This window comes from Primulina tabacum, chromosome 9, assembly GCF_025594145.1.
Source record: "Primulina tabacum isolate GXHZ01 chromosome 9, ASM2559414v2, whole genome shotgun sequence".
NCBI classification, from domain to species: domain Eukaryota; kingdom Viridiplantae; phylum Streptophyta; class Magnoliopsida; order Lamiales; family Gesneriaceae; genus Primulina; species Primulina tabacum.
In genome coordinates, this window is record NC_134558.1 from 235,641 (window position 1) to 307,729 (window position 72,089).

The 72,089-nt window shown below is 35.3% G+C and overlaps 5 protein-coding genes across 6 annotated transcripts in view; 3 read left to right on the top strand and 2 right to left on the bottom strand.

The window, feature by feature from the left end:
• The window catches only part of LOC142556496 (calcium-transporting ATPase 9, plasma membrane-type-like), a 13,170-nt gene extending 11,056 nt beyond the window's left edge, over positions 1-2,114 (top strand). Inside the window, exons 27-33 of the mRNA XM_075667945.1 lie at positions 1-109; positions 431-531; positions 1,047-1,092; positions 1,186-1,320; positions 1,440-1,547; positions 1,637-1,728; positions 2,001-2,114. The exon at positions 1-109 is cut by the window's left edge and continues 29 nt beyond it. Coding sequence (XP_075524060.1) covers positions 1-109; positions 431-531; positions 1,047-1,092; positions 1,186-1,320; positions 1,440-1,547; positions 1,637-1,728; positions 2,001-2,109 — 700 coding nt within the window. The 3' untranslated portion in view covers positions 2,110-2,114. The remainder of the gene's footprint in view (positions 110-430; positions 532-1,046; positions 1,093-1,185; positions 1,321-1,439; positions 1,548-1,636; positions 1,729-2,000) is intronic.
• Positions 2,115-21,856: 19,742 nt separating this feature from the next.
• Positions 21,857-25,889, top strand: LOC142504638 (uncharacterized). Of its 2 annotated transcripts, XM_075617509.1 has the most exons (8): positions 21,857-23,347; positions 23,447-23,491; positions 23,566-23,640; positions 23,777-23,893; positions 24,107-24,178; positions 24,272-24,316; positions 24,385-24,459; positions 25,656-25,889. In XM_075617509.1, exons 1-7 carry the CDS (start codon positions 23,236-23,238, stop codon positions 24,411-24,413), a joined length of 495 nt encoding a protein of 164 aa, XP_075473624.1. In that variant the 5' UTR covers positions 21,857-23,235; the 3' UTR covers positions 24,414-24,459; positions 25,656-25,889. The 2 variants fall into 2 exon arrangements, with proteins under 2 accessions (XP_075473624.1, XP_075473625.1); XM_075617510.1 differs by lacking the exon at positions 24,272-24,316 and having other exon boundaries at positions 25,656-25,888.
• An 8,243-nt stretch (positions 25,890-34,132) lies between these two features.
• On the bottom strand, positions 34,133-35,014 carry LOC142556388 (uncharacterized). The gene is made up of 2 exons (XM_075667848.1): positions 34,762-35,014; positions 34,133-34,470 (listed from the first exon to the last, which is right to left on the bottom strand). The coding sequence occupies exons 1-2, from the start codon at positions 35,012-35,014 to the stop codon at positions 34,133-34,135; spliced, it is 591 nt and encodes a 196-aa protein (XP_075523963.1).
• Positions 35,015-48,466: 13,452 nt separating this feature from the next.
• On the top strand, positions 48,467-50,669 carry LOC142556389 (uncharacterized). The gene is made up of 3 exons (XM_075667849.1): positions 48,467-49,982; positions 50,331-50,609; positions 50,665-50,669. The coding sequence occupies exons 1-3, from the start codon at positions 48,467-48,469 to the stop codon at positions 50,667-50,669; spliced, it is 1,800 nt and encodes a 599-aa protein (XP_075523964.1).
• A 15,883-nt stretch (positions 50,670-66,552) lies between these two features.
• Positions 66,553-71,796, bottom strand: LOC142504561 (ABC transporter B family member 21-like). Its single transcript, XM_075617417.1, has 12 exons — positions 71,291-71,796; positions 71,087-71,141; positions 70,818-70,993; positions 70,507-70,728; positions 70,143-70,381; positions 69,526-70,051; positions 69,129-69,402; positions 68,135-69,024; positions 67,775-68,041; positions 67,412-67,675; positions 67,034-67,327; positions 66,553-66,953 (listed from the first exon to the last, which is right to left on the bottom strand). Exons 1-12 carry the CDS (start codon positions 71,546-71,548, stop codon positions 66,600-66,602), a joined length of 3,819 nt encoding a protein of 1,272 aa, XP_075473532.1. The 5' UTR covers positions 71,549-71,796; the 3' UTR covers positions 66,553-66,599.
• Positions 71,797-72,089: the final 293 nt, after the last annotated feature.

The following is a 72,089-nucleotide window of genomic DNA, read 5'->3' on the forward strand; positions in this document are numbered from 1 at the left end:
AAATATTCAAAAATTTATCCAGTTTCAACTCACTGTTAATGTTGCTGCCCTTGTTATAAATGTTGTTGCAGCAGTTTCTTCTGGTGATGTTCCACTAAATACAGTGCAGGTACAGTTTAACTTTCCCTTCCCCTTCCCTCTATCTACCACGTAACCACTACCTCTTTCCCCTTGTATTGAGTCTAGCTGAATTAAGTATCCCCTGTTTTATTTGAACTGCTGCCCATTCTGTTGATCATACAAATGATAGATATGAACAAAATTATGAAACTACATATTTGCCATTGCTTAGTGGAGAATAGTTTGTGTTGACCAAAAATAAAAAATATAGGTAAGCAAATGCGTCATTTGTATCTCAATGAGCATTGTTTACTTGGATTTTTGAAATTTTAATGTCTTAGTTCTTCCCATTGATTTTCTTTTGGCACAGCTTCTTTGGGTTAACCTTATCATGGATACTCTTGGCGCTCTTGCGCTGGCTACGGAACCACCAACAGACCATCTTATGCGTAGAACTCCTGTTGGTCGAAGGTTAGAGTTTGCAAATATGTCAATTGGTAGATTTATATTGTTAATCTATTTTGTAATTGAATGAGAAGGTGATTTAAAATATATTTACATAATTTCCGGTCAATTTCTACAATCATCTTGGTCGCCTTGCACTTTGAATATATGTTCAAGAGAGCTGCATTACTAATGAAGCGAAATCAAAGATCATCCAAATGCCATGGATTTGACCATGAGGCATGCCTAAGATTTATCCTGATTAATTTGTACTATATTTAATTTTCCAGTGAGGATTAATATTTAGGCCTTTACAACCCATAGTTACGTTCGACTTTGCCAGCCATAATGAGTATTAGCTGCAAGCAATTTGTGAAAATTTCTTGGTTTATTAGTGTTGAGTTTGAATGACAAATAAGCATTTTTTTAATGCATATCAACTGGGACAAGCATATGAAATGGCATGCTAAGCTAGAACTTCTTTCCGAGTGTAAAAGTTTGTGCTATGAATACATGACCTTCAGTTTTTATAAATTCCCTAGGGAACCGCTTGTGACAAATATAATGTGGAGGAACTTGCTTATACAGGTATGACATCGTGTTATTAAAGGATTTAGTCTACCCTGCTTCGTATCGCAAGAACTTTGGGCAATGTATCATGTTATATTTTTGTTATGACAGGCTTTATATCAAGTGGCCATCCTATTACTTTTTAATTTCTGTGGCATAACTGTTCTCAACTTGAAGAACTACTCGACAGAACATGCTAACATGGTGAAGAATACTATGATATTCAATACATTTGTCCTCTGTCAAGTAAGTAGAGTCTCATTCCAACTTTAAAAAAAATCAAAATAACTTGATAAGAATTGTTAATTATAGTGAGTTGATATCTAAACCAGAATCTTCATTCAAATTCACATGTAAATACACAGATTTTTAACGAGGTCAATGCTCGTAAACCAGAGGAGATAAATGTCTTCAAAGGCATGACTAAAAATAACCTATTCACTGGAATAGTGGGAAGCACATTTATACTACAGGTGAGGGATATAACGTTAATAGATTCCTATGGTTTGGACTTCAAATCTCTCCGTTTGCTGGGGGACTAACAAGCTCCTTTTTTCAATAGATAATCATCATTAATTTCCTTGGGAAATTCACGTCAACTGTGAAGCTAAATTTTGGTCAATGGGTAATTTGCCTTCTTGTCGGCATTATAAGGTTTGTGCAATTGTTTTGTTATTTATGTCCACCAGTTCAATATAAATATGGTATGAACTAGTAATTGCCCTACATAGGTATCCCGCCTCTCTGTTTTGGTAGTAATCCTAAAACTATCGGGTTTAGAGGTTAAAATTAGTTGGTAATAATCAATAAAATTAAAATGGAAAAAGAAATATACTGAAAGCAGTGATATTAAGTTGTACATGGACATTAAATTGAGCATTTCGGAATTCTTTATCATCATATCCTCACACCGATGATTTCTACAGTTGGCCACTAGCTGCTGCTGGGAAGTTTATTCCAGTTCCAAGTACACCTCTAGCCAAGGTGCTCATAAAGCCATACCAGCGTTGCATTGCTGCTCGTAACTCTGACTAGTATATCATCCTTAAGTCAATAAGCCCGATACTTCTCTTTACAAATCAGAGTTGTATGCAAGCAATGATCTTGTTTGTTAATGCTACATCTAGTGTATCTCGCTCTATTGTAATGTTATCATGGTAATCGATAAATATGACGGCTAATATTAAATACAACTATCTATATTTTATATTTTAGTTATAATGGAACCTTTTTTTTCTCAAGATCGTAAACCCATGTAGTTTGCCTTTGTGATCAAGTAATCATGGTTACAAACCAATTTTTCTCAAAAGCTCTGTAATTTAATACATGCCCACATGTACTGAAAACATGAAGATGTAACATCCAGAAATACACATACGTACTTATTAGTTGGACATTAGGTGACACAAGTCACACAAGCTCAAGTTGATAATTTTTTTTAACTAGAAGTAAAGCACGTACTAACGAACTTAAATACACTATGAATATTTATGTTAAATTTGCAAATGAATGTGGACACATAATTTGGTCACAGCTTATTCCAAAATAAATATTATTTCACAGCTTATCTATAATTTAAGTAACCATATTAATTTCTTTAATCTTTTCTTATATGATTTTCGAATCTTTCAGCATTTTTTTATCTTTTTATTTTATTTTTCCTCGTTTTTTCTTCGATTAAATTCAGTATTCATATCATTATAGATAATTTCCATGTTTTTTTTCCGTCGTCAGATTTGATTTTGATTAATCTCTTTGATGTTTGCGTGTTTTTTCTTATGGTCTTTTTATTTTTTTATTTGAGTCGTTCACGCTTCATGTCTAACTCTATTTTATTTTTTATTATCTATTTTTCATTAGGAAAATAATTAAGTGTATGAATTAATTGTTAATGAGAAAGAATGTAAGTCTGAATTTTGAAGTATAATAAATAGAAAAAACTGGAAAAATATGGAGTAATTAAAATAGATGTGATGTATATAATAATTTAAAATTATTGATATATTTACTTGATATAAAAATTATGAGAAAATACTTAAAAATTCAAGAGTAGATAATATATTAGTAAAAAACTCTCTCGAGGTAAGTGATGCAGATATATATTTTATTAGTGAATAATGTCAAATATTACAAAATAATTAATAATTGATAGAGAAAAATGACGAAAGATTTCAAAATTTTCAATTAAAATTTATGATTTAGGTTTTGAAAAAAATAAAAATTTAAATTTAATAATTTATTGTGTTTACTGAAACATTTTGTCAATGAAAGTTTTTTTAAATAATTTCTATCAATTGTTAATGTATTTAAGAAAAGATTAAATTTTAAAGTTTATTATTTAGTTAAATTAATGTAATATTATTTGAGTTATGATAAAAATAAATCTTGTAGGATAGAACAATTATCGTTTTAACAAAAGTTATAACTTTTGGTAACAATATTTAAATATTAGCTCAAATCTTTTAAAATATTACAATAGCTCAAACGTCATATTTCGATTGCTCTATCAAGTAGAGATAATTATTGTACCACAACAATTGCACTCTTTGCAATCTATGAACTCGTGACATTGGCTCTGATACCAATTGTAAAACCAGACATTTGTCGTTTTACCAAAACTATAGCCGATGATAACGGTGCAACTCAAATATTTTAAACGGCATAGTAGCCCAATCGTCATGGTTCGATCGATGTATCCAGCAAGGACAATTATTGCATTCCAACAATCTCACTTCTAATATTACACTCCTTGCAATATATGAGAATTGATTTCATGATTTTGACTTTGATATATACCAATTGTATGATCATACACTTGTCGTTTTACCAAAAAACTATAATCGATGATAACTGTGCAACGTTAACTAAAATCTTTTAAATCGTAAAGCAACTCAAATGTCATGTTTCAATTGTTCTACCTAGCATAGATAATTATTGCACTTAACAAATCCGATATGGATGTTATTTATATTTCAAAAATCATTTCTCTAAATAATATGCACACTAATAAAATAATTTCATCGAATACAAAGTAATTTTAATTAATAATAATAATTTAAACACAAATATTAATTGTTGGGGTGACAACTCTATGCCCTCCCCTATGCTCATTAAGTTGCAATTATAATAATAATGCACAATGAATTGGTAAACATAACTTAGTTAACTTAGTAAGTGAGTAATATTAAATAACAATTTTGTTATTTTGAAATGTGGAAAATAATTTTGTATGTATATAAATTCATCAAATATAATGAGAAATTAATTAATATGTAGAAAAGAAGAAAAATTGTTTTTTATGTATATAATTTCATCATATACAATAAAAATTAATTAATAGGTTGAAAAGGACAAATAATACAACAAATCAATATATATGATGATTCAGTAGTAGAATAGTACTAATACAAGTATAATTTGTATTATGTTTAGAACACATATGAAAATTAGATAACAAAATATATAATAATATGAAACTGAATGTTAAAAACATTATTATGTAAAATATTATCATAACACATAATGAATCAATACTGAAATCACTAAATTATTGAGCTATTATTTTTTTAATTATTACTTAAATCAATTTATTGGAATTTGCCAACATTTAACATTTCTTATAATCTACATAAAAATATCATCAAGAAGTTCATAAATTTTTTAATATTAACTAATAAAAATAATTTAAATACATACAAAAATTTTAAGTTCCTAAAAATATTATTTTATATTAATCTAATATATTTGTAATAGTCTACGAAAATTGGAAACATAAAATAGAGTTGAAAAGTTCACAAAATTTATTAGTTATATATGAAATATTAAACATTTTATTAGAATTTTTTCAACTTTTAGTCGTTATTACAATCTATATATAAATATCAAGGCTTTCACAAATTTATAGATATTAATTAATGACAATAATTTAAATTTAATATATATAAACTATACAATTCATAAAAAATTATATAATGTGTTTATCATAGTAGGAAAAAACTGAAAAATAGAGTTGAAGAGCTCACAAATTTTATTAGTTATATTTTAAAAATAAAGCGGCTTACATCCATACATGGCACCATGTTTTCTACCTTGCGCAATGAGAGGTACAAGTAGTAAAATCACAATTATTAAAAAAATAATATGAGGAAATTATTGCTAAACCTCAATCTCGGAATAATTCAATGAATATTCTTACAAATAATTTTTACCATATTTCAATATCTACATAATGTATGATGCTTATTAGTTCATATTTAAAAATCAACTTGTTATAAAAATGATGTATTTATACGTGAAATAAAAAAAGATAAGATAGAAACATTAAATATTCATTAGCAAAAAAGAAGAAATACACTCAATTTAGTAACCAATTTTATTAGCAACAAAGAAAAACCATTGATAAATTGATGAATTCAATATGCATTAATGTCCAAAGTCATTTAAGATATACAATGAATTACAAAAAAACTCATTAAAAAAAACTATTGATTTAATTTGTTGATTTAAATGAACAAAAATATATTTGAAAATTTATAATTAAAATGTGAAGGCCCGAAAATCCTTGCTTGAAAATTTTGAGGAAAATTAAAAAGTTTCTTTTTAAAGAACTTAAATTGCTTCATTCATAAAATCAACTGATGAATCAAGTTCAATGTTTAAAAATATAGCAGCGGAAGAAAATAAAGTTTGCCAAAAATAACAATTTAAGAATATTCAACAACGGATAAAAAATGTTTGCATAAAATGGTAACATGCTGCAAATGAGGTCCTCGGGTGCCACTACTGCCGACCCAAGCTGGCTCACTGGTCCCCGCCCTCGGCCCCATGCTCATGAGTACCTACAACAATCAAGTCTAGTGAGCCTAAAGACTCAGCATGCAAATATCGTAGGTAACGAGTAAATACTAAAGTAACATTTGCATGGGATAAAATATCATGTCATGAGGCATACTGAAAATGACTTGCACTGAGCAATATAATACGTGCATGATTGAATTAAATATCATAGTAAAAATGTTTGCTCCTTGGAGCCCTGTACTGAAATGACTGATAATAATTTTCTGTTGAGATTATGGTCTACGCCTGTGGCCCCTGCACTGAACTGAACTGATCGGTAACTGGCTACCGGGGAGTATCAAACTGAACTGAACTGACCGGTCACTGGCGACCGGAACTGAACTGATCGGTCACTGGCGACCGTGTAAAATAATGCTCCCATAATAGTGAATTGATCAAAAGCAATATCGCATAAATCTCAAAAATAAGTATTTTTTATTTTCATGCACGTAATATAATTAAATGGCATTATGAAAATATCCTGTATATTTTACCAACTGGATTGGATTGCTCCCAGGCTCGCTCAACCTAAATATGCCATGAAAAATATGCAATAGATTATACTTGACCAAACTATGCAATTAAGTTTGAAAATGCGACAATTACGTCTAACGACTTCGTATTTAATCATGACTCCGAACCAACCCGAACCAACACTGAACCGACGTATAGTCATGATTAAAATACGCTTAAAATTATGAACTAATGCTCCTAAAATGATGAGGGTCGAAATCTAGGTGAAATGGAGGCCAAAACAAGAAACGCTCTTTCGAGAGTCAATTTGGCACATCGCACCGTAAATTCTCGTATGACCTCAAAAATTATCCGAATCACGAACGGTCAAAAACATGACCTTCCCAACTCAATGAGGCACTGTCAAGTCCAAGTCCATAGGCTAAAAGCCAACCGAGAACTCGAACGAGCCACCGAACCGACACAGCAAGTTGCTGTACAAAAATACAGCAACTGTGCTGGGTTTGTTTGCATCGTTTTCGAGGCTAATGGCCATTGGGGCTTGAACCACCAACCAAAAACTCTCACCAACATCCCAAGGAATGATTTGAACCATGGCTAAGGGCCCTAGGCCAGCCACAATTCGCCTCATTCCAGCAACCAACTGAAAGTTCCTACCCGAGAACAAATTCTGCACGTCGGGCTCTTGTTCTTGTTTTGCTGTCACGGATCGTTCCAGTGGTCATTTGATTGACCATGAAACGATCTAGACATCTAGGGGCATGGTATGAACCGTGGCTAAGGGCCATAGGCCAACCAAGATCCATACAATTCCACAAAACTCGAAGCACAAGTGCTGTCAAAACCGAAGGGCCGAGAAGGGGAGGGGCTGTTCTTGCTTTTGATTTAAAAACCGGCGCACCATGGACCAAGCCAACAAAAGGGAAACTTAGTCACGTCTTAGACATGCTAGGGAAGTGATCCAACCATGGCTATGGGCCTTGTGGCAGCCATGATCAGATCCATTTCCATTATGACAGCAAACTGAATTTTCGAACACAATTCTGCACCTATGGGGAGCTTGCTGTGATTTCGGTTTTCTAGCAAGCATGGGGACTGAATGAATGGACCAACATGGTCCTAATGCATCCTATTACATGTCTAGGAGCCGCCTTGGGAGCCTGGAGTCGAACCATAACCTGTAGCAACTGAAACAAGAGAAAACCGTGAAGAGCATCATGAAAGTCGAAAAATTCTGCACATGCATTTCGAAAATGCTTGATGTAAATTTCGGTTTTCTTGTGTAAAAATCATGTAAAAGTGATGTTTAAAATAATAGTAGGACTTGATTGAGGTTTGAAAGAAATCTAGACATGCCTTTGATTCATTTGAAGGAAAAACGAAAGAATACGACGACTCGGCGCGAAGGAGGTGGAGCGCTTCTTTCCTTTTCTTTTCTTGCTCTCGATTTTCACTCTTGTTTTAGGCTATGGTGCTCACGATTTTTTAATCTGAAAGGCTGCTGAATTCGGTGGGGAGGGAGAGGAATTAAGTGGTTAGGGAAGTGAGGGAGATGGGTGCACAATATATGGAGCAAATCAAGACTAAGTCTACCTCATTTTGAAATTTGAATTTTTGTTTGCTATCAAATATTTGTTGGGTGATTCTAGAATGAGGTGGCCGATACTACAAGACTAGGAATGGTTAGGATAAGCTCTAATATTAATTAATTAAGGTTGATCAAATTAATTAAAAAAAAACATGCATGCTAAACTAACAAAGAATGGGTCAAAAGAGTGAGTTGGCAAATGAATAATCTAGCAACTAAGGGGCCGAAAATTTGAAATAAAGAAATGAAGGGAAGTGTTGCTTATTTACTAAATTTATAACCCTTAAAAGCCTTACTTATCCTTTAAATAATTTAGTGAATAAATCCCTTAATTAATTGAACTCAAATGAATTTATTTCCTACTCACCTCAAGTAATTAAAATAAATCATCAACCTCCTTTTTAACTTAAATCAACTTACTTGCTAGCTAAAAAAAATAAATCCTGGAAATATTTTCTAAATCTTAAATTTATCTCTAAACTCCAACTCCAGTCCGGCCTCACTGAAATAACTGAAAGAATAAAATTAAACTGCTGGCTAAAATAATTAACTTCAAAGAAAAGCATTTAAATATTCATGCAATAAAGTCAATTTAATTTAAAATACTAGAATTATGCATGGCTTATACGTAGTCTAAGTTACGGGTTCTACATAAAAGACATATATTTATATGTACGTTAGATTAGATATAAGGCAAAAATTGTGTGAGACGGTCTCACGGATCGTATTTTGTGTGCCAGATCTCTTATTTGAATCATCCATGAAAAAATATTATTTTTTATGCTAAGAGTATTAATTTTTATTGTGAATATCGGTAGGGTTGAACCGTCTCACAGATAAAAATTCGTGAGACCGTATAAAAAAAAACATACACTATAAATAATATGCCAATATTGTGAACGCCAACTCCTCGTGATATATATAACATAATACTAGTATCCCGACGCACGCGTTGCGTGCTTGTACGATATTTTTTATAATTTATTTTGTTTATATTTAAATGAAGATCAAAATATATTTATAAGAAATAGTGAGTAGTTACACTGTAATTTTGATATATGAACTTAAAAAATAAATAGAAAAAAAGGAATAAAAAAACCCAAATAGGATTTGGACCTACAACCTCATGGCTAAGAAACAAAGACTTTATCCACTAAACTATATGTGACTTGCATTAATTTTTTAACAATTTATTAATATATATAATTAGTAAAACAGATAATGACATTACAAGTTAGTTACTTTTTGTTTGATAATATAGTATTGATTACAAAAATAATACCCTGCACCTTGGGCGCTAGCTGAGGTGGCGGTCAAGTGGATAAAAAAATCATTTTTTAAAAAAGATAAAGAAATGGCTCCCTTATGTGATCTGAAATAAAAAAGAGGAGAGATAGACTTTTAATTTGGCATTTCACGATCTGGAAGAGAAGAGAGTTTGTAGCGGAGAGAAAAGCGGACGACCCACTCTCCGCCGTGCGCTTCCCGGATGAGCTAAAAGGAGATAAACACTTAATTTTTTATTTCACGATCTGGAAGAGAAGATGGCTTGTAGTAGAGAGAAAAAACAAACGACAGGAAAAATTAGGTGATTAAGGTACTGTCACATTAATTTTATTCCTGATTCACATTAAGTTTACTCAATAGGATTAAGGTTCTTAAATCATTTTATGAGAGCATTGGGCGGTCTTTAATGGATGTGCTTGATTTAGCCACTGTGATATGTTTTTCTGACGTACTCTGTAGATTTGCTTATGTAGAATGTTATATAAAAGAAAAGCATTGAAGAACACTATGAGCACAATTTGGTGAATACCACTGTAAACAAACACAATTCATTTACAAAATTCCTAACAAAACATTATCGAACCGATGGCACTGTGAAATGAACTTATGGTGGTATGGCTCGAACATGAATTCTATTGACCTAATTTATAGCCCAATCATTAGTCAATTCTTAGAGTTGTGCATCTTTCTAAAGAAGGCATGTGATCGTTTGATGAAAGGAAGATGAGTTTGTTAGAGACACGACATAGGTTATGAAGCAGAACGGGTAATTCTGAAATTTGGGGAAAAAATTCTCCTTTTATTATCTGATGATATTCATTTTCTAAAGGCTATATCACCCTACCGGTGAAAGTAAATGTATTTTTATTCCAAACCACTTTACACAATAGCTTCTGTATTGTGTTTTTTTATGATGAATTATTGGATTTATTGTAGGAAACTTAATAACATGAAATGTCCTTGTTGTAACATTTTATGTTCGCAATCTTGATTTTAATATTAACAAAACTTGATGTTTTGTTTCTAACGAATTTACCCAAGTGTGCGAAAAGTCAAAACTGAAACTATCGAAACGCAAACTGAAATTACCAATTGATTGACCGAACGGAACCGGCCCAACTGATATATCAAATAATAGTTCAACTGATTTTTCAGTTGATAGGTGATTCAGCAGAAGACCTTCAGAAGCCCGGCCAGCTGATGAAGAGTCCAGCCGACCAGTTCAACTGAATCAATGAAATTAGTTCAGCTGACGAGCCTACTGATTTCACCACACCAGTTAAGCTGACCAGTTCAGAGCATCAGTTAGGAGCCGATCAATTTGCAGAACAAGACAAGCTTATCTAAGTGGAATCCAGCTGTGCGGATTAAGGAAATCAATTGTCCAATCAAAGAACAATAATGAACGTTACAGCAGAGCTTAAAGTCAAGATGTTCCTGAATGGCTGTCAGAAAGTACAAGACACAAATCTCGAGGAACTGATTTAAACAGCAACGGACATATTTGTTGAGTCTTGATGTACGGATATATTACCCCTATATATAAAAGATCAAGACCATCAACAAAGTAGAGAGAACACAGAAAGAGGTGTATGGAAAAAAAAGTGTGGAATAAGATAGGGCACACATAATGCATATCAAGCATACAAGAAGCTACCAAACCAGATTTGATAGAACACTTCAACATGTTATCAGCTTAGATTAAAAGCACAATTCTCTCAGTGTGTGAGAATACTTTCGTGTTGTATTTATAGATCAGTTCTCACACGGACACACATCATCGCTCATATATACACAGAGAATCGAGCTTATTGAATAGCTGAGTAAGTCTTGCACAAAGACATTAAACTTGTGTATGTAGTCTTTTAACACATAGACGTTAAACAAGTGTTGGTTGGAAGGTGCTGCCTTCAATCTGAAATAGGAGTTCGGTTAGGCAGTAACGTAAATCCTAAGCTGAGTGGGTTTGTACAAGGTGTTGTATAAATCAAAGTATTCTAGTAGATCCTACCTGAGGTGGTAGAAAGGGTGACGTAGGAGCAGTTGAAGTCTCCGAACATCCATAAACATATCTGGTGTATTTAACTGTTTATCTATTGTTTTAAACTAATTTGATCAGTTCGAACTGATATCAGTTCAGTTCTTACCATAACTGAACTGATACAAACAATAACTGATCTATTTTATTTCAGTTAATCAGTTTACACAAGATAAAAGCTTTAAACTAACCAGCTTTCTTAACGAAAGATTACTTCGAGAATTTTCCGCTTTGCTTAAAACCAAACTCGATTTAATTCATCGGTGTTTACATTCTTAAAACACGAGCTATTGTAGTTCATTGAAAATATTGTGTTTGAAGCACCCTCACAGGTGCCCTGCACCGATCCTGACAGTCCTCAAGCTCGGTTGGCTCATCACTTCTCTATGCTGGCCTCTTCCTCCTTACCTCAACCTTTTTTCCCCACCCCTTCTCCTTATCTTTCTCTTCAGATCGAACATCTGACCTCCTCTATATCTTTGCATCGTCATACACTATAAATAATATGCCAATATTGTGAACGCCAACTCCTCGTGATATATATAACATAATACTAGTATCCCGACGCACGCGTTGCGTGCTTGTACGATATTTTTTATAATTTATTTTGTTTATATTTAAATGAAGATCAAAATATATTTATAAGAAATAGTGAGTAGTTACACTGTAATTTTGATATATGAACTTAAAAAATAAATAGAAAAAAAGGAATAAAAAAACCCAAATAGGATTTGGACCTACAACCTCATGGCTAAGAAACAAAGACTTTATCCACTAAACTATATGTGACTTGCATTAATTTTTTAACAATTTATTAATATATATAATTAGTAAAACAGATAATGACATTACAAGTTAGTTACTTTTTGTTTGATAATATAGTATTGATTACAAAAATAATACCCTGCACCTTGGGCGCTAGCTGAGGTGGCGGTCAAGTGGATAAAAAACTCATTTTTTAAAAAAGATAAAGAAATGGCTCCCTTATGTGATCTGAAATAAAAAAGAGGAGAGATAGACTTTTAATTTGGCATTTCACGATCTGGAAGAGAAGAGAGTTTGTAGCGGAGAGAAAAGCGGACGACCCACTCTCCGCCGTGCGCTTCCCGGATGAGCTAAAAGGAGATAAACACTTAATTTTTTATTTCACGATCTGGAAGAGAAGATGGCTTGTAGTAGAGAGAAAAAGCAAACGACAGGAAAAATTAGGTGATTAAGGTACTGTCACATTAATTTTATTCCTGATTCACATTAAGTTTACTCAATAGGATTAAGATTCTTAAATCATTTTATGAGAGCATTGGGCGGTCTTTAATGGATGTGCTTGATTTAGCCACTGTGATATGTTTTTCTGACGTACTCTGTAGATTTGCTTATGTAGAATGTTATATAAAAGAAAAGCATTGAAGAACACTATGAGCACAATTTGGTGAATACCACTGTAAACAAACACAATTCATTTACAAAATTCCTAACAAAACATTATCGAACCGATGGCACTGTGAAATGAACTTATGGTGGTATGGCTCGAACATGAATTCTATTGACCTAATTTATAGCCCAATCATTAGTCAATTCTTAGAGTTGTGCATCTTTCTAAAGAAGGCATGTGATCGTTTGATGAAAGGAAGATGAGTTTGTTAGAGACACGACATAGGTTATGAAGCAGAACGGGTAATTCTGAAATTTGGGGAAAAAATTCTCCTTTTATTATCTGATGATATTCATTTTCTAAAGGCTATATCACCCTACCGGTGAAAGTAAATGTATTTTTATTCCAAACCACTTTACACAATAGCTTCTGTATTGTGTTTTTTTATGATGAATTATTGGATTTATTGTAGGAAACTTAATAACATGAAATGTCCTTGTTGTAACATTTTATGTTCGCAATCTTGATTTTAATATTAACAAAACTTGATGTTTTGTTTCTAACGAATTTACCCAAGTGTGCGAAAAGTCAAAACTGAAACTATCGAAACGCAAACTGAAATTACCAATTGATTGACCGAACGGAACCGGCCCAACCGATATATCAAATAATAGTTCAACTGATTGTTCAGTTGATAGGTGGTTCAGCAGAAGACCTTTAGAAGCCCGGCCAGCTGATGAAGAGTCCAGCCGACCAGTTCAACTGAATCAATGAAATTAGTTCAGCTGACGAGCCTACTGATTTCACCACACCAGTTAAGCTGACCAGTTCAGAGCATCAGTTAGGAGCCGATCAATTTGCAGAACAAGACAAGCTTATCTAAGTGGAATCCAGCTGTGCGGATTAAGGAAATCAATTGTCCAATCAAAGAACAATAATGAACGTTACAGCAGAGCTTAAAGTCAAGATGTTCCTGAATGGCTGTCAGAAAGTACAAGACACAAATCTCGAGGAACTGATTTAAACAGCAACGGACATATTTGTTGAGTCTTGATGTACGGATATATTACCCCTATATATAAAAGATCAAGACCATCAACAAAGTAGAGAGAACACAGAAAGAGGTGTATGGAAAAAAAGTGTGGAATAAGATAGGGCACACATAATGCATATCAAGCATACAAGAAGCTACCAAACCAGATTTGATAGAACACTTCAACATGTTATCAGCTTAGATTAAAAGCACAATTCTCTCAGTGTGTGAGAATACTTTCGTGTTGTATTTATAGATCAGTTCTCACACGGACACACATCATCGCTCATATATACACAGAGAATCGAGCTTATTGAATAGCTGAGTAAGTCTTGCACAAAGACATTAAACTTGTGTATGTAGTCTTTTAACACATAGACGTTAAACAAGTGTTGGTTGGAAGGTGCTGCCTTCAATCTGAAATAGGAGTTCGGTTAGGCAGTAACGTAAATCCTAAGCTGAGTGGGTTTGTACAAGGTGTTGTATAAATCAAAGTATTCTAGTAGATCCTACCTGAGGTGGTAGAAAGGGTGACGTAGGAGCAGTTGAAGTCTCCGAACATCCATAAACATATCTGGTGTATTTAACTGTTTATCTATTGTTTTAAACTAATTTGATCAGTTCGAACTGATATCAGTTCAGTTCTTACCATAACTGAACTGATACAAACAATAACTGATCTATTTTATTTCAGTTAATCAGTTTACACAAGATAAAAGCTTTAAACTAACCAGCTTTCTTAACGAAAGATTACTTCGATAATTTTCCGCTTTGCTTAAAACCAAACTCGATTTAATTCATCGGTGTTTACATTCTTAAAACATGAGCTATTTTAGTTCATTGAAAATATTGTGTTTGAAGCACCCTCACAGGTGCCCTGCACCGATCCTGACAGTCCTCAAGCTCGGTTGGCTCATCACTTCTCTATGCTGGCCTCTTCCTCCTTACCTCAACCTTTTTTCCCCACCCCTTCTCCTTATCTTTCTCTTCAGATCGAACATCTGACCTCCTCTATATCTTTGCATCGTCATACACTATAAATAATATGCCAATATTGTGAACGCCAACTCCTCGTGATATATTTAACATAATACTAGTATCCCGACGCACGCGTTGCGTGCTTGTACGATATTTTTTATAATTTATTTTGTTTATATTTAAATGAAGATCAAAATATATTTATAAGAAATAGTGAGTAGTTACACTGTAATTTTGATATATGAACTTAAAAAATAAATAGAAAAAAAGGAATAAAAAAACCCAAATAGGATTTGGACCTACAACCTCATGGCTAAGAAACAAAGACTTTATCCACTAAACTATATGTGACTTGCATTAATTTTTTAACAATTTATTAATATATATAATTAGTAAAACAGATAATGACATTACAAGTTAGTTACTTTTTGTTTGATAATATAGTATTGATTACAAAAATAATACCCTGCACCTTGGGCGCTAGCTGAGGTGGCGGTCAAGTGGATAAAAAAATCATTTTTTAAAAAAGATAAAGAAATGGCTCCCTTATGTGATCTGAAATAAAAAAGAGGAGAGATAGACTTTTAATTTGGCATTTCACGATCTGGAAGAGAAGAGAGTTTGTAGCGGAGAGAAAAGCGGACGACCCACTCTCCGCCGTGCGCTTCCCGGATGAGCTAAAAGGAGATAAACACTTAATTTTTTATTTCACGATCTGGAAGAGAAGATGGCTTGTAGTAGAGAGAAAAAGCAAACGACAGGAAAAATTAGGTGATTAAGGTACTGTCACATTAATTTTATTCCTGATTCACATTAAGTTTACTCAATAGGATTAAGGTTCTTAAATCATTTTATGAGAGCATTGGGCGGTCTTTAATGGATGTGCTTGATTTAGCCACTGTGATATGTTTTTCTGACGTACTCTGTAGATTTGCTTATGTAGAATGTTATATAAAAGAAAAGCATTGAAGAACACTATGAGCACAATTTGGTGAATACCACTGTAAACAAACACAATTCATTTACAAAATTCCTAACAAAACATTATCGAACCGATGGCACTGTGAAATGAACTTATGGTGGTATGGCTCGAACATGAATTCTATTGACCTAATTTATAGCCCAATCATTAGTCAATTCTTAGAGTTGTGCATCTTTCTAAAGAAGGCATGTGATCGTTTGATGAAAGGAAGATGAGTTTGTTAGAGACACGACATAGGTTATGAAGCAGAACGGGTAATTCTGAAATTTGGGGAAAAAATTCTCCTTTTATTATCTGATGATATTCATTTTCTAAAGGCTATATCACCCTACCGGTGAAAGTAAATGTATTTTTATTCCAAACCACTTTACACAATAGCTTCTGTATTGTGTTTTTTTATGATGAATTATTGGATTTATTGTAGGAAACTTAATAACATGAAATGTCCTTGTTGTAACATTTTATGTTCGCAATCTTGATTTTAATATTAACAAAACTTGATGTTTTGTTTCTAACGAATTTACCCAAGTGTGCGAAAAGTCAAAACTGAAACTATCGAAACGCAAACTGAAATTACCAATTGATTGACCGAACGGAACCGGCCCAACTGATATATCAAATAATAGTTCAACTGATTTTTCAGTTGATAGGTGATTCAGCAGAAGACCTTCAGAAGCCCGGCCAGCTGATGAAGAGTCCAGCCGACCAGTTCAACTGAATCAATGAAATTAGTTCAGCTGACGAGCCTACTGATTTCACCACACCAGTTAAGCTGACCAGTTCAGAGCATCAGTTAGGAGCCGATCAATTTGCAGAACAAGACAAGCTTATCTAAGTGGAATCCAGCTGTGCGCATTAAGGAAATCAATTGTCCAATCAAAGAACAATAATGAACGTTACAGCAGAGCTTAAAGTCAAGATGTTCCTGAATGGCTGTCAGAAAGTACAAGACACAAATCTCGAGGAACTGATTTAAACAGCAACGGACATATTTTTTGAGTCTTGATGTACGGATATATTACCCCTATATATAAAAGATCAAGACCATCAACAAAGTAGAGAGAACACAGAAAGAGGTGTATGGAAAAAAAAGTGTGGAATAAGATAGGGCACACATAATGCATATCAAGCATACAAGAAGCTACCAAACCAGATTTGATAGAACACTTCAACATGTTATCAGCTTAGATTAAAAGCACAATTCTCTCAGTGTGTGAGAATACTTTCGTGTTGTATTTATAGATCAGTTCTCACACGGACACACATCATCGCTCATATATACACAGAGAATCGAGCTTATTGAATAGCTGAGTAAGTCTTGCACAAAGACATTAAACTTGTGTATGTAGTCTTTTAACACATAGACGTTAAACAAGTGTTGGTTGGAAGGTGCTGCCTTCAATCTGAAATAGGAGTTCGGTTAGGCAGTAACGTAAATCCTAAGCTGAGTGGGTTTGTACAAGGTGTTGTATAAATCAAAGTATTCTAGTAGATCCTACCTGAGGTGGTAGAAAGGGTGACGTAGGAGCAGTTGAAGTCTCCGAACATCCATAAACATATCTGGTGTATTTAACTGTTTATCTATTGTTTTAAACTAATTTGATCAGTTCGAACTGATATCAGTTCAGTTCTTACCATAACTGAACTGATACAAACAATAACTGATCTATTTTATTTCAGTTAATCAGTTTACACAAGATAAAAGCTTTAAACTAACCAGCTTTCTTAACGAAAGATTACTTCGAGAATTTTCCGCTTTGCTTAAAACCAAACTCGATTTAATTCATCGGTGTTTACATTCTTAAAACACGAGCTATTGTAGTTCATTGAAAATATTGTGTTTGAAGCACCCGTACAGGTGCCCTGCACCGATCCTGACAGTCCTCAAGCTCGGTTGGCTCATCACTTCTCTATGCTGGCCTCTTCCTCCTTACCTCAACCTTTTTTCCCCACCCCTTCTCCTTATCTTTCTCTTCAGATCGAACATCTGACCTCCTCTATATCTTTGCATCGTCAACATTCGCATACTTCTCAACTCGATTCAGGATCTCATCGTAGTTGTGAGTAAGATTTTTTACCAAGGATTTAAAAATTGCAACCCCGGAGGCCACGTGTGAAGGCATTTACAAGAGTATCAGTGGTAGCTACAAGGACCTCAAGGGCGACACTATTGAAGCACTTAATGGACTCTCTCAATGATCCTGCCTCGTTTTGCTTCGTATTGAACAAGCCCAAGGAAGTCTTCAAATACTTTTTACTTCTCGTGTACTGGTTCATGAAAGCATTGTTGAAGTCACAAAAGCTCATGATAGATTTGGGTTGTAGAAGAGTGAACCATTTTTGGGCTATCCCCGCCAGGGTAGTGAGGAAGACTCGGCAATTAACCCCATCCGAGTATATGTGCAACATGATAGCATTCTCGAACCTCCCTAAATGTTATCTTAGATTCGTTCTTCTGCCAAAATTCCTGATGGATCGGGAGGTCTTCATTCAGTATTTTCGGGAGAATGGTGTAACGTTCAAAAAATTTGAAAGTCCACGTGAACCACATGCATGCAAATTATCAAATTTCTTATATATTTTAACGCATTAATGCATGATTTTAACATGAATATATATGTTTAATCCTTGGTTCATTAAGATTGCATTATATAAGGCTTTTAGCAGTATTTCACTCTCGAACGAGGAACGAAGACCGAGAACAATTAAGGAAAATTTTTTTTATTAAATAATTCTTTTAAATTAAATTATTTAATATATGGTGTAATTAAGTTATATTTTCGAAGTTGGGCCTTGGCGGGGTTTATATGGTGTAATTAAGTGAGATTTTCGGGAGTGTTATTGGGCTTGATGTGTTTATTCTGTTGCTTAATGGGCCCAAAACTCTTTTAATTCCTTTAATTATTATTAATGGCCCATTAGTTTATAATTATATTAACTTAAAAACCACACAACTAATTGGTTTGGGTCCATAGGTGGACTAGGAAGAGTTGTTTGGGTCTGGTCCTCGTTGGTTTGGGATAGGGTCGAAATTTAGGAGGATAGATATGATAGAGTTTTGGTGCTTGTGTGCTGAAAATTCCAGCAAGCAGCAGTGTGTTTTATTGGGTTCAAAACGGCTGGAATTGAGTGGTCTAGGAGCTAGTAGGGAGTGATTATGTTCTGGTTAAAGTTTGGAAAGATTTGGTTAAGTTTCGGGTTAAAATCAGGACCCGGTGCAAGTTTAAAACGAATCGTGTAAGTTATGAAACATGCTCTAATTTACGTCTAAGAAACGATTATTGTTGTGAATAATCCCAGCTATTCCTTCTCCCGTTTATGATCAAGAATTCTCCTCTCATTATGCATATACACACGCAATCACTTCTATTCAACCCAACACTTTTACACTGAAGAAAATAAGAACAAGAACACGAGACACACTAATTATAGTGGTTCGGTTTTCTTCGCCTACGTCCACTTTGGGAACTCAGAGCTGAAGTCGAGAAAAAATACAACCAAGAAGAATATTATTCTTCTTCTGGCTATGCTCACATATATTTATATATACATCATTTTCCTTGTTTTGTTATTGACTAACTACTAATTAACTAACCTAACTAACTTGTACATTAGTTACCCAATTAGTTAAAGGAGGCTCATCAGTAACATCCAAGCATGACTTCCATTGACCGCGTCTGTTGTAGTCAACTCAATGATGATATGTTGATCTATTTTTGCTACAAATCTCCACCAGATCAGCATATCAGTATTTCTTGCTCTTCATAGTTCCACTTTTCCTCCTACCTAAGGAGGTTTTCCCAGTTTGTTGAGCGACAAACAATGCTGAAGTTTTGTCCCTGTCACTACTTTGGTCAGCATGTCAGAGGGACTGGCATCAGTCCAATCTTCTTTATCTTCACTTTCCCTTGAGATACCATATCTCTTATGAAATGAAGCCTAACATCTACGTGTTATGTCCTCTCATGATGCATTGGATTTTTCATCAGTTGCACCGCCCCTTGACTATCACAGTGCACCACAGTTTCAGCTTGACATCCTTCTACTTCTTCAACCAAATCTTTTATCCATAAGGCTAAACGCCTCTGTAGCAGCAACATACTCAGCTTCTGTGGTGGACAGAGTTACAATGTGTTGAAGAGTATACTTCCAGCTGACCGTATTTCCATATAATGTAAACACATATCCTGTTTGTGACTTCCTCTTATCAACGTTATCAGCAAAGTCTGAATCTACATAGCCTTCAATTTTGTCATTATCTTTCCACTTGTTATCATAATTCAACCCAGCCTCCTTGGATCCTTTAAGATACCTTAGCACCCATTTCACAGCTTGCCAATGTTTATGCCCAGGATTTGACATAAACCTGCTTACTAAGCTTGATGCGAAAGCTATATCAGGTCTCTTACACACCATACCATACATAATACTCCCTGCAGCACTGGAGTATGATACTTTGAGCATTTCTTCACCTTCCTCGTCACTTTTCGGGCTTTGTTCTGATGAGAGTTTAAGATGTGCTCCAATTGGTGTTGTCACGGTCTTTGCATTTTGCATATTGTACCTTGTGAGAACTTTACTCAAGTATGCTTGTTGTGTCATATGTAAGTGGCCCTGAGATCTATCTCTTATTATATCCACACATAAGATTCTTGATGCTTGCTCCATTTGTTTCATTTCGAACTCTGTTCCTAGCAGCTTTAATTTGTTAACATCCTTGATTTCTTGGCTTGCAATGAGCATATCATCCACATATAGTATCAAGTATAATTTGCTGCCTTTTTCCAGATTCTTAAAATAGAAACAACTGTCATAGTTGCTTCTTTGATATCCATTTATGATCATGAATGCATCAAACCTCAGCTACCACTGGCGGGGTGATTGTTTCAGGCCATATAGTGACTTCTTCAAGAGACAAACTTTGTACTCCTCACTGGCTGATACATAGCCTTCCGGTTGTGCCATATAAATGGTTTCTTACAATTCCCCATGTAAGAACGCCGTCTTAACATCCATTTGCTCTAATTCCAAATTATAATAAGTCACCAAGGATAGTAGTATTCTGATGGAGGTGTATTTTACTACTGGTTAAAATATCTCATTGTAGTCTATTTCCTCCCGCTGAGAATAGCCCTTTGCCACTAACCTTGCTTTGTACTTTGCTTCCATAACACATGGAACTTCTTCTTTGAACTTATAAATCCATTTGCAGCCTATAACCTTTTGTTTCCCAGGATTATCTACCAGTGTCCAGGTATGATTTTTACTTAGATATGTCATTTTTTCGTCCATTGCTTGTTTCCACAAATGGGACATGTTACATCTAGTAGCTTCCTGGTATGTTCTTGGTTCTTCATCCATTATACTTTGGGCTACAGCAAGGGCATAGACAGTGAGTTCAACAAAGCCAAGTCTGGTTGGTGGTCTAATGTTCCTTCTTTTCCTATCTCTAGCCAATTGGTACTGACTTAAATCAGTTTGCTCAGTAGTGTCTATTACTTCTTCTTCTTGAATTTCTTCCTTAATGGTTTCAGGTTCACACTTCAGCTTAGTCTCACTACAACAATAAATAGCTATTGTGACACTTTTTTGTAGACACTTTTAATTAAATGTTGTTACAAATACTTAATAATGACACTTGTAAAAAATTAATAATGTGTAAAATAAAAAAAACATATTAGATTAGTTATCCTGACATTTTTAATTGATGTCATTTTTTATATGGAGGGAAACAATTATTTTCCCTCCTCTAATATTTATCCAACCCAAATATTACCACATTTATTTTATCTATTTTTCTCCCCAAAATCTTCACCCTGCTCTTCACGCCGTCTTCTCAACGGCGTACATTAATCGCATGCTGTCAATATTATTATTCACGGCATACATATTATTGCACGCTGTGAAAAATTGGCGCCCAACGAGTTTGAAAAAACATTGTAAAAAATCATTTAAAAAAATTAATTTAAAGGAAAAAAAATCTAATTTTTTGTAAAAAATTATCATTATCTAAAGTAAAAATGATTCAGCTCGTCTAAATTCTCTTCAACATTGAGTGTAATTGGATTTGGAAGAAACCCAAATCTCATAATCAATCTCACGTCCATTGTCTTTACGGTATCATCGGAGTTTGCCTTCGCCATTGGACCGTCGATACCCCTTTCATATACTATTCATAGTCGCGATAGGTAATGGTATAAAAGCCCTAATTTACAGCTTTTTGATATCTATATATTGTTATCAAATTATAGTTTGTCTCGATGTTTTTTAAGATTGTATGCGATATTTGTATATCTTTTGTGTACAGAATTTGGGTAAATTCATCCTTGCACTTTTCTGCCCAAACTTTGTTTCATGATTTATTTTCTCGACTTCTATTTTTTCTCCCGAAAATTAGTAGGTATATTTTCTATGGTTTTGGAGTGTTGAATGTTGAATATTTTTTAGTTTTATCATTTAGGATTGATAAGATTTGATTTTTTCCTATTTCTTGAAAATTATCTTGATTTATTTTTTTCAAGAAAATCAAATGTTCAAGAATCAAATCTTCTGGAAAAAAAAAGTTACTGACCAGTCTCCTGAAAATAGGAGTTAAAAACTTCTGTTGAAAAAGGTCTCAAGAATCTTTTGATAAACTTCATATTGGTTCAGATGTAATTTATCTTCCATCGCATCTAGGATTAGGACTTAGGATTATGAATTATGAACCAAATATACATGAAAGAGTTCGAAGAGAGTATTATCTAAGGGGCCCATGCCAACCCCGTAAGCATAAATTCAAAAGTACAGATTTCAATAACAAGCCAAGAAGATTAATCTATCATGGTTTGATGAATTTTAATGATTGCAGTATAGTATATTATTAAAGATGTTTCTCTTTGTCTACATTGCTATCTTTTTAACCATGAGTGTGGGGAGCAAGGAAGTGATGATAAATTTGTTAGCGAATGTTTTACAAATTGGAAAAATAAAGAAAAGTTACGAGAGCATGTGAGGGATCCTAATAGTTCTCATAACTTAGCTTTCAACAAATGTCGAGACTTGCTAAATCAACAAATACATAATGGCAATAATTTTATTAAAGCAACAGAGAGAGCAAAAAATTATTTAAGGATTCGACTTGAGTCATAAATTAAGCGCTTCAGAGTTCTTATGATTCATGTTTTTGTGGTCACATTGAATCTGAAGATTCGAGCAATCGGGGAATTTTTGTTGTACTATTGCAATTTCTTGCAGACAATAATGAAGAAGTTAGAAGAGTTTTACTTCAAATGCCCCTGGGAATATGAAGTTGACTTCACCTAAAATTCAAAAAGATATTGTAAGGGCTGCAACATTTGAAACAACTAAAGCTATAATTAGAGAGCTTGGTGATGGATTTGCTGGATACTAGAATAATAATAACATTATATATTTTAAAGTGAAACTAGTAGAGTGGATTTGTTGGATACTAAAATAATAACAACATTATATATTTTAATTTCATTTTAACTATGGATCATTTATTTATCATATCAAAGGATATAATTAACTTTTTTTTATCTGCAAGTTGTGGCTTTTGTTCTTGACAGGAATGGCTAGTGAGGGTAAAACTGTTGGAAAACCTTATTTACAACATCAAGATAAGGCAAATACACAATCTCGAATTATGATTGCCAATCACGCAGCTCGAAGTTCAAAAAGAGGTAGCATGTAACTTTGTACATCAAGGATCTGTTTGCTGCTTTTGTATTACTCTTATTTGCCCTTTTGATTTTGTCTGGAGTTTATGTACTTTGTTCAAGTTGGTCTTGTAAGAGAACTCGGTAGTATGACAGCTAGTGGAAAAGGTTAGCATTTTCTTGTTTATAATTAAAAACTCAACTTACTTATATATATTTTGGTGGTATCAAAACTTGTGCAGAATTTCAAAACATAAAAGGTATGTTGAATAACCACATGGATAGAGTTTTAAAGCACCAACACAATGATTTACAAGGTATTAAATATAAAAAGATATGAAACTTTTAGTATTTTATTTGAAACTATTTAGTTTGGATATGTATAATTCTTACTTCATGTTTTATTTATTCTATATAAAAGCATTTGTAATTTTTAACCATTTCTTTTGATAGGATTGACTCGTAAGAGTAAATTTTTTGGAAAATCTCATTTTCAACTTCGAGATGAGGAAGATACACAACCACATATTATATTTGCCAATCATGTAACTCGAAATTCAAAAGAAAGAGGTATTATCGCATTTTACACAAAAACAATCTGTTTGTTGCTTGTGTATAACTCTTATTTGACCTTTTGCATTTGTACGAATGTTGTATAATTTGTTCAAGTCAGTCTTGCAAGAGAACTTGGTAACATGGTAGCTAGCGAAAAATGTTGGAACTTTGTTGCTTATAATTAAAACTTAACTTGCTTATATTTTGCTGGAATCAATACTTGTGCAGGATGTCAAAACATACAAGGTATGCTCAATAACCAAATGGATAATCACACAACTCAAAAATCAAAAGAAAGAGGTAGCATCTTATTTATACATAAAAAATATGTCGTGTCTTGTGTATAACTCTTATTTGACCTTTTTCTTTTACATGCTGTATATTTTATAAAAGTCTATCATACAAGAGAACTTGAGAAAGTGGTAACTAGTGGAAAAGGTCAGAATTTTTTTATTATAATTATAAACTCAATTTGCATATATTTTGTTGAAATAATGCTTGTGCAGATTGTCAAAGCATACAAGGTGCACCATGAAACCAAATAGATGAAGCTTCAAATCAAAAAGACATTGAATTACAAGGTAACATCCTAAAAATTAAGATATAGAAAGACATGAAATTATAGTTTTTTAGTTCCGATGATTACATGTAGATATAGCTTGTTATAATACTTACTTCATCCTTTATTTATCCATATAAAAACATACATGTTTGACTTCTAGGATCACATTCAACAATAACCCACATGTTGAAAATGATTTTATGGACGAAGAATCTGATCAATGTAACGTATACGAAAAATGTAACAACTTATTTCACTTTATGTATTCAATCATTTATTTCTCCTTTTTTCATCTAGATGTAGATAGCGAAAGTGAATCTCTTGACGCTGAGAAGAAAACTAGAGGCCCTACATTTATGAAAGAAATTTGGGGTAGATCTAGCACCCTGCCACGTATTAAGATTCGATGTGATGATATGGGACGTCCTATTGGATCAAGAAGAAATAAATTTACTGATTTTTTGGGTATTTTGGCAAGAAATGGTAAATTTTGTCCGATTGACGTGGAAGATTGGCATAAAATGCCTCTGGATGTAAGAAAAAATTGCTAGATGTTATAAAAGTAATTGAAATGTTATTGAATAATTTTATTTTTAGATAATTTTTTACTATGAAGGTAAATTGTCTAAATGCTTTTGTAGGAAAAGTACGACCTTCCTCTTGGAATAGAAATTTGGACGCTACGTTCAATAGCAAAAAAATGGAGAAACTGGAAGTCAGAACTAAAAAAGAAGTATTATGATCCTGAGTTGCCAATGCAAGTTCTTCTACAAGAAAGAGATAAAAGAGCTTTTGTAGAACAATATGTGAAACTAGTTACTCAGTGGAACAATTGGGACCAAATTGATGTGAAATACAAGTTCTAGTTGTCCTAGAATGGGAAGAAAGTTTGATTAGGCCATATGATATTTTACAGAAGTTTTGGGATACACTTGGATGAATGATAGCTTGGCCTTGTCATTTGGTATGATATTCAACTTTTCAATTAACTAGTATTTATTGTTATGTCCATCATTTTAATATCTTTTTAAATCAATATCAATTATATTGCAGTTGACAGTTAATGAGAAAGATTTCTACTAGGTGCATTTAGATAAATAATAATTTTTAGTTTATCATTTGGTATGATATTCATTTGAATTAAATTTTAATCTCTTTATTTTGTGCTTCTTTAATTTTATTTCATTCATACAAATATATGAATTTTTATTATAGATGACAAGAATATTGGATTTTGATAAAGATGAGATGGTTGAAGAATGAAGATGCGTCACAAGTTTGCTTATGTTTTGCTTTACAAGACTTATTTGTTTGTTAGTTCTTAAACTAAATACATTTGTTACATTTGTTGGGGTATAGATATTTTTCGAGGTAACAAATTTGTCATTCTTATACATTAATGATTGCAAAATTAATGACAATTATTGATTAGCAATTTAATTTCTATTTTAAAATTTTGTATTTGTATTTATGTTAATTTGTTATATCCTTGAATATTATATCATGGAAATATTGAAAATCGATGACATTTCATAAACTATGACATTTTTTATGTCACAATAGAATATTAAATCATGTACATAAAAATGTCATTGTAAAACTCATATGTAGACATTTAAAAAAGTTATTATAATCAACTATTAGTAACAGTTTTCAATATCCTTATATACTAGTATAGAAGACATTTGTAAGTGTCATTAGAGATTACATAATGAGACATTTTAAATTAATTTTATAACCTATCATTAGTGACATTTTTTATTGTCACTATACATAACATACACGATACTTTTAGTTGTCATTATAAATGATTTTAAATGACATATAAATTTGTCATTATTACTATAATAACAAGACATGTATAAATATCTTTAAAACATGATTTTCCTGACATTTAAAATTGTCATTATATGAATGATTAGTAACACGTATGAAGTTTTCATTAACATTTTATAATGACATTAAAAAATGTCGGGAAGTTTAAGACGACATTGTAATAGAGGACATTTGTTGGAGATGTACTAAAACTTAAATGTCACTAAATATTGAATATGATAGCTTCCTTTTTGATCTATTTGGACAGATTGAGTCCCACAGTCATCTTGGCTATGCTCGTCGTGTTTTAGTACCTCCTGCTTGTTGAAGATCACATCCCTGCTAGTGATTACCTTAGAGTTGTTTTCTTCATTAGACCAACATCTAAATCCCTTCACTCCATCAGAATATCCCAAGAAAATGCACCTTTTTTTTTTTTATCTATGCTCAAGCTTTCCCTCATTAATATGGACATATGCTGGGCATCCAAAAATTCATAAGTTTGAGTAGTTCACTGATTTTCCAGACCATATTTCTTCAGGTATCTTAAAATCCAATGCTGTAGAGGGGCTCCTATGAGTTATGTGAATTGCAGTAGACACAGCTTCCCCCCAAAATTGCTTACCCAAGTTAGCATGGTTAAGCATACATCGGACCGTTTCCAATATTTTTCGATTCATGCGTTCTGCAACTCCATTTTTAAGGGATGTATCTCACCATCTTGTGTCTTGCTATCCCTTGATCTTTACAAAATTCTGTAAATACATGTGCAAGATATTCAAGTCCATAATCAGTACTTAGTCTCTTGATCCTCTTCCCAGTTTGGTTTCCTACCAAGGCTTTCCATTGTTTGAAGCTTTTAAACGCCTCGTTATTTTGCTTTAATATGTAGACCTAAACCTTTCTTGAAAAATCATCAATAAAGGTTATGAAATATCTAGCCCTCCTAGAGTGTTAACCTTAGCTGGTCCCCAAATATCAGAATGAACATAATCCAAAGTTCCCTTAGTGGTATGCTGTGACAAGCTAAACTTGACTCTAGTTTGTTAGTCGAAAACAAAGTGTTCACAAAAATTTATTTTGTGCACAAAGTCAGAACCAAAGATCCCTTGTTTCTTTAGCTCATCGATTCCTCTTTGACTAATGTGACCAAGCCTAAGATGCCACAGCTTTGTCATATCTTTTGATTGTTCTGTGACTAGCTTTCAGTAGGAATGATTGTGTTTCCTTGCAAAACATACATGCCTTCTTTCTTGATTCCCTTCATTATGACCAGAGCACCCGAACTAACTTTTAGGACTCCTCCTTCAGCTTTGTATGTATAGCCTTTATTATCCAGAGATCCAAGTGAGATCAGATTTATTTCGAGGCCTGGGACATACCGAACTTCTGTCAAGCTCCTACTAATTCCACCATTCATGATAAGTTTTATGGACCCTATGCCCATCACTTTGCATTCGGTGTTGTTTCCCATGATTACTCGACCTCCATCCCCTTCTTCGAAGGTTTCAAACCATTCTCGATTTGGAGTCATGTGATATGAACACCCCGAATCTAGTATCCAATCAATCTCTTTCCTTTCAGTGGACACTGTAAGTACTTCAGAGCTTTCATATCCATCTGAAATCATGGCTTGGTTCGTAGATTCATGCTCTCTATTTGTTATCTTCTTTTTCAAATCGGACAGTGCCTTTTGAAGTGCCCTTATTTATGGCAGCAGAAGCACTTGAATTTGGTCCTTGATTTAGATCGACTTCTTTCTTTACGTTTAATGTTTTGTTGCTCCCTTCTTTCTGATCTGCCCCTCATGAATAATCCTTCCCCATCTCCCTCGTATTTCACTAGCCTATCTTGAGTCTCTTTGGCATTCAAGGCTGCTTGAACTTCATCTAGTGTCAATGTTTCACGTGCAAACTTGATTGTATCAACGAAGATTGAATATGATTTTGGCAGGGAGTTCAAGATCAGAATTGCCTTGTCTTCGTTATCGATCTTTATTTCAAGATTTTCCAAAGCAATGATGATTTTATTGAACTCATCAAGATTGTCATATATGGACTTATCTTCGAGCATCTTGAATCCAAACAATTTGCCCTTAAGATGAATTCGATTGTAGAGGGTGTTTGTCATATACAGCTGCTCCAATTTAACCAAATTCCAGCTGCTGTAGATTCTTGATCGACCTTTTGTAATACTCTGTCACTGAGATGCAGAATGATAGTGCTATATGCTTGCTCGAGAATATCCGCTTTCTCGTCGAAACTCATCATCGATGGTAGACTCTTCTCCCCTTCAACGGCTTTGGCAACCTTCATTTGAACCAGAATTGCCCTCATCCTTTTCCTCCAGATTGAGAAGTCGGTTTTTCCATCGAATCGTTCAATCTCGACTCTGGAGACTCCCATCCTTGACATTTTCGGACTTACTGAAGAGCTGGCTCTGATACCGGTTTGTTGTGAATAATCCCAGCTATTCCTTCTCCCGTTTATGATCAAGAATTCTCCTCTCGTTAAGCATATACACACGCAATCACTTCTATTCAACCCAACACTTTTACACAGAAGAAAATAAGAACAAGAACACGAGACACAAGAATTATAGTGGTTCGGCTTTCTTCGCCTACGTCCACTTTGGGAACTCAGAGCAAGATGTTTTATTCAATTCAGAAGAAAATGATACACTGAAGTCGAGAAAAAATACAACCAAGAAGAATTTTATTCTTCTTCTGGTTATGCTCACATATATTTATATATACAGCCTTTTCCTTGTTTTGTTATTGACTAACTACTAATTAACTAACCTAATTAACTTGTACATTATTCGCCTAATTAGTTAATGGAGGCTCATCAGTAACATCCAAGCATGACTTCCATTGACCGCATCTGTTGTAGTGAACTCAATGATGATATGTTGATCTATTTTTTCTACAATTATAAATATGTTTTGAGGTGTTTTAAGGTGTTTGGTTGGCTTCGGGTCAAAATTTTGAGGTACAGGGGTAAAACAGTCAATTCGGTTTCCAGGGGCACAATGGTCATTTTGCACCCGGGTCGAGTTAGCAGTTCTGGCAGCGCCCTGATCACAAAATTACATGTTTTTAATGTCTATGCTATCATGAACATGACTTTTTATGGAATTATGAAAAATACGTTGCATGCTTGATTTCAAGAAAAATTTACGTATATGCATGATTTTTACAAGTGATGAATATGATGACATATTTTGAAGGATGAGAGTTGGTTGTACTAGTACGAATACGATAATAGGATGATATGTAAGGCCAAGGCTTAGTGGATGGTTAATACTGTCGCTGATGTCCTCGTCGCCGGGTACCGCGGTTATACGTAGATGGATCCATCGATTAATATGATGATACGACAGTCGCAACTAATGAACATAATTCAAATAAAGAAAATGAATACGTATATGCTGATATGTTGATACATGTTTTGGACACATTACCCTTTGACACGATATGTTTAAGTTCATGCTTTTAAAATCATGAAATGTATGTTGATTACAGTACTTTTCACTGTTGCATGTTATGTATATGTACTTGTTATAACGATTATGGTGTGTTGAGTCTTTAGACTCACTAGGTGTGAATGATGCAGATGAGCATATTGATGAGGAGACTGGAGGCGCCAAAGACTGAGTAGGCGGGGCCTGATGTGTGCACGCTAACCCGAGGACTATATTTTTTCCGCACATTACGTTTATGAATTAGAAGGAACCATGGATATTTTTATACACTGTTCTTTTTACATGTTGTTGGTTCGACAAGATTTATGGCATATTTTTAACTGAAGTATTTTTACCAGTATTGGAATCTTTTTATTTTAAAATGTGTGTTTTACAGCAGTTTTGCATGCATGCATTTAAATACATTTTCGAGATTTAGCGAAAAACAAATCTTGCAGTATTTTAAGTAGTAGATGTTTCAAATGGACTCTCCATGTCTAGAGGTTCGGTCGATCTCCCACTTGCGGTACTAATCCCCTTATCTCTTCCCACATGTACTCCAACTGTTCTAGTGGAGGCGGAGGCGGAGGCGGAGGCGGAGGTTGTTTGAGCTTTTCTAGCACAATGATTTATAACAATTAAATCTTTCCAAGCTACTCGATATTACTACAAATGTAAGGTTCAAGCTGTGTAACAAGTACTAGTATCGTTCCTACATAGATTGATTAGACAAATTTATCTCAAATACAATTATTTAGTTAACTAAAAGGAAAATTGAATTAATTATTAAACTAAATTAATATCAAAACAAAATGATGAAACAAACACAATAATATAAATTAAAATAATAAACAAACCATTGTTAGGATCTTGGTTAACTACCCTTGAATCTTCTCTGATAATTGAATTTCAATTCATAAGCTATGATTTTGACGAGCTTATCTAATCTATCAATATAATTTTCGAGCTATATTAATATGATCAACAAAATGCAGTAACCAAGTGTCATTTTATTATTTATCCATTGCGATTGCATTAACGAACTATGAAATTCTCTAACTTTCGATTTTCAATATGTGACTGTTTGGTGTTTTCACTACCGCAAGTTTACGGTGTCAAATTTTAGTACTGGTTAGAATACAGATATCGATCCCACGAAGAGTGTATATATAAATGTATATCAGTGTTTGTAATTAAAATAGTCCAAACTTTATCTAGACAATTCGATAGAATGGTTGATTTACTTAAACGAATAGATTGAAAACAAAGAATTAATCTAATCACCGAGTTGAGAAATAATAATAAGAGAAGAGATCTAGAGAAATGACTTCACTAAGTTTCCACGACAATTATTCCAAGTTAAATTTATATTCCTGAATTCCAATTATTTAATGACCAAGAACACTTAATTATTTTATTCCCCCTTTCCCAAGTGACGAATAAATTGTATAAATCAAATTTCGATTCAATTATTCCTAATAAAATCTAAGTTTAATTGATACATGCAAACAATGTTCTTACCTAAGCCTCGCTAAAGTTATACGCCTTCCGAACGATATAAACATTCAACGACGTGTCTCTAATGATCTATAATCCTAGTCCCTCTCCCGAGTTATAGAATTAATCAAACAACGAACAATTTATGGCCAGTAAATTGCAGAGAAATAAACACAGAGAAACACAATTAAATATGCAATGGAATTCAATCATATAAAATAACCACGTCAAATCATCGTGTCCACAAAGCTACATCATTCTCTAGAATGGGAAATTAGTTCATCACGAAATCCAAGCGAAGACAAGACATATTTTCAGTTCTAGACATCGCCACACAGTAGAATATATAAACAAAACGAAGGAAAAGATAACAAATCCGAAGTGTCGTCTCCGTCCCCGGATCCGTTGTTCTTCGTATTTGTTGCTGTTCTTCGCACTCTAAATCCTCGTCTCGTGTATGTGCTCTGATTTCTCGTGATTTTCTCCAAGGCGGCTAGCTTCTCTCGTATCTTTCTTCCCCAAGATGGCCTCCTCCATTTCTGACCTAGCGGCGCATTATATAAGGCTTTCTGGAACCCCGCGCGGGCGCGAGTTCTGGCGCTGCTGCGCGGCTGCTTCCATGCGCTGGCCCATGCGTGTGTGCGTGCGGTCGCGCATGAAATCGCGCGGCCGCGAGTAAGCGTCTGGTCATTCGCCAGTATTGGTGCGCGCGCGCCTGCGCGTGCTATGGCGCTGCTGCGCGTGCCTCTCGGGTCTTCAGGTTTGTCTGTGTGCGCGTTAGCGCGTGATGTGGCGCGGCCGCGCGCACACCTCTGCCAATCACCTTGCATATCATTGCACGCGGCTGTGCATGATCTCGCGCTGCTGCGTGCAAGGTTCTATCCGATAATGGTTGGTTGTGCACTTGTTTTCTTGGCTCACTTGCCTTCGTGTCCTCTTTTTCTCCATTCCTGAAAAGACAATCAAAACAAACCAAAAACGCATAATTCTGTTCGAAACAAGCATAATTCAACATGGAATTTAATATACATTAAGTGCAAATCTTGCACTTATCAAACCCCCCAAACTTGAACTTTTGCTAGTCCCGAGCAAAATAGAATAAAAGCTAATAATTAAGGAAAATATTTACGCAACTACTAAAGTCATGGATATGCGAAAAATGATATTGACCTCTGACTCATCTAATTTCATGTAATTCACGATTTCCCAAGAGTCACGTATGTGTGTGATATGTCAATGTTCGTTTACCCCATCGAATGCTCAAATAGAGTTGTAATGCCCATTCGCCTTACAGAATCAAGAAATCCTCAGTTCAGTTCAACTCACACTTCATCAAAATATAAATTTGCATTCACAGATCACATAGGACTTTATCGGTGATTATTTGGCTCGAAAGATGGTCAATCACAAGTATGCCAAAGATGAAATCACAAAATGAGATGCTTGCAAGCAAGTGATTAAAGTCTATACTCGTTGACAATGTTTTCCAGGTATCCATAGGCTTGATTTGAACAACTTTTCTCCACTAGTATATTGGATAAATGTGACAAGGTTAATAGGTCTTGTAAGCTTGTAACGTCAGGCCACGGTTTACGGCTACAATAAAGGACATGGAAATCAAAATTTGAGAGAAATAATCAAATCTTCATCATTTTCACTATCATTTCATTCACCATCACTTTATTGATTTTTTCTCATTCATATCCTTCATCTCTCATATATTTTCTTTTTTTCACCACTTTTGATTCACATTTTTTTTAAACAACTCCTTTTAGCACATTTAACTTTTTCTTTTATTTTCAAGGAGTATTTGAATCATTACAACACCCATGAACTTATTTCTCTCAAAATTAGGTAAGACAGTAAGTGTATAAGCTTCATTAGATAGTCGTTGTGGGAAATAGAATAAATACAAGTGGGGGCTAATTGTATGCCATTGACATACACCACTTGATTTTTTAGTAGGCTCAAAATGAGGTACTAGGGATATTTCATTTTCGTTTGGTAGGCTCGAAGGCTCAAAACGGCTCCAAAGATCGCCTAAATCATTCCTATGTCACATATTATCCGTATTTCGCCTCGAAAAGTGTTCAAACAAGTTCTAGACTTTCGTCAATCCATTAGTCAACTCATACAAACCAGTCACATGCAATTTTCAATAAAAATGATAGATGAAATAGGTGCACGAAGAAAATTTAAGCATCTCAATTAACTTGAAGCTCAAAGGGCTTCAATTGACAGTAAGCAAAGAATATAGGCCCAAGGATATTGTGAAAAATTGCCTAGCTCATTCCTATGATTGCAAAAGTGTCAATCAATGTCATGCAAGAATTACCAAGAATCAGATCTCCCTCATCTATTTAGCATCACAGGCATGCAACTTGTCTCTAAGCAACGATAGTATCAACAAACACGACAGTGCAAAATAATTGTGACTCCTAAGTTATCATGAACACATATATATTTCAGGATCGCAATTCAGTTTTCATCATCGGTCACACATTTTACTTATCCATGACCCTACCTAACAGATCTAGCATGCAATAAATAAAAGATCAAACTAACTACTGAGCAATAATAAAAAAAAATTGCAGAAAAATTCTAACAAGCAATTTTTACCCTCCCCCCAAACTTAAAGTATGTATTGTCCTCAATGTATAGAAATAAAGAACACGACAACACATACCTCGCGCACGAGTGTCAAAATTCGGGCGCTCGAGTTGTTGTCCGCAGTATCTTCATCATCCACGTCCATGGGCTGCGGCGGTGATAGATCTGGTGGTGGGTAAAATTAACAACTAAGGGCGTAAATAAAATAAAATAATAAAAACAGAATGAATGCTAAAGAAAATAAATTGTGGGTTGCCTCCCACACAGCGCTTGGTTTAACGTCATCAGCCCGACTATACCAATCCTGTTCATGGTGGATCGTATGATATCTTGGAAGCCTTGAGTTCTATGTTTTGACCATCAACCTCCATGGTCAGTTTTCCTTGTCTCAAATCAATGACGGCTTCAGCAGTAGCCAAAAATGGTCGTCCTAAAATAGCACGAACATTCTGACTGTTCCCCATGTCAAGCACCACAAAATTTGCTTGAAGCCTTATTTTATCAATCTTAAGTTCAACATCTTCCACAATACCCAGCGGTGTCCTAACCGATTTATCTGCCATCTGCAAACTTAGTGCTGTGGGCTTTATCCTACTCAATCCAAGTTTCTCGTAAAGAAAACTTGGCATTATATTCACACTTGCTCCTGAATCACAGATAGCTTTTTTCACTGATTGACTTCCAATCTCACATGGTACAACAAATTCCCCGGGGTCTTGTAGCTTCTGAGGAAGATTTCCTTGCCTGCCCTTATCATCTTTTCCAGTAAATGCCACCTCTTCCTACTCTGCAAACTGAATGTTAGAGTGTAGGTTCTTGAGATCTTCAAGACCTTTTTTCTTTTGAAACTCAGCCTTCAATTGTAAAAATCTTTGGGGGTAGGGAAGTAAAGAAATATCAACGCATTGATCAAAATCATAACTCTTACCTTTCTTACCTCGGTTCCTTTTGCTTGGAGTCGGCTGATCAACTTTCTCTTCTTTGCTTACCACTCCAATCTCCTCATGCTGCATAAAAATGGCATTCGCCTCTCTCAGATTTGGGTCTGCATTCTTTTGTACAGCGCCTGACGGTTGAGACATGAGTTGCTTAGTTATCTGCCCCACTTGCGATTCAAGAATTTTCAAGGTAGCACCAATACTTGCCATGTGGGTCTCTAAGTTTTCAAGCCTAGACTCCGTCCTAGCCATCCTCTTACCAGATTCAGAAACGAATGTCCCAACCAAGTTCTCAAATGATGGCTTCCCTTCCCCATTTGATGTATTGAGCCCCGGTGGAGGATTCAATACATTCTTATTGTTTGCATATGAAAAATTCTCATGGTTCTCAGTCCCGGATGATAAGTATTAGGGGGAGGGTTACCTCAATATCCTCCATAGCTTCCAAAATTCTTCTTGTTGATGTATTGCACTTCTTCAGGAATTTGTGATTCTTCAACAACAAACGATGCTCTCTCAGTGTTTGATGTACTCACTTTATACATAGTTGCTATCTGTGAAGTCAATGCTGATACTTGTGCAGTGAGTGATGTGATAGGATCCACAGCATAAACTCCAGCTGTCCTCGGTACTCCTGCCCTCTCAGACGGCCATTGGTAGCTATTAATAGTCATCTGCTCAAGTAAGTCATAGGCTTGAGCATGAGATTTGGCGAAGAGTATCCCATGCCGCTGCATCCACAGTTGTACGCGTCTGACCATTCAATCCATTATAGAAAAGCTTGATTTGTACCCAGTCTTCAAAACCATGATTTGGGCACCTCCTCAACAACTCCTTATACCTTTCCCAAGCTTCATACAACTGCTCGAATTCAGTCTATCTAAAAGTGCTGATCTCAATCTTTAATTGTGCAGACTTCGTAGGGGGAAAATATTTAGAAAGGAACTTCGTCGCCAGCTCCTGCCATGTCTTGATGCTCCCCAGTAGCAATGATTGGAGCCATCCTCTAGCTTGGTCCCTAAGAGAAAATGGAAACAAACGCAATCTAATAATATCGTCAGGAACATTATTAATTTTTACCGTATCTGTGATTTCCAAGAAGGTTCTCAGGTGAACGTGAGGATCTGAAGTAGCAGTTCCAGCGAACTGGTTTTGTTGAACCATATTGATCAGGGCGGGCTTCAGTTCGAAATTGTTTGCGTTGATGGTCCCTCGGGCAATTCCAGAATAATGATTGTTGATCACTGGTCGGAAGTGATCTCTGATTGGTATAGCCTCAGGCGGCATCTGTCGGTCATTCTCTCTGTTATCAGCCATCGCTTTGATTTCTTCCCTTCTCGCTTTTCTTAATCTTCTCGCATTTCTCTCGATTTCCGGATCAAAAATAAGCAAATCAGGGCTGTGCGATCTTAGCATGCACTGTCAAACAGAGAAAGTGAATAAATCAAAAATGAAATAAAATAAAAGATCTAAATTAAAATCTAGACTAATTGGTAACAATACTGATATAAATTCAAATTTGACACTCCCCGGCAACGGCGCCAAAAACTTGTTTGGTGTTTTCACTACCGCAAGTGTACGGTGTCAAGTTTTAGTACTGGTTAGAGTACAGATATCGATCCCACGAGGAGTGTATATATAAATGTATATCAGTGCTTGTAATTAAAATAGTCCAAACTTTATCTAGACAATTCGATAGAATGGTTGATTTACTTAAACGAATAGATTGAAAACAAAGAATTAATCTAATCATCGAGTTGAGAAATAATAATGAGAGAAGAGATCTAGAGAAATGACTTCACTAAGTTTCCACGACAATTATTCCAAGTTAAATTTATATTCCTGAATTCCAATTATTTAATGACCAAGAACACTTAATTATTTTATTCTCCCTTTCCTAAGTGACGAATAAATTGTATAAATCAAACTTCGATTCAATTATTCTTAATAAAATCTAAGTTTAATTGATACATGCAAACAATGTTCTTACCTAAGCCTTACTAAAGTTATACGCCTTTCGAACGATATAAACATTCAACGACGTGTCTCTAATGATCTATAATCCTAGTCCCTCTCCTGAGTTATAGAATTAATCAAACAACGAACAATTTATGGCCAGTAAATTGCAGAGAAATAAACACAGAGAAACACAATTAAATATGCAATGGAATTCAATCATATAAAATAACCACGTCAAATCATCGTGTCCACAAAGCTACATCATTCTCTAGAATGGGAAATTAGTTCATCACGAAATCCAAGCGAAGACAAGACATATTTTCAGTTCTAGACATCGCCACACAGTAGAATATATAAAAAAAACGAAGGAAAAGATAACAAATCCGAAGTGTCATCTCCGTCCCCGGATCCGTTGTTTTTCGTATTTGTGGCTGTTCTTCGCACTCTGAATCCTCGTCTCGTGTATGCGCTCTGATTTCTCGTGATTTTCTCCAAGGCGGCTAGCTTCTCTCGTATCTTTCTTCCCCAAGACGGCCTCCTCCATTTCTGACCTAGCGGCGCATTATATAAGGCTTTCTGGAACGCCGCGCGCGCGGTGGCGCGAGTTTTGGCGCTGCTGCGCGGCTGCTTCCGTGCGCTGGCCCATGCTTGTGTGCGCGCGGTTGCGCATGAAATCGCGCGGCCGCACGTAAGCGTCTGGTCATTCGCCTATATTGGTGTGCGCGCGCCTGCGCGTGATGTGGCGCTGCTGCGCCTGCCTCTTGGGTCTTCAGGTTCGTCTGTGTGCGCGCTGTAGCGCGTGATGTGGCGCGGCCGCGCGCACACCTCTGCCAATCACCTTGCATATCATTGCGCGCGGCTGCGCGTGATCTCGCGCTGCTGCGCTCGAGGTTCTGTCCGATAATGGTTGGTTGTGCACTTATTTTCTTGGCTCACTTGGCTTCGTGTCCTCTTTTTCTCCATTCCTGAAAAGACAATCAAAACAAACCAAAAAACGCATAATTCTGTTCGAAACAAGCATAATTCAACATGGAATTTAATATACATTAAGTGCAAATCTTGCACTTATCAGTGACTATCAACATGTATTCAATCTCATATTTATATGCAAGTTGTAGATCCATGAATTATGTTACTCTATCATGTTATAAAATATCATTTCCGTTTCAATTATAACATATAAAATCACTTCAAAGATTATCATGCTCCAAAGACGCAATAAACACAATAACATAATTAAGTATGGTTAAGAATAAAATTCAGTCTTAAAAAAATCAAAACATAAATGTTTTGGGGGTTAGGATCCCCTAGATCCTAACTAATTTTGTCTCGGGGATCGATTTTTCTTCAGAATGCGCTCGCGCAGTATTAATGATCGCCTTAGCGCACTGTCTTATGTCTCATTCTTTGTTTCGTTCTTGATGCGCGCTGTGGCAGTAAAAAATTATCGTCCTACCACTCTTCCACTGTCCAACTTCTTTACTTTTCAAGCATTCGCACTGGTCGGCCAAAAATCACCGTCCTAGCATGACATGCTCTGTTATGAGGTAAAAATATTCACCTTTCTTCATACTTTTTACCTTCAAATAAACCAACACACATGAGGAGTGACCATATGAATTAACTAACAATAAAATGGTTGAAATGTGGACTCAAGATATAAACTCATGCAAAAATAGATTAAAAACAACACTATAAATTATGTAAAAACGACACCTATCGACCTCTTCATACTAACTTTTTTACTTGCCCTCGAGCAAAATAGGTTACAAGACACATAAAAAAAACTTGTTCAATGACAATCTCATGGATTACATTCACGACTCAGCAAATCTCTGACATTCTTCTCATCAATCAAAGTACAACATAAGTTATCGCACACTCTTTGAATTTTACACAATATATTTTTGCAATGAACGTGAACGTGTGTGTGCTATGTTGTTCTTAGTAGCTTGCACTTCAAATAGATTCATTCTCCAAAATTGAAACTAACTCAATCGACACATTTTTGCAAGTCTTCTTCATATAAATCCCCTCTCCACTAGTTATTCACTAGCAAAACACAGATCATCAGGACTTCATAGGTGCAAATTATAGTTCAAATGAATGCAACCAAATAAAATACAGGTTAATTAAAAAGTAGAGATTACATGGCTGATTTTGAATAACGAAAAATCAGATTTTGCATTTAATATTTCTCTACTCCACAAATTCTCCCTTTTTAGCCTAGAATAAGATTTTATTCATTTATTTGGCTCCTCCTCACTTACATCTATGTTTTTCCAAAATCCCTTTTTGCAAGAAATTTTTCTTCCACAAGTGCAATTTTTTCACATATGAACTCTCATAGGATATGAGTATGAGTTTCATTTTTTCTAAGGTTGCAATTATGAAAATCGATGTAAGGATTAATTTCATATGATTTCATGTTTCTAGGTAGGTTTAAAACAATTCAAAGGTCCAAGAAAAATGGTCTAAGTCATTTTCATGGTGCTGGTGATTAAGATATGCTTCAAAGGACGTATTCAAGTTCAACAAAAGACTGAATGCTTCTCAATTCATCCAAAAAATTTTGAACTTCATTATTATTCACACAATTTACTAGTTATAACATACATGCTTTAATAGATTCAACATTCAGACAACAATTTCATGCTTCAACAACAAGGGTGTTCTAGATTAATGAAGTGACTATAATCAATGGAAATGTTTGTCCTTAATTCATATTCATCATCGGTCAAAGGTCACCATCAAATCACTCTGAATGGTTCTCAAGTCACCCATAATTGAATTTCACTAATATTCACACGATTTGCTAGTTACAACATGCATGCTTTGATATATTCAATATTCAGACAACAATTTCATGCTTCAACAACCGTGGTGTTTTAGACTAATGAAGTGATGAATAGAATCAATGGAAATGTTTGTCCTAAATTCATATTCACCATCAACGAAAGGTCACCATCCAATCATTCTGAACTGGCTCCCACCGAGTCGACACAACTAGATGAAAACATTTATTTTTTTTTACCGAGCCCTTCCCCATACTAAAGTCATGCATTGTCCCCGTGCACTAGATGACATACAAGACGCAAAATCAATTAAACACAAACAAAATCAAGTATATGAAACAAATTAAAACAAGAAAAGAACTCCTGGTTAATTGTAAGGCAGTGAGCTTGAGGACTTCACATGGACATAAATCTTCTTATGTTGCAACGAATTTCTTATATCATCCATCTTCTACTTGCCCCTGTATATACATTGCACAAAAATTTAAGGGATTAGAAAGATCAACTCACAAAGAAACAAGAACTCAATGCATAAACTAAAAATAATTTAAATAAATAAATTATAAATAAAACACTTTGGTTTCATCACAAGTAGCACATGATTTTTAATCATCAGTTTTACCCTTAGAAATACTCATCAAAGGCTCCGTTTGGTACGTGTGATAGGATAAGTAAATGATTAATAATTAGAGTGATTAAAAAATGAGATATATTGATTAATAATATGGTGAGATAAATAACATGGTGTTTGGTATGATTTTAAAATGATGGATTAATTTTTTAAATTTTATTGTAATGACCAAAATGCCCCAAATGCTAATTAAATATATATTTCTAAAATAATTGGATATATAATTAAATATTTATAATTATAATTTACATTTATTAAAATTAATTTAAATATATTTATTAGAAATAAATTTGTAAATATGTATTTACTTTAATAATTAAAATAACAATAATATTTTGAATGTTAATGTTAAATAAAGTTTTAGTAATAATTACAATATTATTGTTTTTTCTTAAAATAATTATAAATATTCTTAAAATAATTTGATAGATAATTAAATATTTATAATTAATAATTAAAATAGTAGTATTATTTTGAATATTAATTTTAATGTTAAATAAAGTTTAGTGATATTATAATATTATTGTTTTTTAATAATTATAAATATTCTTAAAATAATTAAATAGATAATTAAATATTTATAATTATAATTTATGTTTATTAAAATTAAATATATTTATTAGAAATATATTTGAAAATATTACGGTAATAATTAAACACAATAAATTAGAATTTAATAAATATTTATTTTCATAAGAGATAAGAGGATAAAAATGTAATTTGTGGTGTGTTGATAACTTATCCCACTTAATTTGTTAGATTAATAATCAAATAATTAATCATAAAATTAGGTTTTAAACCGGATCAAAATGATTATTAATATATCTTAAAATTTTAACCAAACATTAGATAAGTATGTGATTATTCATCTATCCTTATTTAATCACATCAACCAAACACACTCAAAGAGTGGTTGATGCCAAAAGTAAGTGTCATATGACACCGCATATGGGTCTGGATTCCATATGCCTTCAAGTTTGGTTTAATATACGCATTGTACGCTCATCACCTCAACAACACTTCATACTGAATGGTAAACATGAGAAGAGAACATTGGTGCTGGCTCTTGGAAAACTAAATCTATTAAGGTCTATGATGGTGGAGGGGATGGATCCGGTGTATCTATGAGTGATACAAATCTCACTCTACTGGCCCTATATGCTTCATCATGCTCCAACATAATTGTGGAAAATCTTCATTAGATAATTCCTCCAAAATTTCTCCTGATTGAGGCTCAAAAACTGCCGAAAACTCAAACATCTCTAGATTTTCAGTTTCTTGCTAATCACTCTCACAACCTTGGTTGTTTGAGTCATCGTCGTCAAACCAAATTGGATCGATAACTGTTTGAGTATCTTTTTTCACTTCATAAACTTGGCGACCCTCAAAAATTAATGTTATGTGCTCTTCTGCACAATGACTACAAGTGGCCATCTTTTCTATGAATTCCTTAGTTGATGCCATGAACTTGTTCAACACCTCTTCAAGTCGAGTCAAAATACCTTCCTCTTTTTTATATTACAATGGCTAGTTTGAAAAATCGGGATAATGGACTTTTGGGTGGATGTTGGTGGCTCCAACCTTACAGTGAAGGATCCCAATACCAGTGATAGTCGAAATCTGCATCGTCTTGGAATCCGAATCAATAAATAAAAAGCGAAAAAAATAATAGTTAGAGAAATTTTGATACCAAAAAGAGTTTGCCAAATTATTGAATCTCTCCCATGAAGTGTATAATGGCTCTCTTTGCTGTTGGACAAAACTTGTGAATGCTTGTTGATGAAACATGTCGAAGTATTACACAAGAAAAGTTCCGACAAAAATATAATAAAATTAGTAGATCATGCAGGAAGAAAGTACAATAAATAGGATTAAAAAAAGTTAAATAAAGAATGTAAGAAAAAGTAAAATCTATCAATTTAAATCCCTGACAACGACGCCAAAAAAAGTTCGGGCTTTTATAACACAATAACTTATAACAATTAAATATTTTTAAGATACTCGATGTTATCGCAAGTCTACGTGTCAAGTTTTAATAAAATGTGACAAGTACGAGTATCGTCTCACATACAATGATTTGACCAATTTATCTCAAATACAATTCTTTAGTCAACTAAAAATAAAAGTGAATTAATTATTAAACTAAATTAATATCGAAATAAAATTATGAAACAAATGCAATAACATAAATTAAAATAATAAACAAATAATTGTTAAGATCTCGGTTCACTTAGCTTCAAACTTCTCTAATGAATGAATTTCAATCCATAAGTCATGCTTTTGACGGGATTCTATAATCTATCAATATACTATATCAAGTTGTATTAATCTAATCAACAAAATGTAGAAATCAAGTGTCCTTGTGTTATACAACAATTGCGATTGCATTAACAAACTATAAAATACTCTAGCTTTCGATTTTTTATCTGTGACTATCAACATGTAGTCAAACTCATATGTCTATGAAAGTTGTAGATCCATGAATTGCGTTATTCTATCATGTTATAAAATCTTATTTCAATCTCAATTATAACATATAAAATCATTTTGTAGTTGATCATGTTCCGAAGATTCAATAAACACAATAACATAATTAAGTATGCTTAAGAATAAAATTTAATATATATATAAAAATCAAAACATAAATGTTTGGGAGGTAGAATCCCCTAAATCCTAATGAAAAGAAAAGAGAATGAGAAAAACTGCGAAATTCTTGTTCTTCGGTTGAGTTCTCTTGTTCTCCTTCTTGTGGCTCTCCCCTTTTGGTGGCTCCTCTGCATATCTGATCTCTTCCTTCTTGTATTAGGACTGCTCATATTTATAGACGCAAAATTTGAGTCCATAAAAGTCAAGAAATCCGAGCAAATCTTTTTTTCTTTTTGCATCGCTCTGGGGCGATCAGAAATTTACCGCTCTAGCTTGAGACGTTCTATCCCGATCATCGATTTTTCTTCCGAGCATGCTAGGGTGGTATTAAATGACCGCCCTAGTGTGCTATCTTCTATCTTATCCTTCATTTCGTCCTTGATTCACGCTGGGATGGTCAAAATCACCCCCTAATGTGCCCTCCACTGTCCAGCTTCTTCACTTTTCATGCATTCGCACTGGGGCGGAAAAAATATCGTCCTAGCATGACATGCTCTGTTATAAGGTACAAGTTTTCACCTTTCTTCAATACTTTTGACCTACAAATCAACCAACATATATGAGGAGTGACCGTATACGACAAACAAAAAAATTACTGAAACGTGAACTCAACACATAAACTCATGAAAAATGAACGAAAACAACAGTATAAACTACGTAAAAACAACATCTATCAGAGAAGGAGGCGTTGGGGGCGACATCGGAGGAGGTGGCGATGGAGGATGAGGTGGCAATGGGGGAAGAGGTGGTGGTGGTGGAGTGTGAGGTCAGTTATAACAGAGGTCATCATCTATCATTCTCTTTATTAACTAAGCTAGCTAATCCATAGTGAGGTTCACCAGATTTCTCCCTTGATTACGATGATGACTAGCCTCATCTTCTCTATGAATAATTCTTCTTCCTCTTCCTCATCCAGCCATATCTTCAACTCGAGTTCCAACATACGAAGCCAATTGATGTTGATAAAAATCGTGATACCTGCAGAAGGGACCGATCGCGCTTCATGAGGTATGCGGTCGGAACAGAAATTACCTGAAAGAATGAGCGAGAACATTAAAAGAGGACCGAAAAGTTTTTTAGGCGTATACCATCCGACGCTTAAGTCAGTGATTGAGAAAAATATTGAGAGTTCTTGTGTGTAATCAATATGAGTATTCGTATGAGAAGAGTTTTCATATGAGTATATTTCTTTCAAGACTAAAACTACTGTCTTTATAGAATTCCATATGAGTATATTTCTTTCACGACTAAAAATACTGTCTTTATAGAATTCAAAATCTCTTGTAACTTTTTCCTTGTCGTACTCTAAATTCTCATAATCTTATATAAGATTAGATCAAATATTTATGATATTTCTTCCTTATTGAACTTGTACGCTTGACTATGGGATCATTCAATACTCGAACTCTGCTGCCGCGTAGTGAGCTAACATTGGTCCTCCCAAGAGCTCGGCTCGGGATGTCACGCCCCGAAATTCGGGATTTGACACCGGCGTCGTTTAACAATCACACAATTGAAACAACCAGCCTCGTAGCATAGTATAAACCGAAATACCAGTTTATTAATCATAATCTCAAAAACCAAAGTCTTTACAACTGAAATAACTAATGAAATAAATGCGGAAACGTTTTTACATAAAACTTGAGTACCAAAATTCAGAAACCTATTTACTAGAAACTCTCGAGATTAAAACAATTCACCAGCCCCAAAATTGTTCTGATTCTTCTTCTTCAATCTGCTCTTCGGATTTATCTGGGAAGGTTGTAAGGGGTGAGTATTTTGGGAAATACTCAGCAAGTGGGCGCCGTTCGAGTACAACAAAACAACATGCAATTTCGAAATATACATACCATGCAAACATAATTCTTATCACGTGCGCATCATTAACCCGACACTGAGATTCATCTACTTTCAATGGTTTACTGATATCAGTCCCTAATTTTTACTCCTCTAAGGGAACGAGGCCGTATAGCGGTTATCTCCCCCACCGCGTAAGGGTACGTATGGTTGGGATTCCTACCCAAATCAAGTTGAATTCTCACAGTGTCAAAACATTTATTCATGCAAAATATCGTAACCAGAAGGGTGTAGAAGAAGAATTGTACTCGCCCGAATTTTTATAAAACCGAAAATATATGCATCGAAATTCAATAATTTAAAACAAGCCCACTTACCTTAAATTCTTGATGAAAAACCTAAAAAGGCTAGGGTTCTTCGAAATTCCTACTTCACTGGTTGGACGGCGGCAGGGCTTCGCTGCGCTCGAAAATTCCTAAGGAGACTAGAGCACAAATTTTCGAAAATTTGGTGTGATATGTGGTGTGATTTTCGAGTCTACAGGGCCCTCCTATTTATAGGAGTTGGTTGCTATCGTGATCGAGTGATATCGCGTTTGAATCTGAATCAAATCTTTATCGAGAATTGTGATCTATCCGTGATATAAATTCGAACTCTAAATCTTTTATCTCTCAATTTTTCGAAATTCTCAAATATATACACTGTAAATTTCGAATTCTAGGGATTTTATTATCCTTTGCCTGATTTTTATCCCGGTATCTCCATATCAACTCAAATCTTAGGCATTTATCTGCGAAATTTCAAATAATAATATACACGATATTATTATTCACTCAATCTTGGTAAAATCTTACAAATCTCACATCCTCAAATGAGATAAATCCTGGTATCCAAAATATACTATCGTGATAAAACTTAAATGATAAAACTTAAAATTCTTGGATTTTACATCCCTCCCTCCTTATGGGAAGTTTCGTCCTCGAAACTTGGGTTGGCTTGGTCTCCGAAGAGGTACGAGTATTGGTCCCTCATCCTTTCTTCTAGCTCCTACGTGGCTCCTCTTTCCGTGTGGTTAGACCATTGTACCTTGACGTAGGGAATGATACGTCGCCTTAGTACTTGGTCCTTGGTGTCCACAATTCTGATGGGAACTTCTTCGTACTTCAGCTCTTCTCCCAAGTTACTTTCGATCATGAGCGGTTCTGCTTCCAACACGTGGCTTGGGTCCGAGATGTATTCCCGTAGTTGGGACACGTGGAAAACGTTGTGAATTCTAGACATGCTTGGTGGCAGGGCCAATATGTATGCTAGTGTGCCCACCTTTTCCAAAATCTCAAAGGGTCCCACATAACGAGGGTTCAGCTTCCCGGCTTTACTGAATCGGACCACTCCTTTCATATGCGAGACTTTTACGTCGGCCTTCTTGCCGATATTGAATTCCACTGGCCTTATTTTCAGATCTGCCCAACTCTTTGGTCGATCTTGAGCTGCCTTGAGTTTCTCTCGGACTACTGTAATCTTGCCTATTGTTATCTGTACGAGTTCGGGTCCTACTATTGCTTTTTCTCCCACTTCATCCCAATATAAGGGTGATCGGCATTTTCTCCCATACAGGGCTTCGTATGGAGCCATCCCAATACTGCTGTGATAGCTGTTATTATAAGCAAACTCGATCAATGGTAGATGATTGCTCCAATTGCTACTGAATTCCAGAGCGCAGGCTCGCAGCATGTCTTCCAGGGTTTGAATTGTTCTCTCGGTTTGGCCATCGGTTTGTGGGTGATAGGCCGTACTAAGAGTCACTTTAGTTCCCATGGCCCCCTGAAAGCTCTTCCAAAAACGTGAGACGAATCTTGGGTCTCTGTCAGACAGGATGCTCACTGGTACTCCATGAATTCGTACAATATTATCCATATACAGTGTAGCCAACTTGTCCAGATTATAGTTCATACGGACGGGTAGGAAGTGTGCAGATTTTGTAAGTCTATCTACAATTACCCATATTCCGTCTTGACCTTGCCTCGACTTTGGTAACCCCACCACAAAGTCCATGGAGATGTGTTCCCACTTCCACTCAGGTATCTCCAATGGTTGCAATAATCCTCCAGGTTGTTGGTGCTCTGCTTTGACCTGTTGACACACTTGGCATTCAGAGACAAATTCTGCCACGTCTCTTTTCATTCCATTCTACCAAAAATTGCTTTTATGATCTCTGTACATCTTCGTACTCCCTGGATGGACTGAAAACTTGGATTTGTGTGCTTCTGACAGTATTTCTTGGCGAAGGTTATCGCATTCTGGTACACACAGTCGCCCTTTCATCCACAGGACTTCTTTGCCATCAGTTTGTAGATCTTGAGACTTCCCGCTTTCGACTTGTTGATAAGGCCAAATCTTACAAAGATTTTAGGGATTTGATTTGATAATATTTGCCCTTATCTAGACTTTTTATCTCTAATTATGTGCTTAATTGAATCAATTATTGTAGATTTAAATAAAAGATGAAAAATGATTAAATTTAGAAATAAAATAAATTTACAAAACTTCAAAAGAAAAAATATTAAAAGAAAGGAAATAAAATATTTTTATTTTATTATCTTGATATTATTGAAGTTATTGATAAAGATGAAGTCTAATCTTTGAAAATAAAATATATAATTTTATTATCTACAAGGTTTAATTGGAGATGGGCTTAAAAAGAATACAGAGAGAAGGCCCATTAAAAAGAATAAAAGGGGGCAGAAGCGTACAGAAGAAAGGAAGTGCCAAAACAGTGCCGTAATAGCAGCCGAGAACAGAAGTACAGAAGGAGACGGAATAGGAGAATAGCGCGGAAGAAGAAAAAAAGGGAGGAAGAAGGAAGGCAAAACCAGCGAGGAATTCCTCACACATACAAATTACAGAGAATCTCTTTCCATTCTTTCTTAATCAAGTTTTCTGCATTGAATTTAAATAGTGAATTGCAATTTTATTTTAAGTTTATGGAGTATATTTTTATAGACTAAGGCCATGATAGGGCCGACACATATTATTTTTTGATGTTTTGAGTTTGATTCAATTAGATTATTTATTTTATTCATTGATTGATGTCGTTTATCACGTGTTCTTTTAATCTGGCCAATTAAATAGAATATTTGTTGGTTAATCTAAAACCGGAAGGCGATAGATTAATATTTGCTTCACACATCAATCAACACATGGTTAAATTGACTAGAAATAGTATTCGATTTCAGTGTGCGACTTTAGGTTGAAAAACTGGAATTTCACAACGATCTAATGCGGTTAAATCTAATTAAATTCAGTTAGGAATAATTGGACTGTTAGATTTAATTAGGTTTATTAATTCGAGGAATCGTTTAATAAATAATTTTGGGAATTCCGTCGTGAATTAAATAATTAATTTATTGAATATGAATTTGACACGTAGATTATAAATTGTCTCGGTACCGTTGTGCGTCTTAGTCGTTTTTAAATAATTTGAATTTTCATCTAAATTAATAGTTTGGATTAGTTTTGCTTTAGTTAATTTATTTAAATCGTGTTATTTAGTTTTAATTAATTTATCTCCCATCATTTGAATTTTATTAGCCTGAATTAGGAAAAATAATTCATATTCTAGTAATTAAACATCGATCTCTGTGGGTACGATACCTGGACTCATCTCCAAATACTATAACTTGACCTAGTCCGCTTGCTAGATTTATTCCCAACCGAAATCGTCGGTCAAGTTTTTGGCGCCGTTGCCGGGGATTGAATTGTTTAATATTAGGATTTATTATTTTCTTGAGATTAGGTTTTTATTTAATTTTGTTGATTTTACGCATATTCGTACGTTTAAAGTTTGTTTATTTATTTTCAGGGATTATCTTACTGTGCATGAGCCGTGCTAAAGGAAGGACAGAATTGGAGCCATTTGATCCAGAGATTGAGAATACTTTTCGACGGAGACGTAGAGCACAAAGGGAGAAATCCTCAGACTTTGACGTAGAAGAACAATTAAAACAAGAGGAGAAAGTTGAAACAGCAGGGATGGAAGTAATGGACAACGAGGAAGATGATCGCACTGTCTATGATCTTACTAGACAAACCACTGGAGGTTATGGTTCTAGCATCACTCGCCCTACCGTGGAAGCAAATAATTTTGAGTTGAAGCCATCCATCATTCAAATGATACAGTATCAAGTGAGATTTGGAGGATCACAGACCGAGGATCCTAATGCACATCTGGAGGGATTTCTATCTATCTGTGACACAATCAAATTCAATGGAGTGAGCACGGATGCCATAAGATTGAGACTATTCCCTTTCTCTTTGCATGGTGAAGCAGCAGAATGGCTCACAGATCTACCAGCTGGTTCTATTACTACATGGAATGGTTTGGTGGAAATGTTCATGAATCAATATTTTCCACCCACCAAGCTAGCACAACTGCGTATGGATATTTCATCTTTTTGCCAGAAGGATGGGGAGACATTACATACATCTTGGGGAAGATTTAGAAAGATGTTGAGGAGGTGTCCTCAACATGGTTTCTCTTCATCTGAACAAGCTCAGATTTTCTATAACGGAGTAGATCCTTCTGTGCGTTCCATGCTAGATGCGGCAGCCAATGGTAGCTTATACAGGAAGACTCCACGAGTTGCACTTGAAATAATTTCAAATATGGCTGAAAATAGTGCGGGTTGGACAGATATTATTGGAGAAAAGAAGGCAGGAGTTCTTGAAATGGATGTGTTGAATGCACTTACTGCTAAGATTGATGGGTTGGCCCATCAATTCTCTCAGCTGAAATCAAATCAAGCAAATCAGGTCCAAGGAATAGTCATCGAGGAACAACCTATTTTTGATGAAGAAGCATTGAATTTTGTGGGGAATCAATGGAGACAACAATCAAATCCATACAGTTCCACATACAATCCAGGATGGAAGCATCACCCTAATTTGTCTTGGAAGAATACGGAGAATTCCCTTAATCCAACACATATTCCTCCACTGCCCATTCCTCAACAAGTGAGACAACAAGGATTATTGGTACCTGCAGCACCTCCAGGATTCAAGCAAGAAGATCAACGACCAATTTATGAGGATTTTATGATGAAACATATTGTGGGAATGGAGACGAGACTGCAGAATCATGATGCTATCTTACGAAGGTTGGATGCTCAAATGGGTCAAATAGCCAATCAATTAGCAAATCGACCCCTTGGAACACTACCAAGTGATACTGAGAAAAATCCGAAAGGAGTGAATGCAGTGAGTACAGTGATCAAGGCCGAGGAAGAGGAACCAAAGAGGCAGAATTCTACAGATATGGAGGCAAAGAATGATGGAGGAATGAAACCAAAAATGGAAGATGCTAAGGAACAGAACACTCAGACTACACGGAAGACAGGTAAGAAAGGTAAGGAATTTGATTCTAATGATAATATTGATATTAATACACTTCCTTTCCCTCAAAGAGCAAGGCAACTACAATTGGATCAACAATTTTCAAAATTTCTTGAAGTTTTTAAGAAATTGCACATAAATATTCCTTTTGTAGAGGCTTTGGCTCAAATGCCTTCTTATGCTAAATTCTTGAAAGATATTTTGACTAAAAAGAGGAAACTTGTTGATTTTGAAACTGTTAAGCTTTCTGAGGAATGTTCAGCTACTTTGCAAAATAAATTACCTCCAAAGCTTAAGGATCCAGGTAGTTTCTCCATTCCTTGCACTATAGGTAATTCTAATTTTAACAAAGCATTGTGTGATCTTGGTGCTAGCATAAATCTTATGCCTTGTTCCTGCTTTGAGAAATTGGGGATTGGAGAAGTTAAACCAACCACTATTTCCCTTCAACTTGCTGATAGGTCTATTAAATATCCTAGAGGGGTTATAGAGGATGTTTTGGTTAAGGTTGATAAATTTATATTTCCAGTTGACTTTGTTGTGCTAGACATGGAGGATGATCGTGAGATCCCCCTAATTTTAGGTCGTCCTTTCTTAGCTACTGGAAGAGCTCTCATAGACGTGCAAAAAGGTGAGTTAGTTTTGAGGTTGAATGATGAGAAGGTAACTTTTAATGTCTTTCGTAGTATGAAATATCCTGGATCTTCTGATTGTTATAGAATAGATGCTATTGATGATATTGTTGAGTGTAGTGTGCAGGATACTTTGATTGAAGACCCACTGGAAAAGCTTTTGGTTAGCCCAAAGTCCACGGAATCCAGCAGAAAAGAAGTGGAGGAATGTATGAACTACTTGGAGGGATCAAAGCCTTTGCCAAGATCGGTGAATTCGAAGATTGGGGAGCTTGGACATATTCCAAAATCACTTAAACCTTCCATAGAAGAACCCCCATTCCTCGAACTCAAACACTTCCTCCTCATTTAAAATATTTATTTTTGAAGGAAGAAGAATTCTTCGAGGAATTCCTATGCGAAGATGAGGCAGAAGAGAAGTTGGAGGATGTAGAAGAACACAAGTCGAAGGATTTGAACTCATATATGGTCTTAACATATATTCCACCAGCAGATTATTTATTTCCATCAACGCAAACTCAAGAATATTACATCCTCTACGAGCTTTATCATAGATTAGATTGTTCTTCCCCTAATAATCAGTCTTTGCCGAGTGTTGTTGGAGCGACGAGCGTGCAATGTCAATATCATGCCAAGCTTGAGGGCACATATAATCAAGACCCATATGTAATATTGTATGATATTTACTATGGGCGTAAGCCGCTATTTGATGGATGTTTCTCCGTTGTCTAGCTATAGACAAGAAATTTAGCGCTTGCTGGGAGGCAACCCAGTGATTTATTTTATTTCGTTTCATTTTATTTTTTTTATTTTTTTACTTTTTCATTCTATTAGGTTAATTCTCTGTGATTTTGGTATGTGTAGGGAATATTGGAATGAAGGAATATGATTTAGATTCTGGAAAAGCTAAACTGTTGAAATAAAAGATTTTCAGCACTGAGGAATTCTACCATCCCCATGTAACAGTCCATGGAATTTAAAGCAACACTGTCAGGGAAGTGTTCTCTTGCTATTCTGCACCCAACTTTTATATTCTTTTTGAATGGCATGACACTGAGGGCAGTGTAAATCTAAAGTGTGGAGGGGAGATTTGATTTGTGTTTGTTTCACGTCACCACACTTAGCATGTGCTTCAATATTTAATCCTCGAGTATGAAATTTTTTCTGGTTATTCTTTGAGAAACTGCACTTGTGATTACATGACATACTAATTGACTTCCTAGATTTTTGATCACTCGAGAGATTGAATCACACCTAGAATTGATTGAGATGAGCTGTAGTTGTAGCCGAAGGATTTGAGCACAAACTAGTTTTGTATCATATTTTGAGACATAATCTATGCACTTTAGGTCATACTTATATGAATTAATCGTGAATTAGTAAAAGGTGAGCTCATAAAAAAAATTGAAAAAAAAAGAGAGAAAGAAAAGAAATAATCTAGAACTTGTCTGATTATCTTTCGAGGCGAAAATACGGAGGAAAATGACTTAGGGATGATTTAGGCGATCTTTGGACCGTTTGAGCCTTTTGAGCCTACCAAATGCATCATTTATATCTCTAGTATCCTCTTTTGAGCCTATAAAAAATCGAATGGAGTGTGTCAAAGACATACAATTAGCCACCATTCGTATTCTTTCAAAATCCCACATCAACTACCCAATTTTAGCTCATACACTATTCCTCTACCTTAATTTTGAGAGAAATAAACCCCTTTAGCGCTTTAAAATTTTCAATAACTCCCATGTGTTGATAATTGATAAGAAAAAGTTGGAGGAATTTGAAAAAAAAAAATCATGAAGAATGAGAAAGGGATTGATGAAAAGATATATATAATTATAAAAAAAAAGGAGGAGGAATGAATGTTGTATGATGTGGTTATGAAAAAAAACTAAAAGGGAATTTTGTTGAAGATGAAAAAGTTAGCTGGAGGAATGATGAAATTCAATGAGGAGGAAGATAAGAGATGAAGGAATGCGCTGAAGGAATAATTGTTTATTTTCTCTCATTTTGAATATCCCTACCTTTATTGTAGCCGTGAGCCGTGGCCTTACATTATAAGCTTAAAAGACCTATTGACCGGGTCATATTCCTCCAACATTTAGTGGAGAAAGATATGAAAGATAAGCTTATAGAGAGTTTCTTTATTTTAAAAAAAAAATCCAGAAAATATGAGCATTCCTTGAACTAAAACACCTTTGAGGAATATGAGTTTTGACTTCCACAATACACACGTCTCATTATCTTGATCTTTTCTAGTGAATGCTTAAGTTTTAAAGTTGCAACGAAAGTGAATTTTACGATTTTCGAAGTGTGATCTTTTGATTGAGTTTGACGGAATTTGGTAGGTTGAAAAGTGTTGATTGTGTCATTTGTTGTGGTGAATCATTGAATATTCCTCGGTTATATTTTTATTCTCTAATTTGCTCGAGGACGAACAAAGGCTTAAGTGTGGGGGGATTGATAAGGCCAAATCTTACAAAGATTTTAGGGATTTGATTTGATAATATTTGCCCTTATCTCGACTTTTTATCTCTAATTATGTGCTTAATTGAATCAATTATTGTAGATTTAAATAAAAGATGAAAAATTATTAAATTTGGAAATAAAATAAATTTACAAGACTTCAAAAGAAAAAATATTAAAAGAAAGGAAATAAAATATTTTTATTTTATTATCTTGATATTATTGAAGTTATTGATAAAGATGGAGTCTAATCTTTGAAAATAAAATATACAATTTTATTATCTACAATGTTTAATTGTAGATGGGCTTAAAAAGAATACAGAGAGAAGGCCCATTAAAAAGAATAAAAGGGGACAGAAGCGTACAGAAGAAAGGAAGTGCCAAAACAGTGCCGTAATAGCAGCCGAGGACAGAAGTACTGAAGGAGACGGAATAGGAGAACAGCGCGGAAGAAGAAAAAAGGAGAGGAAGAAGGAAGGCAAAACCAGCTAGGAATTCCTCACACATACAAATTACAGAGAATCTCTTTCCATTTCTTCTTAATCATGTTTTCTGCATTGAATTTAAACAGTGAATTGCAATTTTATTTAAGTTTATGGAGTAGATTTTTATAGACTAAGGCCATGATAGGGCCGAGACATATTATTTTTTGATATTTTGAGTTTGATTCAATTAGATTATTTATTTTATTCATTGATTGATGTCGTTTATCACGTGTTCTTTTAATCTGGCCAATTAAATAGAATATTTGTTGGTTAATCTAAAACCGAAAGGCGATAGATTAATATTTGCTTCACACATCAATCAACACATGGTTAAATTGACTAGAAATAGTATTCAATTTCAGTGTGCGACTTTAGGTTGAAAAACTGAAATTTCACATCGATCTAATGCGGTTAAATCTAATTAAATTCAGTTAGGAATAATTGGACTGTTAGATTTAATTAGGTTTAGGAATCGTTTAATAAATAATTTTGGGAATTCTGTCGTGAATTAAATAATTAATTTATTGAATATGAATTTGACACGTAGATTATAAATTGTCTCGGTACCGTTGTGCGCCTTAGTCGTTTTTAAATAATTTGAATTTTCATCTAAATTAATAGTTTGGATTAGTTTTGCTTTAGTTAATTTATTTAAATCGTGTTATTTAGTTTTAATTAATTTATCTCCCATCATTTGAATTTTATTAGCCTGAATTAGGAAAAATAATTCATATTCTAGTAATTAAACATCGATCTCTGTGGGTACGATACCTGGACTCATCTCCAAATACTATAACTTGACCTAGTCCGCTTGCTAGATTTATTCCCAACCGAAATCGTCGGTCACTTGTCCCCTAAGTTTCTTTAGCTCAGGGTCTCGATCCTGGTTTAACTTGACGGTCTCTTGCAGACATGGTCTCGCGGAGAGTGAAGCCAGAGTAATTTTGCTCTCATTTTTCCGACTCAGAGCATCGGCCACCTTGTTCGCTTTACCCGGGTGGTAACTGATTGTCAGGTCGTAATCCTTCAGGAGTTCGATCCATCGTCTTTGCCTCATGTTAAGTTCCTTTTGGGTAAACAGGTATTTGAGGCTCTGGTGATCTGTGAAAATTTCGCACTTGGCACCATAGAGATAGTGCCTCCAAATTTTTAAGGCAAATACAACTGCTGCTAGCTCCAGATCATGCGTAGGGTAGTTCTGCTCGTGCGGTTTCAACTGCCTTGATGCGTAGGCTATTACTCTTCCTCTTGCATGAGTACGCATCCCAAACCTTCCTTAGATGCGTCGCTGTAAATGGTGAATTCCTTATCTTCAGTGGGTAAGATTAGTACTGGCGTGAATGCGAGCTTTTCTTTTAACGTCTGAAAAATTTTCTCGCAACCTTCGTCCCAGACGAACTTGGAATTCTTCTGAATGAGTTTAGTCAGTGGTATGGCGATTGAGGAAAAACCTTCGACAAACTTTCTGTAATAACCTGCTAGTCCAAGAAAGCTCCTGATGTCTGTGACGTTCTTAGGTTTTGGCCACTCTGTAATTGCCTCGACTTTCTTGGGATCCACTGATACTCCTGCTTCAGAGATTACGTGTCCTAAAAAGGATACACTCTTTAACCGGAACTCACATTTCTTAAACTTAGCGTAGAGTTCCTTCTCTCTCAAGGTCTGAAGTGCAATGCGGAGATGCTCTTCGTGATCATGTTCGTTGGAAGAATAGACGAGGATGTCGTAAATAAATACTACTATGAACTGATCCAGGAATGGCTTGAAAACTCTGTTCATTAGGTCCATGAAGGCTGCAGGCGCGTTGGTCAGTCCAAAAGGCATCACTATGAACTCATAATGCCCATATCTTGTCCGAAAAGCTGTTTTGAGAATATCTTCAGCCATGACCTTCCATTGGTAGTAGCATCTTCTCAGGTCAAGCTTGGAAAATGTTGTAACTTCTTTAAGTTGATCGAAAAGAATCGTCTATCATTGGAAGAAGATATTTATTCTCGATTGTGATCTTATTGAGTTCTCTATAATCTATACACAATCTCATACTTCTGTCTTCCTTATTCACAATCAGTACTGGAGTTCCTTATGGAGATGTACCCAGTTGAAATTGCTTCTTGTCTGACAATTCTTGGAGTTGTTCCTTTGGCTCTTGGAGTTCAGTTGGCGTCATTCGGTAAGGTGCTTTCGAAATTGGTGATGCACCAGGGACCAGATTAATTTCGAACTCAACTTCGCGGTCCGGGACTATCCCTGGGAGTTCTTCTAGAAAAACGTTCGGAAATTCTCGCATTATTAGGGTATCTTCCAGCTTGAGCTCAATTTTTTTCCTGCACTTCGTTCACCATTGCTAGGTAAACTTTTTTTTTTTTGCCTGATTTAATGGCTTTCCAAGTCTGGGAAGCAGAAAGAATGTATTTCTGTCTCTTGGCATTGCCATGATACCTTATTTCTTCTTGGTTCGCGTTTCGGAGTTTGAAATTTTTTTTTTCTCCGGCAATCTGCTATTGCACTGCTCTTAGATAACCAATCCATCCATATGATGACGTCAAAATCTTACCAAAGTGCTTTGAATCAAGTCGGCACTGAATATATACGAATAGATGATGATTTTATTCTATCTTGAAATTATCACGATTACTATCTCAAAACTAAAAACCCATATAAAATCTTGGAACTTAATTCAATATCAATCTATACCCTATTGATTTAAATCCCAAAAATTATAACTCAGTCGTCAGAAAATAAAATCTTATTCAACCTTGTATAAATGAAATTAATCATCAATTAATGCTTTTGTTAAATCTTACTTGCACTAAACCTTACTTTCCTCAATATCCAGCAATAATCTCATAACTTATTTTATTCATATAAGATCGTAATCTACGAGTTATCTCAAAATAATATAAATTACTTAAACCTTAAGATATTGTTTCACAACTTCCTTTTAGACAAGGTAACCCAAAATTATACATATTTAAAGTTAACGCTTAGCATTTTTTAAGAACCCAAATTAATGTTTACACATTTAACTATTGCCCAAAATCAACTTCCATATTGGAATATCCAAAACTTATTATAACTCTTATCTCAGATTTTCACATACTAGTTTATTTTTCTTCCCATAAATAATTTATTGTCCCCAAATCAAATATTTCACCTTAAATCAGAAGCTTAAGTCAACTTATATCAGATAAGTACAATCCCAACAATATAGGTCAATATTAATTGTTTCCTTAATAAAATTCCATAAAAAATCCGATAAGCACTACAAGAAACGCGTTTAACGAGATTTTTCGAGATATTTTCCAAAAATGGAAAGTCTAGAGATAAACATATGGATTGAAAGAATTCTTCGAGAGGGTTTCAGAATAGTTGACAGAACCGAATTCGGAGTTTCCTACAAAAAAAATCGAAGGACGTATGCTGGCGGGTTGACTCGCTGACTCGGCCGGGTTGACTCGTCGGAGTATGGTCGGAGCAAATGCTTATGATGGTGAAGGGGTCAGGATCACAGAACCGGTGGTGGCACGGCAGGAATCGGTAGGAAAACTACCTAATTTGGCGGGGAACTCGCGCAACTCGGTTAACTCAATGAAATTGGGCCGTTCCGATTGGGTGATCCGAACTCAAAATTGATTGTTGGTAAAAGTTACCCATGGATCATAGATTGGTTGGCTATAAGGAATTGAAAATCGGAGTAGGATTGGTAGGGTAATTGGACAAAATAATTTTCGGGTTAGGGTTCATACACCAAATTCGTAGATCTGAAATTCCCGTTTCATCCGAACGCGAAATATGAAATTGTTTGAGGGCTTTTGTTCGTCTCATCGAGACGGTTCTAGATCTGGTCTCCGATCAAAGAAACACTATCGGAAGCGGCCGGAATCGACGAAAAACGCGGCGGCGCGCGTAGGGGCTGTTTGGCCGAATTTTTTTTTTTTCGAAATTTGATTTTTCCCACTCGGATTATGAACCTGGCGGCTCTGATACCACTAAAATATCACGCCCCGAAACTCGGGATTTGACACCGGCGTCGTTTAACAATCACACAATTGAAACAACCAGCCTCGTAGCATAGTATAAACCGAAATACCAGTTTATTAATCATAATCTCAAAATCAAAGTCTTTACAACTGAAATAACTAATGAAATAAATGCGGAAACGTTTTTACATAAAACTTGAGTACCAAAATTCAGAAACATCTTTACTAGCAACTCTCGAGATTAAAACAATTCACCAGCCCCAAAATTGTTCCGATTCTTCTTCTTCAATCTGCTCTTCGGATTTATCTGGGAAGGTTGTAAAGGGTGAGTATTTTGGGAAATACTCAGCAAGTGGGCGCCGTTCGAGTACAACAAAACAACATGCAATTTCGAAATATACATACCATGCAAACATAATTCTTATCACGTGCGCATCATTAACCCGACACTGAGATTCATCTACTTTCAATGGTTTACTGATATCAGTCCCTAATTTTTACTTCTCTAAGGGGACGAGGCCGTATAGCGGTTATCTCCCCCACCGCGTAAGGGTACGTATGGTTGGGATTCCTACCCAAATCAAGTTGAATTCTCACAGTGTCAAAACATTTATTCATGCAAAATATCGTAACCAGAAGGGTGTAGAAGAAGAATTGTACTCGCCCGAATTTTTATAAAACCGAAAATATATGCATCGAAATTCAATAATTTAAAACAAGCCCACTTACCTTAAATTCTTGATGAAAAACGTAAAAAGGCTAGGGTTCTTCGAAATTCCTACTTCACTGGTTGGACGGCGGCAGGGCTTCGCTGCGCTCGAAAATTTCTAAGGAGACTAGAGCACAAATTTTCGAAAATTTGGTGTGATATGTGGTGTGATTTTCGAGTCTACAGGGCCCTCCTATTTATAGGAAATCAAATCTTTATCGAGAATTATGATCTATCCGTGATATAAATTCGAACTCTAAATCTTTTATCTCTCAATTTTTCGAAATTCTCAAATATATACACTGTAAATTTCGAATTCTAGGGATTTTATTATCCTTTGCCTGATTTTTATCCCGGTATCTCCATATCAACTCAAATCTTAGGCATTTATCTGCGAAATTTCAAATAATAATATACACGATATTATTATTCACTCAATCTTGGTAAAATCTTACAAATCTCACATCCTCAAATGAGATAAATCATGGTATCCAAAATATACTATCGTGATAAAACTTAAATGATAAAACTTAAAATTCTTGGATTTTACACGGGAGGTCAACATACTGAAATACCCCATTTGGGAAATAGGGATATCCAAGAGGTCGGCCACTCGGCTGGGATGAGCTTTCAAATGACCTCCCTAGTGAAACCTAGTTATTGTGCCCGAGGTGAGTCCTTGGATGACCTCCAGGTTCTATCTGGCCATTGGGCAAATTAACAAATGAACTTTTACTATCCAGGCTGTTGAGAGTGGGTTGACCTCATTCTACGGGTGTCAACGATGGTCGAAGATAAATAATAAAGTGAAGATTTGTTGGCCGGAGGAAGAAAGTGACTAGATAATCTTTGGTATTTGACATTGTCTCAAGATTAGAACAATAAGTAGCGAATGAATGATCACTGTTATCTATTTTGTCTACCTCCTCCCCGAACAATTTTCTAAATTTTGGGCTCAATACTTTTAAATATGGCTTTAACAGTAGTTTGGAGTTATTTAAATAATCAAATTGTTTTGCTAGAAAAATTGGCTCGAGACCATTTGTTGGATCCAAAATCGAATGACAAACCTAAATGTCAAAGCCTTAAACATCAAGGGCCCATTAGATTAAAAAAACTGCACACTTTCAGATATTGGGTCAAACTCATGGTCACATGTTGAGGAAGTCGTGTCACGACTAATGATCATATAAAGATGTAATATTCACTGAAAATTTAGGGTTCGGTTCCATCAGGTGATACTAGTCCGAGTGCAGATCTCGAATTTAATCAAAACCTGAAATCATAAAGGAGATCGTTAGAAGGGGGTCTGGGAAGGTGTCCCGGCGTAGCCCATCCGATGCTCACTCAGAGACTGAGTATATAATAAGAGAGCAGCTAAGGGTGATGCTGAAAGTCAATATAGTGAATTGATGAATTGAACGCTCAAACCTGATATTTATAGGATAATATCTGGGCTTGTCATGGGCCACGTACTTTGGATAGGAATGGGCCGGGAACACAAAGTCTGATTTGGGCCTTGTCCTGATAGTCCTATTCATAGCATATCACCAGTCTCCTCCTCCCGAGTCGAACTGAATCACAAGTTCGAAGTTCGATTAATTGCATTGCTCTCGGGCTACTATTGCACCACGAATCATATGGTCATGTATTCTCCTCCTGCTGCTCATTAGGTTCCAAAAGTTTAGAAAAAAATTAAATCACCTTCCCATTTTGAAGGGCCAGATCTATACTGGGCTATCCTATAAATAGTCAATTCCCACCCCTTCATTTGATCCAACGTGCTCTTGAACAAGATGTTTACGGAGCTTCCATTATCAATAAAGATCATTGTCACATCATAATTGGAAATGGTGGTTGTCACCATCAAGGCATCGTTATGTAGAGCCACAACACCTCGAAGGTCTTCCGGCCCAAAGCTGATGACGGGGTCTTGTGGCAAGTCTGTACCCCTGGATATCTCAAAACTCTCCAACCATATTCCGTGTGCTTTTCGAGCGAGCTCGGAGTCCCCATCAGTAGCACCCCCGAGATCATATGAATCATTTCTCTCTTAGGGTGGTTATCCTCATTTATTCTCCTCTTCGGTTAGACGGGCTCTCGAGGGACATCTTGACCTCGACTTCCCTTCTCTGCTCACCGATCCTCTGATTTATCCATGGAGGGCCTCGACATCTCCTAGGGGACATGATACAACTTGGTCGACTCCCGAATGAGGATCCTTCTTGTCTGTCCCGCGGAGGCAGTCTGGCACTGCTCTCAACCCTTCGCGACTTCTCCCACCTCCCCTCAGGCTCTCTCACCTCCATCATCTTGTCACGATTCCTATTAAGATGAACATGGGATGAGAATTGTCCTCTGTCCCTAGTCTTATCCTCCTTCCTCTCGCTCGCACCTCTCTTTCTACCTCTTCTTTCCACTCCCTCAACTTTACTTCTCCCAGGCCGTTGTTCCATCCTCTTATGCCGCGGGACATCTTCTAGATTTACATATTTTTCCACCCGAGATAACAGATCATCATAACTTGATGGAGGTTTCTTGACCAACGATTTAAAGAACTCCCCTTCTCTCAGTCCTTGGGTAAAGGTACTTATCATGATGTCAGGGGTAGCCGCTGGTATCTCCAGCGCTGCATTGTTGAAACGCTGGATGAATTCTCGCAATGTTTCGGCTTCTTGCTGCTTCATCAAAAACAAGATCAGGTAATTTTTCTGGTGCCTTTTGCTGTTAGCAAATCTATGCAAGAAAGCAGTGGAAAAATCCTCGAAAGATCATATCGAGTTGGGCTACAGCGTATTAAACCACTGCTTGGCGGATCTCACCAATGTACCCAAGAACACTCTGCACCTAGCTCCATCTGAGTACTGATGTAACAAAGTTGCATTATCAAATCTCCCCAAGTGTTCTTCTGGGTCAGTACGCCCGTCAGACTCCCCCACGATTGACTGTCGAAAACTTGGGGGAAGCCCTTCCTCCAAAATGGCGGGAGAAAAATGACTCTCTTTCTTGGGTGCTGGAGCTCTGTTTCCCAATTGCAGCCTCAACATTCTTATCTCCCTTCACATCTTCTCCATCTCCGGATTTTCCTCACTTGGGAGGGCCAGCGTCTCTTCAACCCTTCTCTGAAGGCCTTCCATATTCTCCTCTCGTTCCTGGCGAGTGGCCTGTTCTTCGGCAAAAATAGATTGTTGGTTTCTCTTCATGGCCTCGTCTACTGTCTTGTTAATGAAATGGCCTAACTGTTCCAGGGTCAGGTTCCACACATTCTCATTGGGACGAGGTTGCTCGGCCCTCGTCTCAGGACGAGGTTGTTCATGTCTAATCTCAGGACGAGATTGTTCGAGTCTCATCTGAGGATGCGACGATACTGAATTAGTTCTTTTGCTTCCTCTTCGGCCTACCATCTCTCTATATCAGCTCAAAGTTCTCACAGACGGCGCCAAGTGATACTCACTCAAAATTTAGGGTGTCCCGACGTAGTCTCTCTGACGCTCAAGTAAGAGACTGAGTATATAATGAAAGAGCAGATAAGGGTGCTGTTGAAAGTCAATATAGTGAATGAATGAATTGAACGCTTAAACTTGATATTTATAGGAGAATATCTGGGCTTGTCATTGGGCACCTACTTTGGATAAGAATGGGCCGGGGAACCAAAGTCCGATTTGTGTCTGATCTTGATGGGCCTATTCATAGGTTAAGATGGAAAGAAACGCTTGAAGGAATTAGAACCAAAAGCAATGAAGAAAAATCAGAAAAGACTCTGCACAACTCATCAATCAACACAAATTATAGTAAAACCTCTATGCAAGTTTCTAGCAAATTTTAGTTCAACTTAGATAGTTTAGTTTTCTAAATATTTTATTTTGATTCAAAGTAGCCCAAATTAAGTTTGTTGTTGTTCATGAATTTCTTCGTAATTTTCTTCAATTTTCTCAAATAAATTCCTAGTTTGTGTGGCTTACCGAAAGAGTTAAAACTAAATTTGGCATGATTTTGTGTTTGACACGCTCCCACAAATTTTCTGTGTCAACAATTTGTTTCCGGGTATAAAATAAATAGCCCTTATGATAATTATAATATTAATGTACATTTGTGTTTTTATATATTTATCATTCGGGGGTTTCGTATATTTTTATATGTAGATGAAATTAACATAATTAAAATTTAAAAATTACATTTATATTACAAAATTAAATAAATAAGTTAAATTTTCGAGGTTCAAGCTACTTAAAAAATATTAAAATTATTATTCATTTCTTCATCAAATTTTCACGCAACTATTTTTCAAAATAAAATTTAATTATTAAAAAATTTATAACATTTTCTATAAAATTTAGAGAATATTAATTAATATTATAAATTAGGATACCGAGATATTAAAATTTCTTTTTGTTTTTGATCACTGTATTAAGGAGTTCTTGAGTTTTTAAATTCTTGAACAATTTGGCTCAATTGTCAGGATATGTCTAATATAAATTTTCAATTAATAAATTTATTACCGAAAAAAAAAAAATTAGAAAGATGATAAAATATTAACCTAATATGAAAGTCGAAAGATATCTTGACACGTCAATTTTTTTAACAATAAATTTATAGGCCCCAGATGAATGTCCTGGGGACGCCCTTGGTTTGGAGATACTCAAGGATTCAAGGGCAAGTCCTGTGGAATAATTTTAAAAGTATAATCTATATATCATACAATATTATTTACAATAATTATATAGTAAAATTTTAATGTTATATCGTGAGATTTTGATATTAAATCGTAAGATTTTGTATTCAATATATCATATGATTTGATAAATAAAATTTTTGTGTTAAAGTTTTTTATTGTGTAAGAATTATCGTACAATTTTCGTTGCATCCATAGCATTACTAAGTCATGTGCTAGTCCCATCCGGTGATTTGTGAATACAACTGCACCGGCATTTCTGGAGTTTCATACACTAGATAATGCAAACATCTATAACACATTAAAAAGAAGCCTCATTTAGTTTGCAACAAAGAATCAAGCTTCACCTTTGGTTAAATAAATGCATCATTTTAGTTTTTATCCTTAGTGATTGTCGATCTCTCTGCTAAACTCCATTATTTAACCTGAATGAGATATTTGAGCAATCACGAAATTGGTGAAAATTACAAACCTTACCTTGTACAAAATTGGATTATTTCTCCAGTGCTCTTGATGCATCTAAAGGCTAACAGAGCACTAGAAGATTTACCTATATGCACAACACTTTTGGAGGTTTTAGGAAACCAGACATTCGTAGGAATAATTACTTCTTCATTGGTCACCACGCGATTTCTTCCCAATTTGGGCAGGTTTTTTACAAATCTCTTCTACTCGATTCATCAAAAATTCGCAAGGCATACATGGATGATATGAATCTGGCAGGGCATGACATGCTAATGGTTGGAAGAAGATTCAAGGAAGCATTGCATGAACTCATGAGCAATCGAGAAGAGTTTGCAAGCGAGGTTCCAAGCCTCGAAGAAGTCGTGATGCATAGGAGTGAGCTTCAAGGCCAAATGAATGCTATTAAGTGTGGAGCAAAGGTGGATGGACTAGCGCCACATCGCCAAGGAAGAAGCGCTGCAACGCTAGGAAGAAGCTGTCTAGCGCCTAGGCGCTACATTCTAGCGCCTTGGCACCACCAGGGCTGAGCCTGTAGCGCCTAGCGCCTAGGCGCGCCGTCGTGCAGATTTTACATATGGAAACCCTAGATTGCGATTTTGTTGTATTTTATTATATAATCCATTTAAACACGAATTAGAACAATTATTCTCGAGTTTTAATATATTTTGTGAGTTTTTCTCTCAATTTCAAAGCTTGGCTTTGTATAAACTTTTGTGTGTTTCTCAAATCAAACTTATCAAAGTTTATTACTTTGTTGCGTTTGTCAATTGTTCTTCACTCGGATTGTCAAAGACGAGTTCTTTGAAGGTTCGCTTGAATTTCAATTGTTTATCTCGTTAATATTTGTTGCTAAATTCTTAGTGATTTAGAGGTGAATATTACAACCTTACTTGTTTAAAAAGATCGAGATAACACAACCGTTGATTTGTTTCATCGAATCGAGGGTGTGACTCTGTTTTCAAGTGCGTTTGCTTTTCGTGGTTAAGAATCGCATCAATGGATTTCTTAAATGGGTTAGTTTGATAACTATCATCAAAAATGGGATAAAGAATGAGAAATAAATAAAACAAGAGAAGGGATATGCTTAGGTTTCCAAAAGTAAGAATATAGCATTTTGGATACGCTCAGGGCGTTAAAAAAAATAAAATTGTTATATCAGTAGATGTAATGAGCCGAGTCGAGCAGTATCTTGCACTGCTCGACTCGGTTCGTTTAGGATATATATAGACTCGAGCTCGATTCGAGCTTTTATTATTAGGCTCGAGCTCGGCTTAATTGAAAATTACTACTCTCGAAAATAACTCAAGCTCGGTTCGTTAATAGATCGTCATGTTTAACCACTTGACTCGAGCTCGACTCGTTAAGGGAGCTCGTTAAATAAGTTCATTTTCGAGCTCGTTAAACAAGCTCGTTTTAGAGTTCATCGAGTATTTTTAACAAAAAAACCAACTAATATATGAGAATTTAAAGGTCATGGTTATCATTTCACTAGGAATGTATACGTGCGATGCACGTAGATAACTAATAATGAAATATATAATAATGAAATTTAGATAATGTTTAAAATCGAATAACATATTGTTTATGAGTATTTATTAATCTAAATATATATAAAACAAAAAAAATGAAAATATATTATGACAATAAATCATATATATTCACTTATTCATATGACACTTTCAATCCGCGTGATTATAACATAATGACAGCTCTCTCAAATTAAAAAATATATTTTTCATCCAAATATAATTCACAATGGAAAAATAATAAAAATAACATAATAGTGAATTTTATCAAAACCAAAATCACGATGTACTTAAATGGAGTAAACATACACAAAATTTTGTCAAATAAAATTCTCTTAATTAACTAAATTATCATAATAATGTTAAAATAAAACCACTAAACATTTATTAAATTAAATATCAATTGTGATTTTGCTAAATATAGTAGATATATAAATAAGATAACATACAAAATTTTGTGAGACGACTCACGAGTCATTTTGTGAGATGAATCTCCTCTTTGATTCAATAATGAAAAAGTATTATTTTTTATAACAAAAATATTAATTATTTTTGTAAATACGGGTAGAGTTGACCCATTTCACGAAAAACATACTATGAACATTGATCCTAAATTTGCAAACGCGTGTAGACACAATAATGTAGACACATTATGATTTAAATTTTCTATGCATATAATATTTCAAACAATGTTAAATAAAAATAATAAGCACAAAAGCACCTGCAAACATTAAAAAATAAATATAAGAAAAAAATAGTGTCACAAAAACAAAATGACATATTTAAATAAAAAAATATGATGCTTCTTAGTTCATATTTAAAAATCAACTTGTTATAAAAGTGATGTATTTATATGTAAAATAAAAGAAAAGATAAGATAAAAACATTAAATATTCATTAGCAATCATGAAAAATCAACTCATTTTAGCAACCAATTTTAATAGCAACAAAGAAAAATCATTGGTAAATTGTGAATTCAATATGCATTAATGTCTAAAGTTATTTAAGATGTACAATGAATTACCAAAAGAACCCATAAAAAAAAAAAACCATTGATTTAATTTGCTAACTTAAATGAGTAAGGGTATGTTAGAAAATTCACAATTAAAAGTCATATATTTATATGTATGTTAGATAAAATTTTAATAGCCTACATTTCAATAAAATAACAATGTGTGATAAAATCTCATGGCTTGACAAACTAGCCCGAAACACTAGCCCAGCTCATGCTTGATCTGGCGAACAGGTTCACGAGCTCACGAACCGAACATCTTTAAGCTCGAGTTCGCTCGATATACTTAACGAACGATCTCGAACAAGCTTCTTACCAACTCGAACTCCGAGTAACTTGCATTACATCCCTAAGCGTCATGGAGTTGGAACATAATTTTCCTGACCTATCGCAAACTTGAGTTTTGCTTATTTTAAGGTAATTTGTCCATATTATAATATTTGAAAAGTTTTTTAAAAATCAAAATAATTTTTTTTTAATTTAAAAAATGCACATTAACTGAAAGAAGTCATTGCAACCGAGAGCCTAGAAGTACGTAAATTCTCAGTGGAAGTCTATAGATATATTATATACAGTTGTTTTCATATACAATCGCTGGTCAACTTTTTATCAGAATCACGACTCAGGAGAGAATATAAATATATTTAATAATAAATAAAATAAATAAATAATAATGTCTAAGATGAAGCACTAGTATGTAGCGCCACTAACGACGCATAGAAACCATCAGTGATCTTGATGAGGTTATCGTGCTTCCCTTTCTCTACTATTACTCCGTTCTTAACAACAGCAATAATGTCTGCTCCTTTAATGGTCGATAATCTATGAGCCACGACCACAGTAGTTCTATTCACCATCACTCTATCGAGAGCATCTTGAACAACCCTTTCGGATTCCGCATCCAGTGCACTTGTAGCCTCGTCCAATAGTACTATTTTGGGATTTTTAATCATGGCACGTGCTATGGCGATTCGTTGCTTTTGTCCACCTGACAATTGAGCTCCCCGTTCTCCCACCATTGTATCATAACCCTGCAACCATCAGGGAAAGTTACAATTCCGGTCTTTTATATTATAAATTTCAATTTTGTCTTGTATACTTATAATTATACCTGCTGCAATCCACTGATGAATTTATGGGCATTTGCTAGCTCAGCGGCAGCTATAACTTCTGCCTCTGTCGCATTTCCTCCCTTGCCGTACGCGATGTTGTCTCGAATTGTTTCATTGAACAAGATCGGCTCCTGGCTTACCAATCCCATCTGCTGTCTTAGCCATTTCAGCTGGAACTTCTGAATGTCGACTCCATCAATTGTGATCACACCTGAATGGGGATCATAAAATCTTTGCAATAAAGAAATCACCGTAGACTTCCCACTTCCACTCTCTCCAACAAGAGCCACTGTCTGATATTTTAATTAGATGCATTACTATACAAATGCATAAACACTATCAAGTTCAAAAGAAAATTGGAGAAGGGCTGACCATACCTTGCCACTATGTATTTTCAATGATAGATCTCGGAAAATTCTAAAATCAGGTCTGGTTGGATACTTGAAACTGATATGTTCTAATTCAATTTCTCCCTTGAGATTTTCCAGTATCATGCCAGATCCATCACTTGGATCAATGTTTGATTTTCTGTCAAGAATGGCAAATATAGAAGCTGTGGCACTCATAGCCTTGCTTGAATCGGGGGCAAATGTACTTGACTGTGATACTGCAACCGCTGCCATGTTTAGAGCAAAGAAAACCTGTACCCATGGCATGAATTACTAACATAACTATTGTTTTGAATGTTGGTAATGATCTTTTCAGCATTTATTTTGATTATATGTGAGTAGCTTACGTACTCGAAACACATCAGAGAATGTTGTTTTTCCAGCATCAACGAGCCGAGCTCCAGCATAAAAAGCCAAAGCGTAGGACGCAAATACCAAACCTAAAGATAGGCCAAAGCCAATTCCACTTATTAATCCTTGTCTTACTCCCATCTTTACTGGGCCTTCACACTTTTGCCTGTATATCTCAATAACCTTTTCTTCTGCGCAATATGAAGCAACTGTTCTTATAGTTCCCACGGCATCATTGGCCACTTGACTGGCTTCTTCATACATCAACTATAAAGACACAAGTTTAAGATAGTCATAAACAATCCACATCATTATACCATTAAAAAAAGTTTGTAATGACAATCAAGATTTGATACAAACCTTTGCATCTGCACTAAACCCCATCATGAATTTGAGTTGCACATATCCATTTAACCCAATGAGAGGTACTATGCCAACGACTATAAGTGCCAGCTGCCAGTTTGCTAGGAAAGCTATAACCAGTCCCACCGCAGCTGAGGATAGATCCTGAACCAACTGTGCAAGTGCATCACCTACTAGAGCACGAATTGTAGCAGCATCAGCCGAGAGCCTCGCACCGATCACTCCACTTGAGTTTTCAGGTTCATCAAACCACGCAACTTCCATGTTGACAACCTTTTCAAAACACATAAGCCTGATTCTCCTTATCAATCGACAACCAGCCATACCAAAGAAAAAAGTCCTCAATGGATATGCAACTAATGACACTGCTCCAAGAACCACAAACATGAGTGCCCAAAATCTTGAATCCTGTCGTAATTTATGCGGTGGTTCATAGTAAGTTTTAATAACATACGAAAGCAGTATGCCAAAATATGGAACTATTGCCCCATTAAGTATGGCTGAAAGACATCCCACGATTAACATTGGCAACTCAGGCTTGTTAAGGGCAGCCAAACGGCTAATTGGAACTTTCGGATGCTTGTTCATTTCATCATAAGAGGCAAGCTCCAAATTATCTATTTCAGTTCTGGAAACACTGAGTCCCCTGGACAGGTCAAATGTGATTGACATTGAGTGACGACTACTGACACTTCTTAGCCTGGAAGATCTCCGACTCATTAAATGGAGAAGTGACGCTCTCTGACTCGGCTGCCTACCATAATATTCCATACTTAAACTTGCTTTGTCTTGTTCGTCAACTACCTCTGTGTCCTTGTGTGCTTCTTGCAAGCGGATGAGCTGAGAATATGCTCCTTCAGGATCTTCTAATAGTTCAGAATGTGTACCTGATTATATATACATACATAAGTATCCAATTACATATGTTTGAAAATTGATTTCTATAAGAAAACATAAAAGTAGGACGGCATATACAGCATAATGTGACTACCTTTTTCAATCATCTTTCCTTTGTGAATGACAGCAATAATGTTGGCATTTCTAACTGTGGTCAAACGATGTGCAACGATGACAGTTGTTCTATTGATCATAATCCTGTCAAGAGCTTCTTGAACAATTCTCTCTGATTCTGCGTCCAGTGCACTTGTTGCCTCGTCTAAAAGTAATATTCTTGGGTCTTTTAGAATTGCTCTGGCTATAGCTATTCTTTGTTTTTGTCCACCAGAGAGCTGAGCCCCATGCTCACCAACCATAGAATCTAAGCCCTGTAAATATCAAGAGTTTAACATTTAAAAGTACTCTTTAGAAGGAGTAAATGCAGAAAAATTCATAAGATCCCATGCTACAAGCTAATTAATTTTCAGGCATTAGATGAAATTTGTTAGCACCTGGGGAAGTTTATCGATAAACTTAGCCGCATTTGCTAGTTCAGCGGCTGCTCGAATTTCTTCATCAGTTGCACCATCTTTTCCATAGGCAATATTATCTTTGATGCTACCCATAAAGAGTACAGGTTCTTGACTGACAAGACCAATTTTCGATCTCAACCACTTGAGCTGGAATTCTTTGATATTGATTCCATCTATTAGAACTTCACCATCACTTGGATCGTAAAATCTTTCAATCAAGCTAATGACAGTTGACTTGCCGCTACCACTCTGTCCAACTAATGCTGCGGTTGTGCCATAAGGGATAAAAAGAGAGAAACCACTGAAGATTTCCTCAGTGGGTCTGGCTGGATAGCTAAAATAAACATCTTTCAATTCTATATTTCCTCGAATGTCACCAAATATCATTCCAGTATCATCAAATGGATCTATCTCCGGTTTTCTGTCTATAATCTCAAACATCTTGAATGCTGCAGCTCGTCCCGCTGCAAATGCGGCAATGCATGGGGATGCTTGTCCTAGAGACCTGATATATAAAGTTAACCAGATCATCACCGTCATGAACTGCCCAAGTTGGGAATAATTTGACGTGCATAAATATATCAAACAATACTCACATAGAACCCATTAATACCGACACAATTGCAGTAAAGATGTCACCTCCATTGTATCCCTTTTCCAAGATTATCCTTCCACCATACCAAACAGCTAAAGCGTAACTGCAGAACATCATAAACATTACAGATCCAAGACCAAGTCCCGTGGCCAGCCCTTCATACACACCTGATTTGTATGCTTTTTGCAGGGAATTGCTATAGTCAGACACGGCTTGCTTCTCCCCGGTATAGGAGGCAACCTGGATATAGTTGTATATATGTAGATATCAATTACCAATTATCATGTATCTGTTTCCCTTGCTCAAAAAGTTTAGACAGAAACTAGCTATATACCCAAAGTCTCGAGGTGAGATTGAATACGAACCATTCGAATTGCGCCAATTGTTTGTTCAACCACAACTGCTGCACTAGCATATGCATTTTGAGCACGGGAAGCCATCTTGGCTACCATATGTGACATAACTCCACCAGATATCATGAGTGGAGGTATAGATGATAGCATGACAAGTGTAAGGAGCCACTGTTTACTGAAGGCAATGAAAAAGCCTCCAAAAAATGTCGACATTAATTGTATAAACTTCCCTACCTGCACCATTAATGGTTTATCATGGTGAGTAAAATATCACATATAATTAAGGGATGTATGCATGTAATATACATATATAATAATCGTACCTTTTCCCCCATGGCTTCTTGAATAAGAACCGTGTCGCCGGACATTCTTCCAATAACTTCCCCAGTATGTACTTCTTTATCAAAGAAAGCAATATCCTGCTGCAAAATAGTTTTTAGATAAAGAGTTCTAATTCGTGCGGCCTGTCTTTCTCCAGTGATCATCCAACATGCCACCTCTGCAAGTTGATGATTATGAATTAATTAGACAAGAAATTTATTTTGAAATACATGTTTATGTATCATATTTGTTGCAGGTGAGAAGTAATTACGGAGGAATGCAGCTGCACCGCACCCCAAAGCCACATACACAAGCTTCAGTGATACCTATACAATCATTCGTCAGAATTAATTAGTCCAAAGAATTACACATAGCTTCTATGTCATGATGAATTAATTGTATACATTTATGTATCTTACATGCAAAAAACAAATAAAAACACCAAAAATGAATGCATATACGTATATATATGTACCTTGCTAACAACCGGAAGTATTTTACCAGATTGGTTACCACCGAATGCATCGGCCAATTCACCGAAGAGTAATGCCATAAGAGCCGGGTTTAGCCCATGCCCAATGGCTGCAATGGTGCCAACTACTATCAGTATTTTATCCCAAGCATCAGAAAAGCTGAAAAGCTTGTAAAATGAAACCGTCCCATGCCCTCCTGAACTGCTCTCATCTTCCAGATTTTTACCTCTCGATGCCAAAGCCTCTTCTTCTGCCGCCATTCGTGTAACTACGTACTTTGAAACAACAAATAATTGAGGACAATCTGTGTGTATGCGTGTTTCAATATATCATCTCGACCTGATCAAGAAATAAATAAAATCATGGAAAACTGGAGCAGAGTTTACGTTGGAGAAGATGAACACAGAAGTAGCCTGATACAAGATTTAGGAAGGGGAAGTCATATATATATTTGGTATATAGTTTTGTAATTAATTTGTTGAGTGTTTCAACTTTCAAACAAAAAAGTTGGTTATGTTGGGTTACGTTGGTTCGGTGCAATTTCCCCTTTGAGATCACCATTATTGGCCTACATTCAACGCTCCAGGGATTTGCAAACTTCATCTTTTATGTACGCAATATAATATTGTGTCCGCCAACTCAAACCAGATAAAAAAATAATAATATTTACCTGACTCAAATCATGATTGACGTGTTGGTAAATTTTATATGAATTTACACGTGAATAATTACGTGTCATGAGTTTTTTATTAAATTAAGTTCAAAATAAAGTGATCAAGTAAGGTTTTGAGTTATTGAGTT

Coding starts and splice junctions, on each gene's coding strand:
- LOC142504638 (XM_075617509.1), top strand. CDS start 23,236: ATGGCTAGTGAGGGTAAAACTGTTGGAAAACCTTATTTACAACATCAA. Junction 23,348..23,446: donor AGCTCGAAGTTCAAAAAGAG/GTAGCATGTAAC, acceptor ACTTTGTTCAAG/TTGGTCTTGTAAGAGAACTC. Junction 24,179..24,271: donor TCAAAAATCAAAAGAAAGAG/GTAGCATCTTAT, acceptor ATTTTATAAAAG/TCTATCATACAAGAGAACTT.
- LOC142556388 (XM_075667848.1), bottom strand. CDS start 35,014: ATGGCTAGGACGGAGTCTAGGCTTGAAAACTTAGAGACCCACATGGCA. Junction 34,471..34,761: donor TCCAAGCAAAAGGAACCGAG/GTAAGAAAGGTA, acceptor TCTGTGATTCAG/GAGCAAGTGTGAATATAATG.
- LOC142556389 (XM_075667849.1), top strand. CDS start 48,467: ATGAGCCGTGCTAAAGGAAGGACAGAATTGGAGCCATTTGATCCAGAG. Junction 49,983..50,330: donor TCAGACTACACGGAAGACAG/GTAAGAAAGGTA, acceptor ATTTTAACAAAG/CATTGTGTGATCTTGGTGCT.
- LOC142504561 (XM_075617417.1), bottom strand. CDS start 71,548: ATGGCGGCAGAAGAAGAGGCTTTGGCATCGAGAGGTAAAAATCTGGAA. Junction 70,994..71,086: donor CGGTGCAGCTGCATTCCTCC/GTAATTACTTCT, acceptor ATCAACTTGCAG/AGGTGGCATGTTGGATGATC. Junction 69,403..69,525: donor TTATCGATAAACTTCCCCAG/GTGCTAACAAAT, acceptor TGATATTTACAG/GGCTTAGATTCTATGGTTGG.